This window comes from Choloepus didactylus, chromosome 20 (genome assembly GCF_015220235.1).
Source record: "Choloepus didactylus isolate mChoDid1 chromosome 20, mChoDid1.pri, whole genome shotgun sequence".
NCBI classification, from domain to species: Eukaryota; Metazoa; Chordata; class Mammalia; order Pilosa; family Megalonychidae; genus Choloepus; species Choloepus didactylus.
Window position 1 is genome coordinate 62,268,992 of NC_051326.1, and position 72,089 is coordinate 62,341,080.

Consider the following 72,089-nt stretch of genomic DNA (forward strand, 5'->3'; position numbering starts at 1 on the left):
CCCCATCACCTTGACTGAGTCTCAAGGAATTGAATGATCTGAACAAAATTTCAGTGATTAAGCTTTATGACCAGAAGGGGCACAGCCAAAGTGGGACCCTATAGACAAGATATTCTGGGGAGGAGAAATGGATAGAGAAAGGCAGATAAAGAACATAAACATGTTTAATTATGTAGTAGAGTCTGAATAGAAATGATACTGGGAACATAAGGAAAGACAAACCAATAACAAGGAATTTGGGGGCATATCAGTGTATTGGGATATGGAATGGAGGCTCCAAAATAAATATTCCATATCAGTTTCATTTTGTAAACAAACTTTTGTCAAATTAGAAGTCAGTTGTATGTATTATTCAGAGTTATTGGACAGTTTTTATTTTTTCTTTTTAACATTATCAGTGCTGTATTAATTCATGTAATTCCCCACTATAATGCCCCCAGGAATATACACATATTTTTGTGTTATGCAGCTGTAGTCAAAGAGGCACAAAGAGGTCAAGTAAATTGTAGAAGCTCTCACAGCTTGTAAGAGACCCCTTCAGGATTTGGAACTATGATTTAACGCCAGTGTCTGAACATTCAATGGATACTTGTGTAGTTCCTGACTCAGAGGATGTTGTCTGGAGAATAAACCAGTTAATCTAAAAGAGGCCCTACATGTCACCTGGCAAATAATCAGTGTGGGTAGATGTTCTCAATAACAACCATAACACTCTCCACTGTCATTATCATCATCATCACTGTTGAGTGCTAGTTTCCCAAGGCCAAAATAATATTGAACTGGTTCCTTCTGGAGCCCAGGGGCTCAGGCTATGGAATCAGCATACCTGTACCACCCCACATGTGGGTGATATGCAAATATAGATACATTCTTCCTTTTTCACAGGGTTGTTCAAAGTTAGACATTCATTAGTGAGTATAAAGTACTCACACATGGAAAACCGTGACCCATCACTGTTAATATTTACATCCAGGAAAATAAAGGCTGGTTTCAGCCAATACGTGTGTACAAGAGCAAGAATTCAGGGTGCGGTGAATGCATCAGTGATTCGCCCCGTTCATCTTTCTCAGCCTACGTCTTTATGACTGTCGTCTTCAGTGTGTGGCACTCCTTGTGAGTCTGCCATATTTAACAACAGGTTTTCTTTATACCATATACACTTGCCCAACTTGGTAAGCACATTCTTGCGGTTTAGTGGGCCAACAATCTCAGGTTACTGGGCTTAGAAAGTTGATTTCTTCCAGGTCATAAAACTGAATTACTGGCTTGGGACTGTGTCCAGCACCTGGCAATTGCCCACAGCAGCTCTTCCAATACCACGGATGGCCATGCTTAGCCTTCTAAAATTAGTTCAGGGACTAAGGGTACTCTACCTGCATGCCCTTCAAGAAGGATTGTTTTCATGCGCCCCATTCCTCGGGTTCAAGATCTACTTACTGTGTATCATCAAATGTATGACGCTATTAGTTTTAAGATGCACTATTGTTTCCTGAATCCCAAGGAAAGAGAAAATGTTGCCAATTTAACAAGAACACACCATTCATTATTACACACCTGACATTTTAAAGATGTTAAAATGCGACGAATATGCATCTTAAAATCGATGAAACATGGAGGTTCTCTCGTCACTGTTCTGCTGATAGCTTGGGGAGATGGACTTCCGCGGTGTCGGCCGCTCGCTCAGCCCAGGAGGAGGGCGGCACTCGTCCCCCACCCTCATTGGAGAGCGGGAGCCGACAACACCCGAAGCGCGTCGCTTCCGCCTTTCACCTCGCCTGAGGAAAGGCCGATTGTCGCGAGAGTTGGGTAATTCCCGGAGCTTCCGCCGTCGCCCAGATCGCGTGAGAAAGGAAGTGAGCAGGCGTGTGGGACTTCTGCGGCGGCCGCGGCTGGTGCAGGATGGCGGTGCTCACCGTACCTCTGGTAAATGAGTCCGTCTTGCCGGCACGCTGCCCCACAGCTGACGGGAGTCGTTCGCCGGCTTGGCCTGGGGGTCGCAGGGCCTCCCCAGGGGCGGAAGCCGCCACCCTTCCCGGTTGTGCCCGCGCGGCTCCCTCTCGGGGAGGGAGAGGGACGGGAGGGGTGCGGGGAGGGGCGGGAGCGTGCAGGCGGCAGCTCGTCCGCGGATACCAGGTAAAAGTTTTTAATTGAGTTATATTATTTCAGTCAGTGAAAATCGACTTACAGATATGTTGCTGTTGTAATAATAACTCCTTAAGATTTCGAAAAGTTTGTGTATATTAAAATTGTGAGCAGTCTCACGCATTCTGGCTGATTGAAGGTACTTGTATTGGGCTATGGCATGGCTAGTTCAATTCATCTGTGTGGTTCGTATCAACTGGCATACATTTTTCTAATTTGATAAAAAAATTTTAGAAAACATGGGACTTTTGATACCTTTGAAAGCATGGGAGGGTTATCAGGTCATAATAAATATTACTTGATACCTTAATGTACATCAGATAAAATTCTCTGTACTTTCTGTATAGTAACTCATTATTTCTTACAAAATGTTATATAAAAGGTAGTCATAATTGTTCACGCTGATAGATGGGAAATCTTTGGCAAAAAGAGGATAAGTAACATGACAAATTCTGACAAATGTCACTTATTAGTATCCTCATGGAGTCTCAGAGGATCAGTGGTTACGAGCTTAAGTAATAGGTAGGTCCTTTTATAATTCCCACTGCACAGAGTGGAAAATGAGAGCATAGAAAGGCCAAGTAAACTTTCCAGCAGATTATCCTGCTTCAACTTCTGCGATGACAGGTTTTTGAGAGAGTTAATACACACACACACTCTGTTCTCTTTTAACATTTGGGACTTAACATTTCATTTACCTCAGCCAATTCCTATTTTGAAAGATCCTGACATCCTGGTTCTATAATAATATCGTCCCGGTCCTTTCTTTGTTTGAGATCAGGTATGAGTAGCCTAGGATTTCCTTATTGATGACAAAAATAACTATGTAATTTAGGATAGAAATATCTGGATCAATTTTTCAGATACTGGTCATCTGGTAACCTTTTCTATTTTATATGGGCCATAGGCAAACTGTCTCCAAGTCCTGCTGTTTTGTGTTTTTTATGTTATCTTGTCTACATAGTGAACCTACCTTTCCACAGAGAAATCTGGGAGTCCAGAATGATCAGAACAAGTAATTAATTTGTGCTTTCTGTATCAACAGTTCCAGAAGACCCACAGGAAATTAGTTGATTGGATCCCAGAGCTTTATTAAGTGATTCATGAATTGGGTAGCATCAAGTCCATTATATGCAGGGGTGGTCTGAAGAGGAAGAGCAAGGCTTATACAGGCAGAATAAGGAAGTCGTAAAATAATATTTGTTTGGTACAGGAATGTTTTTCTTTGTTTAGCCTTGAGTTAGATGAACTAAGCTACAGCAGAAAAAGGGAAATGGCAATTATGATAGGTTTTTCTCAGATTTCAGGTTCTGGGAGAACAAGCAATTACAAGAGAAAGGAATTCAGTTAAGCTCCAGTTTGCTGACCTAGGGCTTAGCATGAGGGACTCCATCCTCATGCCTACTTAATGTATTTAACAGTTTACCCCCCTTTTGACCTGTCTCTCAGCCATTGAGACCTGTGATCAAATTTTGGGGGGTTGAGCACCACTCTTAGTTACTGCCTAAGATCTTAGAATAGTAATTGCAGGTTGTTTTGATGTTGGGCTCATAGGTGGTCATGATGTCAATTTTTGCTTATTCATCACTTTTTTTTGTCATTCCAGGCATAGAGAAACCATCTCCCAAGTAGCTGGGTACTCCCATTTAATACTCTTGAGAGAAAGAGTGTACCATGGAGACTATAATGAGTGCTGTGAGCAATAAAATGCCCAAATGCCCAACTCTTAATATGCTACTAAGCTTAGGCCCATGATTTAAACCAGCTGAAATCAAAGTGATTTAAAAATGGCTCTGAGGAAGACCTTACCTGTTTGAGCTGTTTGATATGTTCAATTATTTCATGCAATTGTGTCTGAACTTTCCCAGAGGTGTTGACTCAAGTTCAACAGGTGTTGTTGCCAATGACAAAAATTCCTCCTTGTTCATATAATAAGTAATCAAGGACAACAATGCTCTTGTCTAAAACAAGTGTAGCTCTAGCTCTAGCAGTAGATTCAGCAAGTTCTCCTATTGTGGTTGATAGATTTCTAGCATGTTTTCATGATTACCGAAGCCAGGGTAGCAACAGATTACCAAAAGAGGCAAACCCAGAATCCTGAACTCCCTGGGTAAATCCTCATTTGTCTAAGAATGTATATCGAGGCAAATAAAATGTAGACTGATTGTAAACTCCTAAGGGGCAGTGAGGAGACCAGGTGGACATTGCCCAGACATTTACCAGCTATAAAGACAATTTAGTGCCCAGGCTAATACCTTATCAAAGCCTCCTCAAATGAAAAAATAGCCTGGCATAACAATGTAATCCCAGTAAAAGTGATGTTTATAGACCCACTACTATGAATACTATCATTTTTCCTTAGTAACCAAGGGTCGGTCATACTGGCAATACAAATAAGGAGTTGTTGAAAAATTATTTTTGTTTTGAATCTTTACATAGCAAGGGTCTTAAAGCTGAAAGTGGACATGCATTTTTTTTAGATTCAGTTTTATTGAGCTATTTTCACATACCATACGGTCATCCATGGTGCACAAACAACTTTACGGTACCATCATATAGTTGTGAATTCATCACCACAATCAAGTTTTGAACATTTTCCTTACTGCAAAAGAATGAAAATAAGAATAAAAACAGAAGTAAAAAAAAAAACACCCAAAGCATTCCATTCTATCCCACCCCCATCACATTCCATTTTTCATTTAGTTTTTGTCCCCATTTTTGTACTCTTCTCTCCATACACTGGATAAAGGGATTGTGAGCCACAAGGTTTTCACAATTACACAGTCACACCACATAAGCTACATAGTTATGCAGTCGTCTTCAAGAATCAAAACTGCTGTTTTGCAGATGAACAGTTTCAGATATTTCCTTCTGGCTATTCCAGTACGTCAAAAAACAAAAAAGTGTATCTGTATAGTGCATAAGAATGCCCTCCAGAGTGACCTCTTGACTCCATTTGAAATCTCTCAGCCACTGAAACTTTATTCTGTTTCATTTCACCTCCCCCTCCTGGTCAAGAAGATTTTCTCAATTGCACAATGCTGGATCCAAGCCCATCCCCGGGAGCCATGCTCCATGTTGTCAGGAAGATCCACACCCCTGGGAGTCATGTCCCATTGCACGAGAGAGAGCAGCACGTTCATCCGCCGAGTGGACTTAGGCCACATCTGAGCAACAAAGAGGCTCTCCGGAGGAGACTCCCAGGCACAATCATATGTAGGCTCAGCCTTTGCAGTAACAAGCTTCATAAGGGCAAGCCTGCAGATCGAGGGCTCGGCCCACCAAACAGTCCTCAATGTCCATGAGAATAACCCAGGTGGAGAAGTCCAATGTTTCCGTATCTTTCCCCAGTTCCTCAGGGGACCCACAAATGTATTTTTATTCTCTACCCAAATCACTCTGGGATGTATTGGCATCTCACACCAATCTGTACAAACCTATCAGATCTCGCTTCCTAGTCAAAGTTCCATGTAATTATGGTGTTTGAATAAACTGACCGTACAAGTTAAATTATTTAGTGTGTTGCAGAAAGTATAGATCCTGCACTATATAAACATCTCTTCTCTTGGTCTTGAACAGAAGTTGAAATTTTAAAACAGAAGCTGAATTTTAAATTTTAGAATTTTAAGCTGAACTCTTTTTCAGCTTTTTGAACATTTGCTGTATGAGGTAATACTGATATTCATAGCTGCTGAGCTCTGGCTCTGAGTTTAATGTGTCACACAGATACCCAAAGTTCCAGAGACTGACCAGGTTATACACAAAAGTATTAGCATCTCAGAATTTGGAGATAACCTTTACAATTCAGGAATAGATGTGACTGCTTTAAGAGCTTGCAATCTAGGGACCATTACAATAAGCATTGCCCTGATAAGCTGTGCTCTAAGATTGCCTTCTCAGAGTTCACACATTATAGTTAGTCCATATTAGTGAGGCATTGTGATGTTTGTCTTTTCGTTTCTGGCATACTTGATACAGAATGCTGTCCTCAAGATCCATTCACCTAGTTGCCTGTCTCACAGCTCCATTCCTTCTTGCAGCTGCTCATTTACTCTATTGTATGCATCCACCACAGTTCCCCATTCTGATAATCATCAATGTACCCTTAAGCCACCTTCATCCATTGCAAATCACGAATACTGCTGCCATAAATACCATTGTGCAAATGTCCATTCTTGTCACTGCTCTCAGATCTTGCAAGTATATAGCCCATAATGAGGTTGCAGGACCTTACGGCACCCAGATACTTAGCTTCTTGTGGAAACACCATACTGTCCTCCAGATAGGCTATACCGTTCTACTTCCCCACCAACAGTAATAGGTAAATCCCTCTCTCCCTGTTTTCTTCAGCACTTGTATCCCTCTGTGTATATTTTTCCCAGCAATTTAATAGAGATACATTCACAAACCGTACAGTCATCCACAGTGTGCAATCAGGTCTTCACAGCATCATCATATAGTTGCACATTCATCACTGCAATCAGCACTTGAACATATTCAATATTCCAAAAAAAATTTTTTTAAGAATAATAAATAAGATTTAAAAACTTACAACAGAATACAGTACAATAAAACAATACAGTACAATAATAAAGTCAACCAAGAATCCCATACCCCTCCCATATATCCCCCTCTCATAGACATTTAGCTTTGGTATATTGCCTTTCTTACATTTAATGGAAGCATTTTACAGTGTTAATGCTAACCATAGAATCCAGTTTGCATTGATTGTATTTTTCCTCAATACCATCCCTTTTACAGCAACTTGCAGTGTTGACATTCATTTGTTCTCCCACATGTAAAAACATTTTTATACTTGTACATTTAGTTACCATCATTGACCACTCTAGCTTTCACTGATATACAGTCCCAGTCTTTATCATTTAACTTTCTATCTGGAGTCATACATGCTCCTAGCCATCCTCTTTCAGCTTCAGTCATAGACACATTTATTCAATGTACTTAAAATATTGTGTGACCATCATACATTATTATGCTATCTATTTGTGGGTGTATACAATCAATCCTGTTGAACATGCTATACTCCTTCAGCATCAAATGCCCTCTCTCTACCCTCTTTCCATCTGCTGATAACCTGTATTCTCAGCTTTAACTCTCAAAGTTTGCTCATTAATGTTAATTCATATTAGTGAGACCGTACACTAATGGTCTGGCTAAATTGTTTCTGGCTAAATTTGCTTAACATAATGTCCCAAAGGTCCATCCACATAATTATATGTTCCGTGACATTGTTTTGTCTTACATCCTACAGCTGCATAATATTCTATCATGTGTGTATACCACAGTTTGTTTATCCACTCGTCCGTTGATGGACATTTGGGCTGAGTCCATCTCTTAGCATTCGGGAATAATGCTGCTGTAGACATCAGTTTACAAATGTCCATTCATGTATTAGCTTTCGGTTCCTCTGAGTATCTATCTACCTAGTAATGGAATTGCTGGATCATGTAGCATTTCTATACTTAGCTTCCTGAGGAACTGCCACACTGCCTTCCAGGGTGGCTGCACTGTTCTACATCCCCACCAACAGTGAATAAGTGTGTCTTCATCTCCACATCCTCTCCAGCACTTGTAATTTCCTGTTTTTGTTTTTTGTTTTTTGTTTTTTTGATAATGGCCATTCTAGTAGGTGTGAGATGCTATCTCATTAAGATTTTGATTTGCATTTCCCTGATAGCCAGTGAAATTGAGTACCTTTTCATATGTTTTTGAGTCATTTGTATTTCTTCTTCAGGAAAGTGTCTATCCATGTCTTTTGCCCATTTTTAAATTAGGTTTTTCTTTCTGTTGAGTTGTAGAAGCTCTTTATATATTTGGGATATTAAACCTTTATCTGATATGTGGTTTCCAAAGAATTGTCTCCCATTGCATAGGCTGCCTTTTTACTTTTCTGAAAATGTTCTTTGATGTACAAAAGTGTTTAATTTTGAGGAGATCCCATTTATGTATTACTTCTTTCATTGCTTGTGCTTTGGGTGTAAGGTCTAGGAAATCCCTTCTTATCACTAGATCCTTGAAGATATTTCACTGTTTTTTCCTCGAAAAGTCTTATGATCTTAGCACTGCTGTTTAGGTTCTTGATGCATTTTGAGTTAATTTTTGTATAAGGTGTGGGATAGGAGTCCTCTTTCATTCTTTTGGATATGGATATCCAGTTCTCTAAACACCATTTATTGAAGAGACTGCTCTGTTCCAGTTGCTTTGGCTTGACTACCTTATCAAAGATCAGTTGTCCGTAGATGAGGTGTATTTCTGAACACTCATTTTGATTCCATTGGTCAGTATATCTATCTTTATGCCAGTACCATGATGTTTTGACCACTGTTGTTTTGTAGTATGCTTCAGAGTCAGATAGTGTGATACTTCTGGCTTCATTCCTCTTTCTCAAGGATATTTTTGGCTATTCAGGGCAGCCTGCCCTTAAAAATAAATTTGGTTATTGGTTTTTCTATTTCTGCAAAATAAGTTGTTTGCATTTTAATTGGTATTGCATTGAATCTATGAATCAGTTCAGGTAGAATTGACATCTTAACTATTTAGTTTTCCAATCCATGAACACAGTATGTTCTTCCATTTTTTAAGGTCCTGTTTGGTTTCTTTTCCAGTTTCTTGTAGTTTCCTGTGTATAGGTCTTTTGTGACCTTGGTTAAGTGTATTCCTAAATACTTGATACTTTTGGTTGCTATTGTAAATGGAATGTTTGCCTTGATTTCGTCTTGTTGCTCATTACTTGTTTATAGGAACACTGCTTATTTTTGCATGTTGATCTTGTAGCCTGCCACTTTGCTGTATTCATTGATTAGCTCTAGTAGCTAATCTGTAGGTTTTTCTGCATTTTCTACATATAGGATCATGTCATCTGGAATTAGTGAAGATTTTACTTCTTCCTCACCAAATTTGATGCCTTTTATTTCTTTTTCTTGCCTTTACACTTCAACTGAGATACAGGAATTTAAACAACTAATGGTAAACCAATTCAGAAAGTTTAGAGAAGGTATGGCAAAAGAGGTAAAGGCTATAAAGAAAACACTGGGCATACGTAAGGCAGAAATTGAAAGTTCTAAAAAACAACTGGCAGAATCTGGAAATGAAAGGCACAACAAAAGAGACGAAAGACACAATGGAAACATGCAACAGCAGATCTCAAGAGGCAGAAGAAAACACTCAGGAACTGGAGAACAAAACACCTGAAAGCCTGCATGCAAAGGAGCAGATGGAGAAAAGAATGGAAAAATATGAGCAACGTCTCTGGGAACTTAAGAACAAAACGAAATACAAGAATGTACGTATCATTGGTGTCCCAGAAGGAGTAGAGAAGGGAAAAGGGGGAGAAGCAATAATAGAGGAAATAATCAATGAAAACTCCCCATGTCTTATGAAAGACATAAAATTACAGATCCAAGAAGCACAGCATACTCCAAACAGAAGAGATCTGAATAGGCCTGCACCAAGACACTAAATAATCAGATTATCAAACATCAAAGACAAAGAGAGAATCCTGAAAGCAGCAAGAGAAAAGTGATCCATCGCATACAAAGGAAGCTTAATAAGACTGCAGATCTCTCAGCAGAAACCATGGAGGCAAGAAGGAAGTGGTGTGATATATTTAAGATACTGAAAGAGAAAAACTGCCAACCAAGAATCCTATATCCAGGAAAACTGTCCTACAAATATGAGGGAGAGCTCAAAATATTTTCCAACAGACAGACAATGAGAGACTTTTTGAACAAGACACCTGCCCTACAGGTAATATTAAAGGGAGCACTACAGAATGATACGAGAAGAAAAGAGTGAGAGGTTTGGAACACAATTTGAGGAGGTGGTAGCACAGTAATGGAAGTGCACTGAACAAAGATAACTATGAATATGGTTGAGAGAGGAGGGTTGGGAGCATGTGGGACACCAGAAGGAAGGAGGAAAGATAAAGACTGGGACTGTAACTTGGTGAAACCTCGAGTGTTCAACAATTGTGATAAAATGTACAAATACGTTTTTCATGAGGGAGAATAAGTGAATGTCAACCTTGCAAGGTGTTAAAAATGGGGAGGCATTGGGGGGGAGGGATGCAATCAGTATAAACTAGAGACTATAATTAACAGAATCATTGTATTATGCTCCTTTTAATGTAACAAAGGCAATACACCAATGTAAATGCAGATAATGGGGGGGATAGGGGAGGGATGTGAGACACTTGACATTGGTGGTGTTGTCTGACTCTTTATTCTACTTTGATTTAAGTTTATCTTTCCTTTTGCTGCTTCCTAGCTGTCATGTTTTATTTTGTTTTGTTTTTTCATCTTTTTTTCTTTTGCTTCTCTACCTTCTTTGACGCTTCTTCCTGTTTTGTGGAAGAAATGTAGATGCCCTTATATAGATAGTGGTGAGGGTGATGAACACATAAATATGTCATTTATTCACTTAGGGTGGAATGTATGGCATGTGAACAAAACCATCTTACAAAGCAAAATGGGTTGATGATGGAAACTTGAGGGCAATATACTGAGTATAATAAGCCAGACACATAAGACAAATATTGCAGGGTCTCACTGATAGGAACTAATTATAATATGTAAAACTCATAGACATGAAATGTAAGTTATGAAGATATACAACGAGGCTAAAGAATGGGGAGCGGTTGCTTAGTATGAGCAGAATGTTCAACTAGGATGAACCTAAATGTTTGGAAATGAACAGAGGTGACGGTAGCACATTGTGAGAATAACTAACAGTGCTGAATGGTGTGTGAATGAGGTGGAAAGGGGAAGCTCAGAGTCATATATGACACCAGAAGGAAAGTTGGAGGTCAAAAGATGGGAATGTATAAAACTGAATCCTGTGGTGGGCAATGTCTGTGGTTAACTATACAAATATTAGGAATCTCTTCCGTGAACCAGAACAAATGCATGACAGTACAACTAGAAGTTAATAATAGGGGGACATATAGGGAAAAAATATATACCTATTGCAAACTATATACTACAGTCAGTAGTATTTCAACATTTTTCCATAAACAATAACAAATGTACTGTACCAATGCTATGAGTCAACAATGGAGGGGGTTGGCCAGGGATATGGGAAGATTTGAGTTTCCTTTTCTTTTTTTTTTTTTTTTTTTTTTTTTTTGCTTCTTTGTCTTTGTTTCTTGTCTGGAGTAATGAAAAGTTTCTAAAAATTGAACAAAAATTAATTGTAGTGATGGATGCACAGCTGTATGAGGGTACCGAGGGCAATTGATTGTACACTTTGGATGTTTGGGTAATTATATGGTATGTGAACAATCTCAATAAAAATTTTAAAGAAAGACACAATAATTACTCTTTAAGTACAAATTTACATTTTTCATCATATTAGAGGTCTATTAGATATAATACTATTTTTTTTGATCAGTAATCCTGTATAAATTGAGGAAAAACACATCAAAATAGAATAAAATTATATGCTTATATTTTTCTTACATTGATTATCCCAAAGACATAGCTATTTTTATTTAACTAATAATATTAAATTAGCCCTTTTTGCCAAAGTTTTTCTGAATTATGGGAACTTTAATTTTCTTCAAAACAATTGGATTTTTTCTATGAATACTCATTTTGCATTAGAAATATTTTAAGTTTGTTTTATTATTTTTTATATAAATGCTTATTTATCTTTTAGTCAGTTTGAATAGAGCTCTTTTAAGGAGTTTTATAAGTTAATTTGGTAACACCATTCAGAGGTAGGAAGATTCATACAACAAGCCTATGGACAGACACAAAGAGACAGCTTATAGCTTCAATTAAAAATTTTTTGTTTAAAATTTTTTTCTGTTAGACATAAAACAAATCTCATGAACTTTTAATTTGTCATTTGCTTTTTGCAAAGAATCCTTTAATGAAACTGTTTTAGAATAATGGAATTTCTTAACATACTCTACCAATTAAAACCGACATTGCATTTGAGTGGTTTGAGAGCTCTTTTTCTGTAGTGCATTTCTGAGATGAGTAACTTTGTCTATTTGGAATGTTTCCCATAAAGAACATTGGAATTCTAGATTGTCCTTGGTGAGATGTTGCTGTTTTGTTAGATAGGCACAGACTCTAATTCTAACATTTTTGAACATGTCAGTGGCACAGTGCCAGAAGGTGGAGAATCAAAATTTTAAGAGTTTGAGGATTCCATCTTTGTCACCTCATCTCTTACCTCATGCACAGGCAAAGAAATCAGCATTAGAAAAAATGAAACTGAATTGCACCAAAAGGCTAGGGACTCAGGCTCAAAATTTGATCTTTCTTATCAATAAGATTCACTCACTAACTTTTGGACTGAGAGATAGTGAGATCAGAGAGCTCAGACAGAAAAAGAATGGAGCTCAGATCTAAGAATAATTCACCCATGAACCTTAGAGAGGGTGAGGAGAACAGAGAAAGCAAAGGGTTCAGTGTCACAGTTGCCTTCACATCTTGTCATCATCACCAAAACTGTCAAAGTAAAACAAATAAAATTCTATAGAAAATTAGGTTTTGGATCTCACACTTTTTAATTAATAAATTCATTAATTAGGCAATATCTAATCTGTAAAATGGAAGGAAACTCTGGAGTGACAGCAAGAGCAAGAATGTATGGCAGAACAACAAGGTTGTATTAAAGAAAATAACCTTATTAATTGGTACAGGATAGTTGTCCTTACTTGGTTTAGTCTTGACTTAGAGGAACTGAGGTAGAAGAAAAAGGGAGCTGGCAGGTTATGATTGGTGGTTCTCAGGTTTCAGGTTCTGGGAGAAGGAGCATTTACAAGAATTAGGAAGGGAGTTAAGCTTTGGTTTGTTCACATGGGCTTAGGAGGAGAGACTGCATCTCAGGCCAACTTATTTATCTTGTGTTATGCTTGGGTCTCTTAGGGTTTTTTTATTTTTTTATTTTTAAAAATGCAGTTTTGAGATATATTCACACATCATACAAACCATCTGAAATATAGAATCACTGGCTCACAGAATCATCACATAGTTGTGCATACAACCCCAGGGTCAACTTTAGGACATTTTTATTATTACAGAAAAGAAATAAAAAAAGTAAACCTCAATCCTCCCATACCCATCCCCCGCCTTTTATTGAACCATAATATTGGTGTGGTACATTTGTTACTGTCGATGAAAGAGTATTAAAATATTACTGTTAACTGTAGTTCATAGTTTGCAACAGGTACAGTTTTTCCCCATAAACTCCTCAACTCCTTATTGTAATAGTAATGTGTCATATATTCTAGTTTGTGAAAGAACTTTTTAATATTTGTACTTGGGCATTGTCCACCACAAGATTCACTGTGTTATATATTCCATGTTTTAACCTCCAACTTTCCTTCTGGTGACATACATGACTCCAAACTTCGATTTTCCACCACATTCATAGGCCGTTCAGCACTAGGTCTCTTACTTGCTTTGACAATGAAAATCCTTCCTACTTTTCTAAAAAAAAATTGTAGAATGAATTCCACAACTATTCAACAGATGTATATATGAAAGTACCATATCTGAAAAAAGATATGAGAATAAACAAACTTTATTTTGTAACAATATTACAGAAAGCAAAATACCATTTAATACAACTTGAAGCTGCCTTAAATCTAATCTGGCATTGTAACTAAACAAAGGGTCAAAAGCAAAGGAAAAAATGTTCAATACAGTTAATCCATCCCTATCAGGTCTCTGGTGTCAGCTATAAGTGGTGGTGCCTTATAACCATCTAAAGACCACCACAGCCCTCAAACCTGTCTGCAAATCATCAAACTATCTCAAAAAGATATGGCTGCTCAGTAACAAAAGGTCAGTTTTACATTGAGACAAGAAGGTTTAATACATTCGACATGAGTGTTCAAATAATGGAAAGTATTGAAATCTGGGCATTTTAAGAAAAAAAGAAAGCACCACTAGGGTTTTAAGCTTCTTGGATCATTTAATAGAAGGGAAGAAAGGTTTTCTCTTTTCCTCTCTCCTGTTTCTGGAATGTTGCAGAAGAGCATGTGCCTGAGAAGCCTGGCACTGTGGTGCAGGGGGCTTGGAACACAGGGCACGGTCAGTGAATGTCTTTTAATTCTCCAGCCCAAAGAGTCTCTGACTTTCCACTGAAAGTAAAAAGCCAAAGGGCTGGAAAGTCAAGAGGGTTCCCAGTAAAAAAATTTCCTCAAGGAAATTCTCAAACATCAGAAAATTTTCACAACGTAAGAAATGTTTTTAATCTGTATTAGTATTTTCTCATACAGTAAATTACTGTAATCAGAAAACTCTGTAAATATTTACTGTAAGACTTCAATGGAAAGGATCTGGAAAGAACACCACTTTTTTCATTTAGTCACAGGGTTTTCTTTCTGCACAACGGCAACTGTTCAAGTGAACAGGCACCTCACCAGCTTGGGCTGGCTTTGTTCACTGTCAGTTGATCAAAATGAGTCATACATAGAAGGTAGTTGTACACAGAGTGAACAGAAAACCAAAACAAAACTTCTAATTAGAAAAAAGAGAAGGGGGAGAGAAAGAAACAAGAATTTTAGAAGTGATAATAAAACAAAACAATATATTAAACTGCAAGGGAAAAGTGTCGACCAGCACTGTTGAGGTAAGGTTTGGTGTTGGCATTTTAATCTTCTGGCTTCTTTGTTGCCAGTCATAGTAAAATTTGTTACCAGTCGTAGTAACATTTGCTGAAGAAGTGGTGTAGCATTAAGACTTGGAATGGTCAGAATGCTTCATGTTCACAAACTTGAGTACTGCTTACTGTCCCCCTCATCTGCCAGTTCGGTTTCTTTGTGCACCACCCTGGTGACTGACATGTTGGGGTGCTGCTCCCGGGCTTCCCTGATCGCCTGGGCCAGCACCTGGTCATGATCAATATCTGCGTCTCCTGTGATCATGATGCATTTCACATCATGAAAATAAGATGGAGGAAAAACTCAAAAATTTGAAAGGGCTAATTAGTATTCCCTATTCAGATGGAAATAAAACCAAAACATATAATGTATGCACTGAAAATTAATGGGGAAAACTCTTCTAAATAAACTTGGCACAGATTTTTAAAATGTAATTATGAAAAAAAGTAGTTGAGTATATTACATAAAAGTGCTAAAGTCACAAAGCCAAACCAATATTCCCAGGAAAATTATTGGCCTTATATTGTGAAAAATACAATAATTAAAAATAAATAATTAAATGATAACCCTTACCTTCAGAAATACAATCAAGAATCATTTGAGGAAAGACAGAGGGGAACTAATAGAGCAAAGCAAAATATAAATCATTTATAAATAGAAAAATGGAAGAAATATCTAAGATCCTGATCAGTATGCCTGTAAGTACCTTCTGTGATGAAGATAATGTTCTATATCTGCATGGTCCATTATAGAAGCCACTAGCCACATGTGACTAGTGGGCATTTTAAATTTGGGCTAGTGCTACTGAAAACTGAATTTTTTTAGTTTTAATTAAATTTAAGTAATTTAAATTTAATAGCAACATGTGGCTTAGAAGTATTCAGTGTTCACAGTATTGAACAGCACTAACCTAGTATTTTGGAGGAGGCAATTAAAAGTAATGAAGTAGATTCAAGACAAAAATGGAAAATGGATGTAAATAATCAAAATAGGAAATAAATATGGAGGCCAAAGTTGGCACAATAAAATGTAAGATGTTGGTTAGATATAAAAAAGTGTGAATATAGTCAGGGCTTATAAAAGTGTAAGTAAATGACACTTGTTCACATCTATTGTTTGGAGAACTCATCAGAAGTCATAATTGGAAGACTCTGTGAAGTCAACTAGGTTCTGAGACTGGTTGCAAAGGAAAGCAGTGATTTGGTCTTCTCCCAAAATTCTGCCATGTCCAGCTTCTACTTCTGAAGGTGAATATAACCTCTGTTTGTGTATATTCCCTTTAAAACATTCAATAAACCTAATAAGGGCTATATTCTAGGGTTTGCACCCCGATTACACAGATAAATAAACACTCTGTGGGACACTCAGTTGTTCATCTTAATTGGAAATACTAGACAGTTACAAAATTAAAACCGTCTTATGATGCTGTACATGTTAGGCCATTGTGAAGGGCTGTTTTGAAAATAAATTCATTCATTTATTCATTCATAAATCCCTTTGTATTTATGTGTTCCAGGAAATATTCGAGGTCCTGAAGTTTCAGCAGGGAACCTAACACACCGAGTCTCTAACGGCTGGAATTCTCTGAAATAAATCTGGAAATAAAAATAAATGGAGGTTGTTACTAAGAAAAAGTTTCATACTTAGAGCCCAGTGCACTCCCTGGAGTTTTCAGGAGTACTGTTGGTTGGTGCTTGGCATAGTGTGGTAGTTTGCAATATCTGACTAAAGCTTACATAAGAGTAGCCACCAGAATGACTGCTTGACTATTTGAAATCTTTTAGCTACTGAAACCTGGTTTTGTCCCATCTCTTTTCCTCCTTTTGGTCCAGAAGGCATTTTCAATCTCATGAAGCCAGGGCCAGGCCCATCTTGAGAGTCATGTACCATGCTGCCAGGGAGACCCACCCTCCAGCAGTCATATCCCACACTGGGAGGAGTGTGGCAAGTCCACCTGCAGAATTGGCTTAAAGAGAGGCCACATCCAAGCAACAAAAGAGGCTCCCTGGGGTGACTCCTGGGCATAATTATAAGTAGACATAGCTTTCCCATTGCAGAAGTAAGATTCAGAAAGGCAGGCCTCAAGATCGAGGGCTTGGCTTAATTGTGAGTCCCAAGTGCCTGAGAGAACACCAGGAGTTCCCCAGGTGAAGAAGTTCAATTGTTCCACATTTCTTCCCAGTCCCCAAAAAAGACCCACAAATACTTTTCTATTTTCTGTCCAAAACACCTCAGGATGTATCTGGGTACTACATTAACTTATATAAAACAACAAGATCTCATTCCCTATTCTAGGCTTCATGTATTTGGGTTGTTTAAAGAACCTGATCAGACAGGTTAAATCAGACAGAGTGCTACAGAAAATTTAAACCTTGAACCAAATAAACATCTCTTCCTTTGGTCTCATACAGAAGCTGAAGTTTTAAAATACAGACATTATCATCCTTTACCCTATATTCTGATCTACCTCAGTCCCAACCAGGTCCATTTCATGGACATAGCATAGCATCTCAGAATTTATAAATAACAGTTGAAACTCAGGAACTTTTGTGACTACTGTAGAAGCCCACAATCCAGGAATCTCCACAATGAGTCTTATCTGAATGTTCAAAATATCCAATATGTCCATATCCTTCCTGAGAACCCAGTAAAAACAGACTGAAGCCAATGAAAGTGTATGTGTATGAGCAATGTATCTACATCTAAAAAGAACTGATGTTTTAGAGGAATAACTATATATCCAGTTGCCTAAAAATCTCATGCAACAGTCTAGAGATTTGGTCTGTATTTCTAGAAAAAAGAAAAAATTGCTCTTACAATTTTTTTTTATTGACCATGTTTAAAGTTTTCTTAACGTTAGACACTTTAATGTATGTAAAAACTTCATAAACAGCCATTTCATTTCTCCTAGTCACATTAGCCATTTCTAATAGATGATACAGATTTCAGCTGTAATTTATAAAATATTCAAGGGCTGCCACAGTCCCAAGAACAAGAGAAAACTTGCACCCACTAATAAACCATCAAGGTAAATGTAAATACAGTATGGTTCTAATTTTCATTCATACAATCTCAGGCAAGTCCAAATAACTTTATAAGTACCTTTTGCAAAAAAGCAATTTTTAAACCTATCAAAGCTATTTGAAATATTTAAATGCAGAGATCTCAAATGTCCTTCAGTCATACCAGAAATCATCCTAAGAATTATGATCAGTTACAAATAGAATGGTATGTTTACATTTAGGAAAACTAAAAAAAAGCCCTGTGTAACTTTTTACAATATCATTTTCTCAAATATACTGTAAATAGGAATGGTGATAACACGGGAAGCAAAAATAAGCTTGCAAGTGAAATTTCTAGAAGCTCATGAAAACAATACCATCCCATATTGCAGATGCAAAAGGAAAAACAGTTATAATGGGGTTAAGAGTACTCTTGGTCGTCTTCATTTAGTGCAAGGTGTTTAACTGTCTTCACTTCCCATATAATAAAGTTATTCCTCAGGAGGGGCTGGTGGCTCTTGTCCATTATGAGGACTTGGCTTTCCAGGTAGGTTGGATCCTCTTAGATTAGGAGGGCTCAGTCAAGACAAGATCACTGTAGTAAACATCCAGGCCATCAAGATCATATTAATATTGATGCCATTACCACCAGAACGTCCTGGTAATGAATGAAAAAGCAAAATGTTATATCCATACATTGGAATACTGTTCAGCCATAAAAAGGAGTGAAATAATGGTCCAAGATGTAACATGGTCAAATCTCAAAAACATAAGTGAAAGCGGCCAGATAAAAAAGGTCACGCCTAAGGTGATTCCATTTACATGCAAAATCCAGAACAGGTAAATCAGTACAGAAGGATTAATGGATGATAGGGGTTGAAGGGAGTTGGAGATAGGGAGGGGCTCTTTTTGTGGGTATGAGCTTTCCTTTCGAGTTGAAAATGCTGTGGAAGTAAAGCTGATGCACATTGTGTATGTACTAAACACCACTGATCATGATGTTTAAAATGGTTAAGTGTTGTGAGTTTCATCTCAATAAAAAGATGTGCAGATAAGCCTAAGCCCAAGCATGATATTTTATTTAAAGAAATCCAGTTTTCTCTGGAATATAAAATGTACACATTTTGACATTTATATATAAACATCAGTAGTTCTATTAATAAACATTTTCTCATTTCTTTTTTGGACAAAAATGACACCATATTCAGAGAAAAATGCAAAATAAAAAAAAACACCTGGATTTCAAGTGTTTCTTTTTATTCTGATGAATGGAGGGGCAAATCGTGTGCATGCAATGGAATGTTGAGCGGCGGTGGATAGGAGTGGGGTTGTATGGCATGTGGCTTTCTGGGTGAAACTTGAGGGCACTGTTCAGTGGAGTGAGCCAGAGATAAAAGGACAGATAGTACGTGGTCTTGCTGGTGTAGGCTAGCTGTGATGGGTGGGCTCTGGAGAGTTTAATTCAACTGCATGGGTTGTCTTGGGATGTGGAAGGTGGGCAGAGAGTTGGCGGTCATTGATTGAAGAATGCAGCTTCTTGGTCATGGATTGCCTGGTCTCTGCCCATGTTGTATCCACTAGTGGCCTGTATTCGGATTCAGTTCTCAGCATTTGCTCATTGTTGTTAGTTTGTATTAGTGAGGCCGTGCAATGTCTGTCCTTTCGTTTCTCGTTTTGTTCAGCGTGGTGTCCTCAGGGTTCATTCACCTGGTTGCATGTCTCACAACTTCATTCCTTCTTGTGGCCATTCAGTATTCTGTTGTATGTGTACGCTATGCCCTTCTGTTCTTCCGTTGATGAGCCTTTGGGCCATCTTCATCCATTGCCGGTCATGAATACTGCTGTATTTGACGCCAGTGTGCAAATGCCTGTCTGCTGGACAGCATATTGTTATATGCTGTCCTCAAGTTAAACTTCATTCTGCTTTTCAGATATATACATGTCATTGGATGATCTGTGGATTAACATGAACAAAGGTTTTAATTTTTACAAAGTTCAAGTTAACTATTTTTTATTCTATTGCTTTTTTCATTTTTTTATTGTGGAATATAACATGTAAATAAAAATAACTCTCAAAGTGTGATTTAACAAGTAGTTAGCAAATTTCAAAGAATGCTATGGGTTTCAGTCCCACCATATCGGTTCTTCCCTTCTAGCTAATCTAATATCATAGCAACCAAGAAAATTATAGAGACTTCGTAATCCTTTGTTAAATTCTATCTTATCTGTTGCTACCCCTTCCTTCAGTTTAACCACTTTCTCGAACTTCAGGGATGTCTAGGCAGTGAACACCCTAACATGATCATACCTAAAATGTGCAGATAGAGCAATGGCCAGATAATCAGCTTATCTAACTAGTCATGGCCAAAGAACCCTTCCCTACCCCCACACCCTCACTATACTGCTCCAAGACATCTAGTTTAGCAGTGCCATTGCCCAGATACATCCATTCCTCTGTATTAACAACAAAAAAAAAATTTAAAGTGCTATTTTTACACTCCCTACTTTTAACATATGTTGTATACTTCTAAGCATCTAGAATGACCAGATGTTTCAAATAAGGACTTAAATTTGTCCACGATACAGTAACATTGAATAAACCACACACATGTAACAAAGGATATAATCTGAAAGTGTCTTCTGAATAGGAACATTATAGCTTAGAACCCTTTCCCTTCTCAATTCTATCAAGCCAGTGGTTGTGTCTGCAATGTTTGGAGGGTATTTTAACAATTTTGTTTCCACAAGTAAAATTCCATCATTTTCAGAACAAAATCTATACATTTTGAACATTTTAACATGAAATGTACAAAATGTATTAATTTACTCACTGTACTTCTGTCATACTCTGGCAGCTTCTTTAACAGCTAAAAAAGACTAGATGATAAAAAGTAGGACTTGTCCATTATATACAAAAACAAAATGCACAGAACATATAAGATGATGGTTTATTTTCCCCAAATAATAGACTTGGCATAGAGCCCTTGGCACTTCCTTCTCCCTCCTCCCTGAAACAGTATAAACAGAATGTATACTGCTCTGCAGGTGGTTTGACCATTCCATTTCCAAAAGATATTTCATGTGAATTTTAACAAATCTATCTACAAAGTGTATTTTACTTCCTCTACTTTTAACATACTTTGTGCACTTCTAAACATCTAGAAAGACTACACACATGTAACAATGGTTATATCTGATAGTGTCTTCTAAATGGAAGTATTTTGGTCTATAGCCCTTCATTTCTCCTAATCCTATATCTCCACAAGCCCAGTTGAGTTACAGGCACATGTGTCACTTAGATGTGGTTTTACAATTTCATTTCCAAAAGTTACTTACAAAAGCCATCCTTCTATGAATTTTAACACAAAAATATACAAAATATGTTAGTTTACTAACTCTACTTTTGTCATACATTGGCAACCTCTTTATTACCTGGAGACTAGATTTTATAAAGTTAGGACTCAATTTTCCAGTATATACCTACTATATATAGTAGAGAAAGTTAAATGCATGCACATACAAGGCAGTTGATGATCAGAAATTTTCTAGTACACACCAGCAAAACAATTTCTTTTGCAATTTCTTATTTCCCACCTCTCTGAAACCATTGAACAAGTACAAGAGTACAATGTTCAGAAGTGGTTTAACAATTCCGTTCCCAATGATGGTATTTCCCATCAATTTAAAAAAGCTACTTACAATGTCATCCTATTACCTCTATTTTTAAACACATCAAGCACTTCTAAACATTTAGAAAGACTAGATGTTTCAGATAAGAACTTGTCCAGTGCACATATAGCATTGTTAAAACTGTATATGCATATCAGTGGTTATAATCTCCTAAACATGACCATCTTGGCCTCAAATAATTCCCTCCTCACTTTCTTTTCTTCACCAGCAGTTCAGTGGACAAGTACATGCAAGTGTAATGCTTAGAGGTGGTTGAGAAAATTCATAGCCAAACATTATTTTCAGAAGACAAGCTTTCCAATGCTAATTGTACTAACTCTACTTTGGTGTACCCTGACGACCTGTTTTAACATCTACAGACTAGATATTGCAAAATTAAAACTCATTTGTCCACTATATATACTGCCAAACAAGATGCACAGTGCCAAAAAAGTTTTGTCTCAACACACAGGCATATTACCTTTTGCAATTGCTTCTTTCTCACCTCTGCCAAACCACAGTAGTATGCTGCTCACAGAGATGGTTTAACAATTCCATATCCGAAAGACACTATTTCTTATGAATTTGAGTAAAACCATATTTACAAAGTAATATTTTAATACTTTCAGCATACATCAGGCACTTTTAAACATATAGACAGACCAGATATTTCAAATAAGGACTTAGTTTGTCCACTATATACAGAGCAGTCTTGAATGAACTGCATACATGTAACAACAGTTAATCTGAAAGTGTCTTTGAAATATGAACATTCTGGTCTAGAACCTTTCCCTTTTATCCCTCCTCCAACCCTTCGGGCTATAATGCTCAAAATTTCAGAAAACAATCTTTCCTAGCAATTTTAATACAAAATATATTAGTTTACTATTTTTGTCATATACACTGGCAGCCTCTTTAATATGTAGAAGACGATGTAAATTTGTGTATTTTCATCCATTATATACACTATATACACAGAAAATCAAAGCCAACTGTGCACACACACAGGGATTGTGGTTAATCTTGCCTTATTATAAACATTGGTATAGAGCCTTTGCACTTCATTTTCACTCCTCCCCCAAACCATGCACAAAATGTATACTACTCAAACAGGTGGTTTGGCCATTCTAAAAAATAACCCAGAATATTTCATATGAATTTTAATAAAATGATAACTACAAAAAATTGTACTAGCTCCACTTTTAACATTATTAGGACCTTAAGAACATCTAGGAAGAGGAAGTATTTCAAAATGTACTTAGCATTGTCAACTATACGTACAGTAGCAAGGATTAAAATGTCCACACAGTAGAATGGTTATAATATAAAAATATCTTCTAAATATGACCAGTCTGTCATAGAACCTTCTCTTCCTCTTAGCCTTCTGCTCCATGTCCTCTAACCCACAGAACAAGCATGGATGTGTGTGTCGCTCCCAGTGTCACCTCCAGAGGCAATCTAAATTCCATTTCAATGTCATTTCCAGAAGACATTTCTGTGATTTTTTTTTCTGCAACAAATGGGCATTACAAGATGTGTGATTTTCTAACTCAATTATACGTTGACAGCCTCTTTACATTGAGAAAGCCTAGATGTAGCAAAAGTTTTCTTTTAAAGGTTGGGGAGGCGAGTTGAGAGCAGCTTTTTCATATTATATACACAGGGCTTCTATAAATGGCCAGTAAATTTGAGATGTGTGATAAGGTCACATCCCCCTCCCCTCCAGAGTTTGGAGGACTGTCTTTACGTCCACCAGCAGGTTTAATCAGGGATCCTAGCCCCATTCCCCACTGCTGCCTGCCATGAGGCTGGGGTAAGGGGGATGGTACCTTCTGGAGGAAGGGGGAAACTCATTGGTATTTATCACAGTTTTCAACTTCTACCTCCTGCTTTTTGTTGGATTCTGCAGTGTTCCACTAGACTCCAGCATTTCTCAGTAGTTGATTCAAATAGTTCTATCAGTTTGATAGTTTCTTTGGTGGAGGGACTGATTCCTGGAGCTTCTTACTGCACCATCTTCCCACAATTACTCCACCCCAGTCTAGTTTTGAAACTCTGGAATAATGTCTGTTTGGTTCTTTTTTCATAATTTCTGTCTCTTCATAGGTACTCTTTGTGTTCATCTATGATTTTCCTGATTTCATTGTGCATATTTTCTTTTTAGCCATTTGAGCAATTTTTTTCTTTACTGCAGCCTTATTGAGATATATTTATAGTACACCACACAATCCATTGAAAGTATGCAATCAGTGGCTTACAGGGCTCACAGTATTATCACATAGTCCTGCATTCACCACCACAATTTTAGAACATTTTCATTACTCCACAAAAAAAATTAAAAAGAAAAAGAAAACCCAAAAGTTGTCTTGAGGGTTTGGTGTTTACCTTAGTGAAACAATTTTTACTTCTGCTTTTCTGAAATCTGGGGACATTTTTCTTCTCCAGGAGACCACAGCTTTCTATTTCCCATCCTTTCTTTTCTGGCTCTTTTGGTTGACTAAAGAGAACAAGGGAAGTTATTAGTAATACTAAATACTAGTGGACCATCCTTGTGACATTTTGTGTTCACTACTAAATCTGAATTATTATATTTGAAAAATACTATATCAAAAGTTAGTTTTATAAAGGTATTATAGCTTATTTGAGGAGAACTAGGGAAGTGGAAAAAGGCATATTTCTGGAATTCTGTTTCATATGCATCATTGATTTAACTGATAATGTGTGGGTTCTTATATTCCAAGAATTATAAATAATAGAATCATATACATTTCAAACCCTGTCTTAAGGGCTGTCATCCAGCAATTTTCATGTTGTGTTCAGTCACACGTAACAAAATGATTAACGATCACTGGAAACTTCTGAAACAGTTAAAATTGCACAATTATGTAAAATGTAATGTGTACATTGAAATGCAACCTATTAAATTTATAATCAATGTAACACTTGAAAATATTTTTATGACAGTCAGCAAGTTTTAGATTGAAACAGTTGAGTTGACAATAACTTAAATATTCAAATAGCATACTCTTCTACCAGCAAATATTATAATTGTCGTAAGCCTTTCTGTGACTTACTTTACATTTCAAAGTAGGATATTAGCCAACATGGGGAATTTCATAAATATGGAGCATACAATAGTGACTTTATTATGTGAAATGTAAAAGACTATTAAAATACAATTTTATGTAATCTGTTCTTCTGTAAATGTTCCCATTTTTCAGTTAATCAAAAATTGCTAACACTTTATTTGTTGGCCAAAGGATGCTTCACATAACCTGTGTATAAAATTACTGAGAGATTTAGAAATCATTCCTTTGTAAAATTATTTGAATTTAATATATTATCAACTCTAACATAATATTAATATAATCTGTTTATTCAAACTTAAAGTTCTATTTATTAATATGTTAACACCTTATAATTAATACTAATAATAGCTATTATATTTTGTTAATAGTATTCAGGATATAAACATAGATGATATAAAATAATATAAATGGAAATTTATATGATTATCATTAAAATATCACAGTATAATTCAAAATTGATGCTGTCTTTAATATTGCAATTATTATATTATCAATTCAAGTTGTGTCTATTTTAATATTAGGTTCTTTAGTTTTGTTTGGTTCTAACAGGATCTTCTAACTGGTTTTTCTTTCAAATTCCAGACATAATCACAATCTCTTTCTTCATCTACCCTAAGACAGCAGACAAGTAGATGAGCACAAGGAGTGGTATATTTATTTTACCAATAATAACATAAAAAAAATTTAGTGATAGGTATGGAAAATTAGTTACATGAAATTATGACAGTATACTAAAGCTTCATGAGCAAAAACTGATAAAGGATTGATATTTAACGCTATTTTGAATTCTTCCAAACAAAGGTTTTTGAGGGGAACAGATCCTGCCAGAAGGTGGCAAGATGTACAGAATAGTGTCTTCAGTTTAATGAGGCCATGATTTAGGATAGTCTGATTTCCATTTTAAATGTAAAAGTAAATATTTAAAATGAATATTCAAACTACGATATAGTTTTTATGAACACTAAAATTGTGATTTTGAGCTGTATGTACTCAAGAGAAAACATGTTATTAAAGTTAATCCATTCCCATGGTAAGTCGGACATTTCGATGAGGCCACTTCAATTCAAGTGTGACCCACCTCATTTGGGATGGGTCTTCATCCTATTACTGGAGGTCTTTATAAGTGGAGACAAGACAGAGAGAGAAAACATGGAAGCAAAAAGCTGAAAGCAGTGAAAACTGAAAGAGAAAAGAGACCAGCAGAAATGCTGCCAGGTGGAAGATGAGTCAAGGATCACCAGCAGTCTTTGGGAAGAAAACATTGCCTTTGATTCCTTGATTTGGATATTTTCCCAGACTCTAACTCAATATGTTAATAAAACCTTATAATAAGATGAATGAATAAATTCCCATTGTTCAAGCCAACCCATTTCCTGGTATTTGCTGTAGCAGCATAGTATACTAAAACAGATTTTGGTACAAAGAGACTGGCATGCTGCTATTGCAAATACCAAAAATGAGGAAATAGCTTTGGAATTGTGTAATGGATAGAGGCTGGAAGAATTGTGAGGTGCTTGATAGAAAAAGTCTAGATTGATTTGAAGAGACTGGAAATATGGATGTAAAGGTACTTCTGATGATGCCTTAGAAGAAAATGAAGGACATGTTATTGGAAGCTGAAGGAAAGGAGTTCTTTGTTTTAAAGTGGCAATATACTTGACAAAATTGAGTTCTTATTATCAGGTGGAAGGCAGAACTTAAAGGTGATGAACTTGGATATTTAGCTGAGATTTCTAAGCTAAATGTGGAAAGTGTAGCATGTTTTCTACTTGCAGCTTATACTAAAATGCAAGAGGAAAGGGATAAGCTGAGAACTGAACTCCTGCACACAAATAAACCAGAAATAGATGGTTTGGAAAATTCCAAGTTTCTGGAAAGTGAGTTCCCAGAGACTAGTGCTCCATGTGGGGGTTAACTGAAGATGGATCCAGTTAGCAATTTCAGTGCACATCAGGATTGGAAGTGCTGTTACCCAGGAAGGATCTATGGAAAGTCCTTCTGTCTGATAATTGGACCCCAGTGTACTACATGCAAAACTGTCAAGTTTTTGTTGGGATCTGTATGAATGGAACCATTGCCAGCCTGGACTGAAAGGGACAGAAAAGGGACAGACTGAATGAAAAATGTTCAACATCATTAGCCATTAGTTAAATGCAAATCAAAGCCACAATTATATACTATTTCACATCCACTAGAAAGATGGAAATTACAGTTGTTTGGATGTGGGGAAACAGGAATGCTCATTCATTGCTTTTGGGAATGTAAAATGGTGCAAAGACTGTGGAAGACAGTTTGGCAGTTCCATAGTAAGTTAAATACAGGACTACCACCAGAGCTGGCAATCCAACTTCTACATATATACCTAAAAAATACGAAAGCAGGAACTAGAACAGATATTTGAACATTGATGTTCATAGTGCCTTTATTCACAATTGCCAAAAGATTGGTGCATCCCAATGGCCTATCAACCAATGAATGGATAAAATGTGGTGTATATACACAATGGAATATTTTTTTTAACCTATGAAAAAAATGCAATTTTATGTTTCAACTTAATACATTTTTCCTTCTACACAGTTTGTCTGCATCCCTTGTCCAACACTCCACAGGGAGGAGAGGAGGTCTTGCATCTTTCTCCTTGACTTGAACCAGCTCTGTGGTCCATATTTGGTAACAATACCTTTTTAAATTTGTTTTTAAATTCTGGTCCTATTTTATCTGGTTATACCAAAAGATTAAAGCTTTTATTAATCAAATCTTCATTTTGTCCTTGGTATTTGTTGCATTACAGCTTTTAAGATCACAGAATCTCTCCATCCAGATAACTGATGTTAAATTATATTTTCTTCAGCACATTTCCCCTTCAGTGACTCACAAAAAGGGATTCTTCCCATTTTTGTTACTGAAACGGAATCTGTTGAACTCCATAAGCTGCGGCTCACATGACACATCTGCACTTTTGTCCACTCAGAGCACTCTCCCCACACTGCCTCATTCGTGCTTCATACTTTCTCCAGCGTTTGCTGTGGGTTTTCTGACAGTTTTTGCTGACAAAGCAATGCATTTTAGTTTGTCATTATAATGTTTTCAGCCATTTTTACCAGTGTAGGAAGGAAATGTTTCCCCAATGGCATGTGTTTTTTGTTTTTCACAGTCAAGAAAGAATCCTCAGAAGAGATTCGTAAATATCACAACACTGGTGACATTGATGACAATGACTCGGGCTGGACTGAGCACTGAAGGGTGGTCCTGGAGAGTCCATCTCAGTGGCTGGTGTGCAATGCAGTTTAGGCTTGTGAATCCTAGTGGCTTCGCACCATCATGAGCTGACCTCTGCAGGCACAGCACACGCCCCAAGTGAGGCACCCTGCCACGGCCAGCAGTGGTTCACACCCCTTATTTTAAATGGGCCTCTTGAAACTGACATGTTTCTGGTCAACTTCCAGGGGGATCTGATGAGCTCAGTTTCTTGTTTCCCCTCACGAAGCGGCTTACGAGAGCAGGCCAGGGGAAAAGGGGAAGGGAGCTTTTGGTGCCTCCATGCTCTCCTCTGCCTCCTCCTCAGCCTGCTGGTCCTGGTAGAAATCTTCCTACAGCACCGGCCATCTTCAAAAGGGTAGTATGAGAAAACTAAGAATGTGAGCTGTGCACACTGCAGCGTGGCACCAACCACTGCACGCCCTTGGTAGGGGCTCTGGGGCTGCAACTCATCACAGTGGGGTATCTTCTCATCCCTTTGGACAGTGCCCGCACCAAGGGCAACACACAAGCCACACACGGCCCAGCGTCAGGCCCTCAGCCCCCAGCATGTTGAAAATACCGGCAGAGCTCACTTTCTCTTTTTCTAGATGAAATACACAACTCAGCAAGGTTCTTACTTGGGCAGTACCACACTTGGCACTGGTGGCTGACAGGGTGTCTTCTCCTTCCTAACAGTTATACTTGTGTTTCACGTCTTACTGCTTTGGACAGAATTGTTGAAATAACATTTATGCATTCATCCATTAATTTAAGAGCTACTTATTCCCTGTCCTGGATGGAGCTTCTCACCCATGGTCAGGAAAAGACAAAGCAAACTCAGATGTCAGTGACAGCTTGAGGGTCAGGTACTCCTGCACCTTGAGGGTCATGGCGAACTGAGCAGCTGACTCCTGTACCGCCATCTTGAATCCTGGAATATTGTTTAGTCTTAAAAAGGAATGAACTTACACATGTGAAAATGTGGATGAACCTTGAAGACATCATGTTGCCTGAAATAAACCAGACACAAAAGGACATATATTGTATGATCTCACTGATATATTAGGCAATGGTTGAAATAAATACAGTAACAAACTCATAGAGTCTGAATCAAGAATAAATGTTACAAAGGGATAGAGTGAGTGTAGGGAATAAGGAGTTAATGCTTAAAATTTAGTTTCTATTTCAGATGATGGAAATTATTTGGTAAACGATGGTGTTGATGGTAGCACATCACTGAGAATGTAATTAACAGGACTTGGTTGTATATTTGAATGTGGTTTAAAAGGTGACTTGTGGGTTATATATATGGTACAAGAATAAAAAGAAATTCATGGAACTACACAACACAGTGAACCCTAAGTTAAATCTTGGGCTATAGTTAGTACAATTATAAAAATGTGCTTTTATCAATTGTAGCAAATATACCACACCAAGGGATGAATTTGATAACTGCATTTAAGGAGGTTGCATAATTGACTATTCTTGTTAATAAATATATAAATAAATAATAAGCTTTCAGGGAGCATGAGGTATACATCCTTAAATGTTGAGATAGATAGATAGAAGATAGAATGATACACAAAATGAGAAAACTTAGTGGGTCTGGTTATCTGGGTGAATAGTAGGTTCAGATGATTTGTTCATATGTCCCATAATGTGTTTTTGGGCATTTTTTCCAGCATCATTAAATCCAGTCTGGGATTATGTAGTGCTTTTGTTATTGTCTATAATCTCTGTCTCAGTCTTGTTAATTGAGTAATGTATATGCAAGATGAACTTTCATATCTCAAACTCCACATTAGTGGGATTTTAATCACACTCACAATCCTGTGCTTCTGTCACCACCATCTATTAACCAAAAATTGCCATCACCTTAAAAAAAAAAACCTGCACCTGTCATGCATGAATTCCTAATTCTCCCTTCTCTACCCCTGCAATGTGTATTCTACTTGGTCTCTATGAATTTACACACTCTGTTTCATACTAGTGGAATCATACAATATCTGTCCCTCTGTGTTCTCAATGTTCATCCATGTAGCACTATTCATCATAACCTTCCTCCTCTCCAGGCTGACCAATATTCTAGTGAATGTATATAACACATTCTGTGTATGCATTCATACGCTGTGGACCTTTGGGTTGTCTCCACTCCTGGCTTCCTTAAACAATGCTGCTATTAATTTTGAAGTTCAAATGTCTCCCTGGATCCTTGCTTTCAATTGTTTTTGTAGCTACCTAGTGCTGGGAATGCTGGATTAATTACTGTTTCCATACCCAATTTCCTTACGAACTGCCGAAGTTTTCTTACACACTGCTGCGTCATCTCATATTCCCACCAGCAATGTATTAAGATCTCCCTTGTCTTTATCCTCACCAGCACTTGTTACTTTCCATTTTTTTATAGTTTTTCTAATGGGTGTGAGTTGGTATCTCTGGCTTTGATTTGCATCTCCCCATTGGCCAATGAATGATATTGAATATGTGCTTATTGACATCTATACATCCTTGGATAAATATTCAAACCCTTTGCCTATTTATATACTGAATACTTAGAAATCCTTCTCATTTCTTTCTGTGCATATTTTTCCATTATTTTCTCTCTGGTTACAATGGGACTTAAATTTAACATCCTATATCTATAACAATCTCATTTGTTTTTATATCAACTTAAATTCAATATCATACACATACTACAGTCCTATACTCCTCCATCTACTCAGCGTTATGAAGTTATTGTCATGAATTACCTACTGCTGTGCATTTATATTATAGATCCTCTGGTATGTAAAAAGTGGAAATACAACCTCCCAAAACTATAGTAATGGCATTATATTTTCCATGAGGTTTTTTTTTACTGGAGATCACTATTTATTCATAAAAGTTCAATCTGTTGTCTACTGTACCTTCTTTGCAACCAGAACTTCCCTTACCATTTCTTTTAGGGTGGCATAGTGGTGACAAACTCCCTTAACTTTTATTTGTATGGGAATGTCTTAATTCCTCTTGAGTTTTTGCCCATGTTAAATTTTGAAAATATATTCTTATTAGACAAGTTGTGGGTTTAGGGACCAGTCATGCATAAAGTATAGGATTCCCATAGACCTCTAGGACAGAAATGAGTTGTGGACCATTGCTAACCATTCTTCAGCAAACATGAGACTTTCCTGGAATGTTGTAAAAATGCAGATCCTGATTCCATAAGTCTGGGATAGGGCCTTTGATTCTGCTTTTCTATGAAGCTTACAGACATGGTAATGCTGCAGATCCTTATCACACGCTATGAGTACCAAGGCCCTGTTTGAGATCTTAGCTTCCTTAGAGAAGTTGTTCTCAAACTTTGATGCCTGTTGGAATCACAGCTGGGTTTTTCAAACTGTGAACAACTGAGCCACACTCAGGAGTTGTTAAATCAGAATCTCTGACCAGACCCAGATATTAGAATTTGTTGAAGCTCCCAGGAGATTTCAGTGTGCAGGTGGCTTTTGATGTCCATTCTCAGAGTATGTGTTGTAATACGGGACACTTCTACATTAAATATGCAAGTAGTCATAAGAACAATGACCTGTTCTTTTATAAAAGGAATATTATTTTCATATATACATCAGCATATACTATATATCTTACAGTGTTTTTCTAGTAATAGTTGTAACCATAATCAGATTTAAAAATCTAAAATTAGGGAATTAATAAAAGTGAAACACTTGGAATCTACTCAAATATAAATTCAAATTCTCAGTAAGAAAATAATAAGGATGTATAATACATTGTGGTAGATATTTAAATTTTAACAGTATTATTCCCACACCATAAAATCCATCCCAAGTATGCAATCAATAGTATAATCACATAGTTATGAATTCACCACCACAATCCATATGAGAATATTCCTGTTTCTTCCAAAAAGAAAAAAATCACATCCCTCCCTTTTTTACCCCTATTATTGATATTAAGCCTTGGTATAATGCCTTTGCTACTATTATTGAAAGAACATTACAATGTTACTGCTAACTATAGACCTTAGTTTGCATTTATTGTATTTTCTCCATATACCACCCACCATTAACACTTTGTATTAGTGACATGGATTTGTTCTAGTTCATGCAAAATCTTTCTTATATTTGTACAATTAACCACTGTCATTGTCCACTATAGGTTTTGCTAAATTATACACTACTAGTTTTTATCCTCTAGATTTTCTTATGTGATCATACAACCCCATCTTTTTCAGTCATGCTCACTGGGTATGTATACCTTTGTGAACATACCTTAATGTATATATTGGAACTGTGTACCTTAGTGAAGCCTAGGGTGGATGATGACAGTGGCTAATTGTACAAATATAAGAAAGTTTTTACATGAACTAGAACAAATGTATGTCACTATTACAAGGTGTTAAAAATGGGGTGGTGTATGGGAAAAATACAATTAATGCAAACTAGTGTCTATGTTAACAGTAACATTATAGTAGTCTTTCATTAATTATAACAAAGACATTATGCCAAAACTAAATGTTAATTAAATAGGGGGATACTAAGGAGGTGTATGGGACACTTTTCTTTCTTTTTCAAAGAAGTGAAAATGTTCTTTGATAGATTCTGGTGGTGAATGCATATGTGATTATACCAGGATTCATTGATTGTACACTTAGGTTGTATTGTATGGTGTGTGAATAAAACTTTAAAAGGGTATTCCTGTTCACTGTTGATGGGGAAGTGCAATTGTGCTGCTGCTCTAAGGGCAATGTTTGGGTTCATCTGGAAGCTAAGTATAGAACTGCCTTGTGATCTAGCAATCCCATTCCTAGGTACATACTCAGAAGAACTTAAGGCAGGGTCATGAATCGACATTTGCACAGCAACATTTATGGCAGCATTGTTCAGGATTGCCAGTCGATGGAGGTGGCCCAGGGGTCCATTGACTGATGAGTGGAGGGGCGAACTGTAGTGTATACGTGTGATGGAATATTGTGCAGCTGCTGAAAGGAATGAAGTCATGATGTATGCAATGATGTGGATGAACCTTGACAATGTTGTGTTGAGCAAAGTGGGCCAGAGATAAAGGGGACAGATATTGTGTGGTCTCCCTAATATGAACTAACTGTAAAGAGCAAACTCAGAGTTAAATTTGAGACAATTGGTTATCAGGAGATGGAAGGAGGGCAGAGATTGGGCAATTGATGCTTAAGGAGTACAGAATGTTTAATAAGGTTTTTTGTATGGGTTTGGAAGTGTATAGCACAATATTGTGTGATGATAACACAATATTTTAAGTATAGTTAACAAAGCTGAGTGTGAGTATGTACCTAAATTTTAATTTTACCCCTGGAAAAAGAACAGACTTATGAAATCAACTTACCACTTTATATCAGAGTTAGTAAACACATTTAGTATGTTCTAGTAAGTGCTGTATGTCCTCTCCCCCACCAGTTCCCTCCAGCATCTTCCATCTCGGTAAGCTATTTCATTTTTGTCACATTTATGTCCATAACAAATTTTCACAATCCTCCATCTTCCCTTTATTATTTTTAAACTGCAGTTTCTATTTTTATTCACACCGTATAATCCATCTCACAGTATCATCACCTAGTTGTGTAGTCATCACAAATGATTATAGAACGTTTCCATTGCTTCAAATGCAGAAATAATAAATAGGCCTATAAAGGAAAACACAAAGCACACCACACCCCTTGTCTCCCCCTATTATTGACCCCTAGTGTTGTAGTGCATTTGTTAGTTGACCAAAAGCATAAGATATTACTATTAACTATTGTCTGCATTTTACAATATGCACATTTTCCGTCATATACCACTCTATTATAAACTCTGTACAAGTGTCATACATTTGTAGTCATTCATGAGAGCATTTATTTATATTTCTAGTGTTAATCATAAATATCATCTACTACAGTGCTGACTGTGTTACACAATCCCATATTTTAGCCTCTGGCTTTCCTTCTGGTGATGTACATGGCTCTAAACAATCCCTTTCAACCATATTCCCCTACGATTCAGGACTATTATATTCCCAAAAATTAGCTGCCATCTTCTCTAGCCATTTCCAAACATTTATGTTGAAGCTTGTTAAAATTTCTGTAGATACTAGGCAACCCATCCCCATTGTCTAGCCTTATTCTATCTCCTGGTACCTATATTTTATGTTTTATGACTATGAGTTTAAATATTCTAATTAGTTCATATCAGTGGAATCATAGGCATTTGTCCCTTTGTGACTGACTGATTTCACTTAAGTATTATGTCCTTAAGGTTCATCCATGTTGTCACCTGCTTCAGGACTTCATTCCATCTTATTGCTGAATAATATTCCATCATATGTGTATACGACACTTTGTTTATCCATTCATTGGTTGAAGGGCACTTGGATTGCTTCTGTCTTCTGGCAGTTGTGAACAGTGCTGCTATGTTCATTGGTGTAGAAATGTCTATATCCCTTCTTCATATCTTCTGAATATATACTGCATAGCGGAACTGCTGGGTCATAGGGCAAGTCGATATTTAGGTTTCTGAGGAAACACCAAACCATTTTCCACAGCGACTCTACCATTTTATATTTCCACCAGCAGTGAATAAGTGTTCCTATTTCTCCATATTCTCTCGAACTCTTGTAGTTTCCTGTTTGTTTAATAGTGGCCATTCTAAAAATGGGTGTGAGATGATAATCTTGTGATTTGGTTTTTATTTCCATAATAGCTAGTAAAGATGAGCATTTTTTTCCTGTGCATTTTATCTATTTTTATTTCCTCTTTGGAGAAATGGCTGTTGAAGTCTTTTGCCCATTAATTCTTTTTTTCTTTTTATTATTGAGTTGTAGGATTTCTTTATATATTCTGGATTCCAAAACCTTATAAGATATTTGGTCACCAAATATTTTTCCCATTGAATTAGCTGCCTTTTCACCCTTCTGAGAAAGACCTTTGAAGTACAGAAGTATCCAGTCTTGACAAGATCCCATTTATTTGTTTTTTCTTTCATTGCTGGTGCTTGGGTTATAAGTTCTAAGAAGCTACCTCCTATTACTTGGTCTTAAAGATGTTTCCTAATATTTTCTTCTAGGAGTTTTATGGTACTGGCTCTTAAAGTTAGGTGTTTGATCCACTTTGAGTTAAATTTTGTATGCGTGAGATACAGTGCTCTTTCATTCCTTTGGATATGGATATCCAGTTATCTCAACACCATTTATCGAAGAGACTGTTCTGTCCCAGTTTAGTGATTTAAGGGCCTTGTCTAAAATCAGTTGACCATAGATCTGAGGGTCTACTTCTGAACTCTCAATTCAATTTCATTTATCAATAGGCCTCTTTAATATAGTACCAAGCTGTTTTTACCACTGTGGTCTGTGTATTAAGAATGTCATTTGTGAGTGTATCTGAAATGCAGATGCCAGTTGACATTGAGAGTGATCTTACTTATACATTTATATCTTTATTTACATAGTCTCTGCTTCCTCAGTGTTGTCATTTTGAGCATCACACTCAGGACATTGGTAAGAAATTCCCTATGTGAACCCAAAGTTCTGTGATATTTTGGGAGTTATTGACCTTCAGTGTTGTCATTTTGAGCATCACACTCAGGACATTGGTAAGAAATTCCCTATGTGAACCCAAAGTTCTGTGATATTTTAGGAGTTATTGACCTTCAAAGATGTAGCTGTAGACTTCACCCAGGAAGAGTGGGCCCTGCTAGACCTAGCCCAGAGAAATCTGTTCAGAGAAGTGATGCTGGAGAATATCAATCATCTGGTCTCAGTGGGTGAGTCTCTCAGAATTTATCCATCATTGGTATCTATCAACTATCTGCCTATGTATCTATCATATATCATCTATTTATTCAAGTGTCTAGGTCAGCTTCTCCATATTGTTGTATAACCTTTTATGTTCTTTATGTTTTTTACCACAAAAACATTTAAATTATTTTAAAACACAACTGCCCAAATGAAATGTGTTTCCATACTTTTTACTTACATCTACTTCATCCCCCAAGAATTTAATCTTCCTGTCCGTAAGTTAATGTATTTCTTGAATCCCAATCGCCAACACTTAGAGCTGTGGTGGGAAGTCAATGAATAACTTTTGAATGGGTTAAGTTACTAAATATTTTGAAATGATTATACTGCTTTGAGGGTATTCTGAGACTTCAGGACACAATAGTAAAAATACCATGTATATCCTTTTCCATATAGAATTTAGATTGTTTGGGTGGAATTTATGTTTATTGTATTATTGTTGAAAATAACCACTGTTGAAACAGAATATCTCCCCGTTTATAATATGGAGGATTCTGCCATATCTCTTTGAAATTGTCCGTGGGCAGCAACAGTTTGTGGTCCTGGGTATAATGGACACAAGGTCAAACATTACCCATCTGCTGGTGAAATACTGTCGGTGTTCTGTGTTCAAGTGCCTTAGAACTTGTGCATGGTCAACAACAACCATAGGTCCCAACTGTAACAGGAACAAGGCAAAGAAGTTACCCCATTGCTGATGAAATATTGTCAATGTTCTGTGTTCAAAGGATTTTTGCCTTTCTGACTTTCAGTTCTTTTTCTTTGGTAGCATGCCATGGGCTTTATAATGAATAGTTATTTGCACTTAACTCAAAGTCTTTTTTCCTACAAACAGGATGTCAGGTCTTCAAATCAGATGTGATTTTCCACTTGGTGCATGGAGAGGAAGTGTGGAGAGAAGCAATAAGATTTCTTCAAAATCAGAGTCAAGGTGAGCTCTATGAACCTGTGCATCACCAGTACAGGAGGGCCTCATCACTTAGTGAGTAGGTCCTTTGGAATATTAACTTCAGGTCTCCTTAAGGGTATTAGGATTTCTGAAATGTAGGCAAGGATATAAGGGGATTTTTCTTATGTGGTCATTATTCCATATATTTATCAAGCTCTATTCATATGTCTTTGACTTTAGGGAAGAGATATTCATGTACTATTGGAGTTCAGCCTTTACATAATAAGCCTTGTCCTTGTCATACTCTTGGAAGAATTTCCCTCTTTTTACCTCACTGACATCCCAACTTTTTATTTTTCTCATATTTCCATACTGAAAATATGTTCTGATTTTTAATGTCCTGTGATGTTTTTTTCTGTCTAAAGTATTCCTTAATTTGATATTCTTTCTCAGTCAAGTGTCAATGTTTGAAACATACTGACAAGGTATTTGGGACTTTTTAACATTTTTATTCCCTGATCGTTCTCTAACATTCTGTTGTGTTTTTTTTCTATTAATTACAGTCAGGAAAAGCATCTTTAAAAAAGAAGAAATTCTATTTACACAATCTACCTGCAGGAAAAACACTTCTAACATCATGTCATTGGTAAGCTTCTTTAGTGTGAATCTTAGTTTTCCAAGTAGACACCTGTGGATGAAATAGATCAGGAATTAAGGTACAGTCATCTAGCTGTAATTAATGTTGAGATTAAATGCTAATCCAGCAAAAATCTGTGACAGTTTAGATTTAAGGAAAAATAAATTGACCACAAAACTATAAATTGAGTTCTTGTAAAAAAAACACACAGTTGTGTAGACATGGCTCACATACATAAACTTTGCTATATCATGAAGTTCCAAATTGATTGGATAGCTTTGCAAGTGGGATGCTATAATAGAGAAAATCTTGCATGAAGGAGAATAATGTGTATATGAAACTAACATGTGGGAAATTTTTACTGGAGACTATTACCGAAGAATTATTCTAGAATTAATATGTATGGTAATGAAGAAATTAATGCACAGTGACAAATGTTTTACCATTTCTCATCTAACTCCCCACAGCAGATATCTCACACTGAGAAGAATTCTATGAAATGTAATTATTTGCAAGAAGATACCACTCACACATCCACAGTTAGTCAACAATCATTAATTCAAATGAAAAGGAAACCATATTTTCCCAAACCACTTGAGAAAGTCTTCAGTGAGCAGTCATCTTTTAATCACATTAGAAGTAAATCACATGAATGTCATCTATGTGGGAAAGCCTTCAGTCAATCTGCTCAGCTTCACGAACATGAGAGAAGTCACAAAGGAGAGAAACCTCATGAATGTCACCTATGTGGGAAAGCCTTCAGTCGCTCCTATTCTCTTAAAATACATGAGAAATCTCACACTGGAGAGAAACCCCATGAATGTCATGTATGTGGGAAAGTCTTCAGTCTTTCCTCTTCCCTTAAAAGACATGAGATGTCACACACTGGTGAGAAACCCCATGAATGTAATGTATGTGGGAAAGCTTTCAGTGTTTTCTCTTACCTTAAAATACATCAGGTATCACACACTGGAGAGAAACCTCATGCATGTCACCTATGTGGGAAAGCCTTCAGTCATTACTCTTCCCTTAAAAAACATGAGAGCTCTCACACAGGAGAGAAACCCCATAAATGCCATCTATGTGGTAAAGCCTTCAGTCAATCTGCTAGTCTTCGCCAACATGTGAGAACTCACACAGAGAAACAGCATAAATGCCATCTATGTGGGAAAGCCTTCAGTCAATCTGCTCTTCTTTGTGAACATGAGAGATACCACACAGGAGAGAAACCTCATGAATGTCATATATGTGGGAAAGCCTTCAGCTGTTCTGATTACCTTAAACAACACCAGAAAAGGCACACTGGAGAGAAACCCCATAAATGTCACCTGTGTGGGAAAGCCTTCAGTCAATCTGCTCATCTTCACCAACATGAGAGGACTCACACAGGAGAGAAACCACATCAGTGTCATCTATGTGGGAAAGTCTTTGGTCGGTTTGCTCACCTTCACAAACATGAGAGAACTCACAGGAGAGAAACCCCATAAATGTCTTCTCTATGGAAAAATTTCATTCACTGCTCTGCCCTTAAACATAAGAGAACTCACACTGGATAGAAACTCTGAGTGCCATCCATGTGGCCAAGCCTTCAGTCATTGCTCTTCCCTTAAATGACATGAGAGAACTCACACATGCAGAGAAAACCTATATATGTCATCTATGTGGAAAGCATTCACTCATAGTTATGCCCTCAGTAATGTGAAAGAATGTGCAGTGGACAGAAGCCATAAGTAAACCATCTATATTGGAAAACTTAATGTTTCTAACTTTAGACAACATGAAATTGTTCACACTTTAGAAAAACCCAATGAATGTCATCATTGTAGTAAGCCTTAAGTCAGTATTCTGACTTTAAATGGAATGAAAGTACTTATTGTATGAGTATTTTTTAATATAGAAGAGACTTTAGCCATAAATTTAACTTTTAAACACACCAGAGAACTCACATACTGAAGAAATGGTTTGTAATCAACGTGGTATTGCTTTTAGTCATCTTTATTGTTTCATTTAGTCTAAGAAAATTCATATAGAAGAGAACTGATATGAATGTCACCTGTGTATCAAAGCTCTTAGTAGATGGTCTGATCATGTGTCATGAGAGAACTCATAATATAAATCCAGTGGAAGTAGAGAGTGTTCATGTGCCACTCTGATAAGCAAACTAGAGAAATCACATGATAAATTCTGTCTGTACTAATATAAACTTTTAAATAATACGTCAAGTCCATGAAACACTAGGTTGGTAATCAGCATGCACTGTCATTCAGTGACACAAGCATTGGTGTGCTAAATGAAACTCAGTTTAGGAATAACTATGAAAACATGAATAAGAGGGAAAAGTGTTTACTAGGAGGATGAATTCTTTTGGGGGAGATCAAGACATTTTTTGATGGAAAATGTATTCGATGTAAAATAATAGGAAATAATTTATTCAGTAATTCGGAACTTGTGGGCATCAGTTATTGTCTCTGAGTGATGGTGTTTTGATGGTATTGGGCATATATTGATGTACTGGTTTGATACTGTTATGTACCCCAGAAAAGATCATGTCCTATTAATCCCTATTGGGGCAACTCTGTTGTGTGTGGGACCTTTTGGTTACTCTATTTCAATTGACATGTGACAATGCCCAGTCTTTCACTGGAGTCCTTTGTGAGAGGATAAAAGACAGAAACATTGAGAGAAAGCTTAAAGAATAATGCCCACAGAAGCTCAGACATGTTGGAGAGAGCCATTGAAAGCAGAATCCAGGAGAGAAGGACTAGCAGACATTGCCATGTGCCTTCCCATGTGACAGGGGGGAACCCTGGATGTCAGCAGCTTTTCCTCAGAGAAGGTATCTTCCTCTTGATGCCTTAATATGGACATTTTCATGGCCTTAGAACTGTAAATTTATCACCTAGTAAATTCCCATTGAAAAAGCCAACCCATTTCTGGAATATTACATTCTGGCACCTTTAGCAAACTGAAAAAAAAAATGGGTATTTCAGGGTGGAGTTGTCATTAGTGGTAAGAGTGTGATGTGTGTGAACTGGGAATCTTCAAGGGTAAATGAGTATGGTGCTGTCATTGCCTCTAATGGATCAGTGATGGACTTTTTGTGTGTGTCAGTGATTAATTATATGAAGGTTAGAAACTAAGATATGTTTCCTTTGTTTCAGATTTTAGAGAAAACAATACTTCATCTCAATGAGTTGAATATCAGTGGGTGAGAGGATCATGCACACAGTAGCTCACAGACTCAAGTGGAGGTCCAGATAGTTCCCATTTCCCCTCGCTAATGGCTGATTAGAGAGTCAGTCAGAACCCACTGAAAGAATTGTCTTAATACTCAAAGAGGTAATAGGTTCCAAAATGTACAGGGCCCATAGGCAATGCCACTATGACAGCCCAGATGTGACCATCCAGCCTTTGACATTAATTTTGGGAAAAATTTATGATCTAGAGCATACATATATGAAAACTTTTCATCTAATTTTGTAATTGTAAAAGGGTGCTGAAAGCATTCCTAGAATTGGTGCCACTAGAATTATTTCTGTTCTCACTACTACACCTCAAATTTTATGAAACATTGAAAGACTGATTGCTTTATCCTGAATATAAACCAATAAAGAGTTGTCTTCTCTCATCACTACTACTATAGAGATATAATTGTGGATTTAGTTAGTGTAATAAGTCAAAAAGTGGAAAGGAAAAGCAGAAAGCCTTGAAAAGTAAAAGAGAACTACATTTTTCTGCAGATGACATAATTAAGTATATATAAACCACTATTAAGCTTACAAAAATGTTAGAGGCCATTAGTAAATTTAGTAAGGTCTCTGGGTCCAAATAAAAAAATTCAATTTCTATGTACTGGAAATTTAATGAGAGATATTCTGTGTTCCTTGGCCCATAATTTCCTGTGTCAGAATTTCTATGTCCAGTTGGTGGTGGATCCATCCAGCAGTGGAAGCTGTCATGGGAAATTCAGCTATTTTTAGAAGTCAGTGAGGTTAAGTCCATTTTTCTCATCTTCCAGCAAGGGATCATTCTTAGCCTCCCTCTTACCAGGATCTCAAGCCTCACTGGATGTGAAAAGCAGGTTTTGTATCCTTCCTTGTCTATGTTATTCTAAAAATATTCATTGTAATAGGACCCTTGCCTTGTGCATGATGAATGATATAAATATTGCCTTTCCACACCACCAGTTGTTTCCAAAGATCCCTTTGCCACATGTTTGATTATCCTGCCACATTCTGTCCATGTACCTGACCAGACTGCTAAGCTGTTATGGCCTCCCCCATGAGGAAATAAACATGTACATGGGGGGGTGGTGCTTATGTCCAAGTATCCCAGTATACTTAGGTTTACTCACAATTCAGCCCATCGGGCACATCCATGAAACTGGCTCCTCAGGATTTCAATGCACAGAGGCAAGGACATTCTGGCATTGCAACAGGATCATTGTCTTGGGGTATGTGCCAATTTGAATGTATTATGTTCCCCAAAACACCATTATGTTTGATGTAATCTTGTGTGGGCAAATGTATTAGTATTGATTAGATTATAATTCTTTCAGTGTTTCCATGGAGGTGCAACCCACCCAACTGTAGGTGATAACTCTGATTAGATAATTTCCATGGAGTTGTGGCCCCATCCATTCAGAGTGGGCCTTGATTGGTTTGCTGGAGCACTACATAAGCTCAGACAGAAGGAGCGAGCTTGCTACAGACAAGAGGGACACTTTGAAGAATGCACAGGAGCTGAGAGAGTAGCTGCAGCTTACAGAGATGTTTTGGAGATGGCCTTTGAAAGAAGACTTTTACTCCAGAGAAACTAAGAGAGGACAAATGCCCCAAGAGCATATGAGTGACTTTTTTGAGGAGCTGCAGCTTAGAGAGGAGTGTCTTGGGAGAAAGCCATTTAGAAGCCAGAACTCTGGAGCAGACACCAGCCATGTGCCTTCACAGCTAACAGAGATTTTCTGGAAGCCATTGGCCATACTTCAGTGAAGGTACCCCTTACCTTGGACACTTTATGGCCTTAAGACTGTAACTTTGTAACCAAATAAACCCCATTTATAAAAGCCAGTCATTTCTGGTATTTTGCTTAATGGCTGCATTAGCAAACTGGAACAGGGTACTTCTGCCAACCTCTCATGCAAGCATGTCACTTCTTGGGAACCTGAGCAAGCATTTACCACTTTTAATTGATTATAGTCTGTTATTGGGCACTGCTTGTGTAAGTGTTCTGATTACCCATGATCCAGGATATCATTGGGATTTCTAGCCTCAGGAAGACCTCAGAGCTCTTGGTAATCCTTTCCATTTCCACCAAAACCTAATACCATAGCAGAAGTTGCCTTTCCTAGGAGTAGTGCTGGTCCATATCTGGGAACTTTGTGACCTAGAAACCTATGGCTCTTCTTTCTGTGTGAACCATTGTCATTTTTTCCTTCCACTGGAATGCAGTGTTCAATATCCAAATAGCTTTAATTACACAGTGGTACCACCCAATAAGTTCTTTCTGATGGTCTTTGTGTAGGTGTTACCTGGATCATCTATTCCAATGTACTATTGCCTCATTTGCTTGGAGGCCATAGGGTACATGAAAGGCCAATATCTTGCAAGGGGAACACACACATTGCTGGGCCACATGAGCTGTATCTTAGATACCTTGATCTGATTGGCGTCTTGTATATTATTACATAGCCTGTGTGTTTCTCCAAGGCTGCAACAGTGCTCCCAGCATCCACATGATACATGTGAATTGCTATCTAATATCAAAACATGTATTTAAACTGGTGAGCTGCCATTGGAACTTATGACTAGGGATAAGCAGTGTAATGTGGTTGACTTTCCTCTCTCATGCAGGGCCTAATCCCCAGCTGATAAGGCCAAGCTCACCATGCTGTGCATCCTGAGTTGATTGTCAGGAGTCTCATGACTGTGCTGTACCTTTGACCTCTGCCTCTTCTAATGTGCATCCTCATGATTTGGCCCATTCTTGCATCTGAGTTGGGCTTCTGTGTCCTGTGGTGCATCCAACAAGTAATCATGGCAACTTGTTGGATGCATGGTTGGTCAACAAGGAATTTCCATTTCTGTTCTGCTTCACTGGCCTTTTGCAATGGATGTTAATGATGGTGAGAAATTGACCTACTAAATACCTCACAAGCTGTTGCTATAGCCCCTGTACTCACATGGAGGAGCTTCTTAATCTCTAATCATTGATATGCCAGTCAGTAGACAATATGGATAGATTGAAAGAACCCATTAATCTATAAATATGGAACAGAAATTTCTTGGAGTAGCTTGCATAGCCATCACTGTCACGTGGAGTTCAATTGGACAGAACACTCATCCAGTCTTTGTCAAAAAGTGGTCATTCTAAGAACAGATGGCCACAGTGAACAAATGGGCTACATCAGCTATGAGTTTTGCAGTTTGACCTATGAATGAAGCCAAGTCATCATTTAGACCATCCCACTTAGCCAAGGGAGGGGCAGGACCATCCCCTGTGGGCTGTTCAGCCCCATACAGCAAAGAAGAACTTTGTTTATAGAGTTGACTAACTCCCTTAGGTCCTGCTGAGGCTTATTCTTGGATATGCCATTCCTGGAGCTTTGTTGAACCTGTCCTCCTTTATTAATAGAATTAGTGAGTACTCATGTGACAGTGAGCAGTTTAGACCTTAGAGTCAGAGAGGGCACGTCAGTTGTTAAGTGCTCAGCTCAACTAAGTCCCATTAACAGAATAAAAGCCGCCATTCAAAGGAAGGGGTTGGTGTTTAGTGGCCACTTTGATAAGATTTCAATCCTAAAAACCAAGGGCCAGTACACCACAATAGTACTTTCTTCTTGCCACAGAATCTCATATGCATAGGTAGGAGTCATTGAGAACTGTAGTTTCATATGAATGACAAGCTCCATTGACTCTAGTGGCAGAGTGTGACACTGCCTCTAGAGCCAGGAGTTGTGCACTTTCAAAGGTGGGTGATCTTAACTAGATGGTCCAAAAAATGCCCATATATGGCACATGTTTTCTCTAGTAGCCAAACTGTCTCTTGGTAGTGGGAGCTGCCACTGAGAAATGTTTCTGTTTAATTTTGTCTGGTATAAGCTCCTCTGGTTACTAGCTCTGGTGGTTTGAAAGTGTTTGTACTCCAGAAAGTCATATTCTTTAATCCATTCCTGTGGGTGTAAACCCATTTTAAGTAGCATCTTTTGATGAGGCTACTTCACTTGAAGTATGACCCACCTCAGTCTGTATGGTTTTTAATGCTCCTGGAGCCCTTTATAAGACAATGAAATTCAGACAATGATAGTAAGCCACAGAGGCAAGAAGTTGAAATTGAGAAAACCTGGAAGAGGAGGGAGAGAACAGCAAATGATGCCGTCTGACTTGCCATGAAGCAGAGGAGCCAAGGAACCCCAGCAACTGTCTTCAGGAAGAAAGCATCTCCTTGATGATGCCTTGATTTGGACCTTTCCCTGGATTCTATCCATAGGCAAATAAATTTCATTTATACAAGCCTAAACATTTCATTTTACTTGCTTTAAGCAGCCTTGAGAACTCAAACCTCAGCACAAGTGGCCCCTAAAACTTGCTCCTGTTGGGCAGGCAACTGGACTATGTTAGGGATTATTGTCAAACCTGTACATTTTATAGTATTTAAGACCATATGTAGGGCATGTTCAACCAGTTCCTTAGTGGAGCCTGCAGTGAGGGTGCCATCAACATATTGGATTATAAGTACTTCTTGGGGTAATTATGCTTGTTGCAAGTCTGCCCTACCCACTAGAGATATATTGAAAAGTAATTGAAATATCCCTGAGGAAGCAGATCAGGTGGATACTATAGGCAATTCCACATGAAGGCAAATCTATCTTGATCTTCATCCCAGGAAGGAATTGAGAAAAAGGTATTAATTAGCCAGGTGGAAAACAGCATACCAGTCCTCTGAGTGGGCTGCCACCACTTCAGTAACAGCAATAATGTCAAGTAAAGTAGAGGCCCGGGGCAGCATGCAACATTTTATTTTTCTTGATCTGTTAACGTCTAGGCTTCTGATGTCTTTTTAAAGGGCCAGACTAGGCTATTAAGTGATGATAAGATGGTTCTTAATACACTTGTGTGTAGTACATTCTGAAACACTAGAGTAATTTCATTTTTTTTTCACTTGTGCAGCAATACTGATTTTGTTGAATAACCCAGCAAGGCTTGGGTAATTCAGGTGGCAAAAGGGAGAGGACTCTGAGACCATGGCTGCATCCCTAATTTTTCTTTTTATAGGGAGTAATATTGGGATACAGGCAAGGAGAAGCATACTTCCCATGTGGCTCATTATGCTCGCAGTTGGAATTGTCTTTCTCACTGTCCTGGTTGGGGCACAGGGAAGACTTAGCGACCCATGCATCCTGCTCAGTACACAATCCAGGAACTCAAAGGGAAGCTGTGCAGTATTCTAAATCTTTAAAGTCCTGCCAGCCATCTTCTCTTTATGACTCCTATGAGAGCCTTAAACCTGTAACTCAGGGACTCCCTCTGGATACCATTGGGCTTAGCAGTGTTCTACTGGAGGGATATCCATTTCTTTGTTGTCTATCCTGTCTTACTAACTGTTCTGGTTTTCTAAAGATGCTAGAATGCAAAATACCAGAAATGTATTGGCTTTACAATGGGGGTTTATTCACAAATTTAGAGTTCTAAGTTCAGGAAAATATCCAAATTAAGGCATCAAGAGTTAGATACCTTCTCTGAGGAAGATGCTGTTAATGTCTAGAACACCTCTGTAAGCTGGGAAGGCACTTTGCTAGTATCTGCTTGTCCTTTGCTCCTGGTTTGCATTGCTTTCAGCTCCTAATTCCCATGGCTTTCTCTTTAAGCATGTGTGGGTTCTCATCTTCTCCAGGGCAAACTCTTGGCTTCATCTCTTAGTTTAGCATCTCCAAATGTTTGGTTTCAATGGCTGTCTCCAAAATGTCTCTGGGCATTTTCTAAGTGTCTCTTTGTTCTCTTTCAATATGTCTCTGTCTTTTATCCTCTCATAGAGGACTCCAGTAAACACAATTAAGACCCACCTTGAATGGCTGGGGTCACATCTCCATAGAAATAATCTAATCAAAATTTCCCACCCATAATAAGTCTATACCCACAAGATTGGATTTAAAGAACATGACTTTTCATGCAATACATAGCAGTTTAAAATTGGCACAGTAACCAAAGCCACAGTGCCCTGAAGGTGGGCCCCACCCCTTCCTTTGTCTTTTCCTGGCCTTTCTTTGAAATTCATCTTCCTTTTGCCTGGCTTCTATCCATCTAGGTTTGCCTCCATGCTCCTGCTTCAACCCCAAGATAGGATATGGGTTTGGATTATTTTCCACCATTTTGGCCACCATCATCTCCAGGAACAACAAATGGGGCAGGAGTGTCTCACTTGAAAGGCCCATGTCTCATGAATGCCTCAGTGCTGTTTGAGCCTAGAATCTCATCCACATCCTGACCAGAGGTGGAATTATTTAGCTATGACTATCACCTTAACCTGACTGGCAGTTGTGGTCTCAGTTTTTCATAGGGATTTTACTTACTGAGAAGTTCCTCCAAGTTTGGAACACTATCATAACCCAAGCAACCCAGGCAAAAAGTGGCATGAATTTGTCTCTGTAGCTATCCTGTTGTTTGTGCTGTTTGGTATGGGCAAAAAATGTGTTTTATCAAGGGATCCATAGTTAGTTTCTTCAGAATATTACATTTAGCCCAAGACCTCTAACATTGCAATGGTCCCTTATTCAACAGATGCACTAAGGCACATGATACTTTCCTGGGTTTTGTCTATTTTATTATCTGAAAATCTGAAGTTTTAATTTCTGTATTTCACTTATAGAAAAATACCTCATTTTAATAGTTTTGCTTTCAGCAACACCATCAGTGGTTTTGGATTGAGTGAAATCTGGTGTAATCTGGGGCCCATAAACAAACTGGACTGGATGGAGCTCCCTGCATGAGAGCCTCAGATTCCCCTTTGGAGACATTTGAAACTTGAGAAACCATGGTGGCTGGTGAGCAGTGTGGGAGTGTGCAACCAGAGCCAGGGTAAAGTTTCTCTACTCTTCTTAGGACCCACTTCCCACATCTCCATCCTCAACCATCACACCAGTTCATCCTTGTTAATAGGAAGGTATCTTATATCCTGCTTGTCCCCGTGCAGCTAGAGAGAAGCAAGTACCTCAGCCTGTAATCCCCCAGGATGCCAAAGCCACTCTAGGATTACAAACTGAAGAACCCTTATACTTCCACAATGCCATGGGGTACTTATTTGGTGTTCAGGCTTAATACAGCAAACTTTTTGGGAAAGAGGCAACTGTTGACACCTCCAGGTTAGGAGTCCTAAGAATTGTCAACCAATTTGTGTTTGCTAAAAAATGACCCAACTTAAAGAGGCAGTGGATGGAACATCTCTTGATCACATACAGAAGAGACAAAGCAAGATCTGCTCCACTAGTGGACATCAGTCTCCCATGGCCAGCAGGTCCCCTCTGAGATATAGTCTACATGCATACCTCTTTCCTATGTGCTGTAGGTAAGGGATCTTACCCCCTCCCTGTGGGGACATATATAGCAATGGGGATGGGGCAGGTGATGTAAATGCATATACATAACCAAGGAGTCTCCAATGAAGACTGAATAAAAAGGGGGAGAAATGAGCCACTATACGCAAGTGGATGTGTTTTATCTCCAGACACCCCCAAGAAGAGAACTGGCCCACATTTATCCTCCCATCCTAGTGGTCAGGTTAACATATCTTATACCAAGCCCAGTGTTGGTACCAAGAGCATGACAAGAAGAATAAGTCAACTAGCTTCTGGTGACAATTTTTGCAAAAAACTCAAATTGTGAGGCTCTTAAGCTTCCTGAGGATTACAATTCTCTTGTTGCAGATTTCTAACCTCCTGAGTTGCTGGAAGAATGGTCACTATATGTCTCAATTTAATATATTTATAATCCTTCAGGAAATGGATAATCCATATATGTATTGTTTTACAACATTCTCATAAATCAAAAATTCTAAGCATCTCTGGAAATCCATTGGAGGAACACAAACTTAGTATTGAGTGGATTTCTGTCTTAAATCTCTTGAGATGGCAAACAATGGGGTGAGTGCGCCAACATATCCCCACATTGGGGAGACCACCTTTTCAGCCCTACCTTCCTCAAACATCAGAAGCTATGCTAGAGGACTCAAATAAGGTGAACTGAATGTCAAAGAACAGAGAACAAAGCCAGCCAACAAGAAAAACCTGGGTAAAAGAGAGAAAATGACTTCAGTCATCAAAAAACTCCCGAAAAAGAAAGGTCCAGAACCAGATAGCTTCATATGTATATCCTACCAAGCATTCAAGAAAGAATTTGTACCAAATCTTGCTCAATCTCTTTCAGAAAATTGAAGAGGATGGAAAGCTATGTAACTTATTACACAAAGGCAACATCACCCTAGTACTAAAGCCAGACAATGATGTCACAAGAAAAGAACATTACAGACCAATCTCTTTAATGAATATAGAAGCAAAATTCCTCAACAAAGTACTTGCAAATTGAATCCAGAAGCACATTAAAAGAATTATATACCAGGACCAATTGTGTTTTATTCCAGGTATTCAAGGGTGGTTCAACACAAGAAAATCGATTTACATAATACACCACATCAATAAATAACAAGGGAAAAAACCACATGATCATTTTGATTGATGCAGAAAAGGCATTTGACAAAATTCTACACCCTTCCTTGATTAAATCATTTCAAAACATAGGAATAGAAGGAAACTTCCTCAATATGATAAAGGGAATATATGAATATCACATATCTAGCATCATAGTGAAGAAATACCACAATCTGTCCCTCTACGATTAGGAACAAGACAAGAATGCCACTGTCACCATTGTCATTCAAGATTGTGCTGCTTTGGATATATTATGTCCCCCCAAAACCATGTTCTTTAATGCAATCTTGTGAGGGCAGACATTAATCTTTTGATTAGGTTGGAATCTTTTGAGTGTTTCCATGGAGATGTGACAATTGTGGGTGATGTCTTTGATTAAATTTGTTTTGATTAAATTTGATTAAATTTGTTTTGATTAAATTATTTTCAGGGAAGTGTGGCCCCATCCATTCAGTGTGGGTCTTAATCAAATCAATAGGGTCCTGTAAGAGAACAGCTGAGAGGGGCACTTTGAGAAAGAAGCTAAGAGCTGACACTGACACTGGCACTTGGAGATCTTGGAGACGTTTCATGATGCTAGCCCAGAGTTTGCTCCAGAGAAGCTAAGAGACAATCCCCAGAGACATTTTGGAGAAAGCCATTTTGAAACAAGAACCCTGGAGCAAAGTATCATTAGGCACCAATGACATGTATTTCCTGCTAACAGGTTTTTCAGATGCTGCCTGCTGTTCATCAGTGAAGGTATCCTCTTGTTGATTTCTTAGTTTGGACACTTTTATGGCCTTAGAACTGTAAATTTGTAACTTAGTAAATACCCTTTATAAATCCAATCCATTTTTTGAATTTTGCATAACAGAAGCATTAGCAAACTGGAACAAAGATTTTGCTGGAAATTCTAGCTAGAGCTATTCAGTGAGGAAAAGAAATAAAAGGCATTCGAATTGGAAACAACTAAAACATTCACTGTTTGCCAATGACATGATCCTATATGTAGAGAACACAGAAAAATCAACAGTAAAGTTACTACAGCTAATAAATGAGTACAGCAAAGTGGCAGAATACAATTTCAACATGAAGAAACCAGTAGTGTTTCTATACACTAGAAAGGAGCAATCTGAGGAGGAAATCAAGAAAAAAAAATCTGTTTGCCATAGTTACCAACAGAATCAAATATTTGGGAATAAATTTTAACAAGGTCATAAAAGATCTATACACAAAATACTACAAAACTTCCTAAAAGAAATCAAAGAAGCCCTAAATAAATGCAAGGATATACTGTGTTCATGGAAAAGAAAAATGAAGTGGGATGTATCACACTACCTGACTTTAAAGCATATTATAAAACTACATTGGTCAAAACAGCTTGGTACTGGCATAAAAATAGTTATACTGACCAATGGAATAGAATTGAGTGTTCATAAATAGCTCCTGTCATCTATAAACAATTGATCTTTGATAAGTCAGTTGAGCCAACTTAACCGGGACAGAGCAGCCTCTTCAACCAGTGGTGCTTGGTGAAATGGATTTCCATATCCAACAGTATGAAAGAAGACACCTATCTCACACCTTATACAAAATTAACCTAAAATGATCAAAGACCTTGACATTAAAGTTAAGATGATAAAATGTTTAGAAGAAAATGTAGGGAAATTGATGGTTAGGTTCATGTGTCAACTTGGCCAGGTGATGGTACCCAGCTGTCTGGTCAAGGAAGCACTGGCCTAACCATTGCTGCAAGGACATTTGTGGCTGGTTTATTAAATCATCAGTGAATTGGCTGCAGCTGTGACTGATGACTCAATGAAGGGCGTGTCTTCCACAATGAGAGAATGCAGTTGGCTGGATTAAATTCAATCAGTCAGGCGAAGACTTTTAAGGAGACAGATAGAGGACCTTCACTTCTTCTTTGGCTGACCAGTGAAGCATTTCCTGAGGAGTTAGTCAAAGCTGCCAGTTCATTTCCTGAGGAGTTCATTGAACATCTTCATTGGAGTTGCCAGTTTACTGCCAGCCCTATGGAATTTGGACTCATGCATACCCACAGGTGCATGAGTCACTTTTATAAATCTTATATTCATAGATATCTCTCATTGATTCTGTTTCCCTAGAGAACCCTAACTGATACAGAAATATCTTCATGATCTTGTGATAGGCAGTGGTCTCCTAGACCTTACACCCAAAGCACAAGCAATGAAAGAAGAAAAAGATTAATGGGATATCCTCAAAACTGGGTACTTTTGTGCATCAAAGGACTTTGTCATGAAAGTAAAAAGAGCCTATGTAATGGAGACAATATTTTGAAGTGACATATCATATAAGGGTTTAATATCCAGAATATATAAAGAGATCCTACAACTCAAGAACAAAAAGACAAACAACACAATTTAAAAATAGGCAAAAGAAATGAACAGGCACTTTTCCAAAGAGGAAATACAAATAACTCAAAAATAAATGAAAAGATGCTCAACATCACTAGCTATTAGGGAAATGCAAATCAGAACCACAAGAAGATATCTCACACCTACTAGATTCGCCATTGTCAAACAAAACAGAAAGCTACAAGTGCTGGGGATGATGCAGTGGAAGAGGTACAGTTATTCATTATTGGTGGGAATGTAGAATGGTGCAACCACTCTGGAAAGCAGTTTTGTTGTTTCTCAAGAAGCTAAGTAGAGAATTGGAGTATGATCCAGCAATACCATTACTTGATATATACTTGGAGGCACTCAAGGCAGGAATGCAAATGGACGTTTGTACACCAGTGTTTGTAGTGGCATTATTTACGATTGCCAAGAGATGGAAAGAGCCCAAATGTCCATCAAAGATGAGTGGATAAACAAAGTGTATTATGGATGGAATATTATGCAGCTGTAAGACAGAATAAAGTCATGTATGCAACAACTTTAATGCACCCTGATATTATGGTTAGCAAAATTATTCAGACACAAAAGGACAAATACTGTATGATCTCACTAATATGAACTAACTGTAGTGAGCAAACTCTGAGAGTTACAGTTAAGAAAACAGGTTATTAGGAGGTAAAAAGAAGGTAGAGATTGAACATTTGATGCTGAAGGAGTGCAGAGTGATCAACAGGATTGACTGCAAATATCCATAAATGGAGAGCATAATTCTGTCTGATGGTACCACAATATTGTAAGTATAATTGTATTAGTTAGGGTTCTCTAGGGAAACAGAACCAACAAGAGATATCTGTAAATATAAGATGTTATAAAAGTGTCTCACACCACTGTGGGGATGTTTGAATACAAATTCCATATGGCAGGATGCATGAGTCCAAATTCTGTAGGGTGGGCAGCAAACTGGCAACTCAGATGAAAGTGCTTGATGATCTTCTCAGAAGATGCTGGGTACCCAAAGAAGAAAAGATTCTCTCTCTTCTCCCTTAAAGGGTCTTCAACTGATTGGATTAAATCCAGATGATTGAATTCTGTCATTGCAGGAGACATGCCTTTGATTGATATAATCAGCCACAGATGCATTCAATTGCCTGATGATTTAATAACCAGATTTCTGGTTTATTAACCAGCCACAAGTGTCCTTGCAGTAATGGTTAGGCCAGTGCTCATTTGACCAGACACATGGGCACCATCACCTGTCCAAGTTGACACATAAACCTAACCATCACAGTCCACCCCTTGTCAGCTTGGCAGCTATACATGTCACCTTAAACCATACTTAATCTCTAAATAGAACACAATAACAGACATGTATTGCCTAAAAATACTCAGCTGTCCTGCATACAACCAGAAACACAGTAAATCTCCAGAATAGGATACAAGACCTTGTGTAACATTGACTCTTTTTTTTTATCTACATTTTATTGAGATATATTCACATACCATGCAGTCATACAAAACAAATCGTACTTTCGATTGTTTACAGTACCATTACATAGTTGTACATTCATCACCTAAATCAATTCCTGACACCTTCATTAGCACACACACAAAAATAACAAGAATAATAATTAGACCTAAAAAGAGCAATTGAAGTAAAAAAGAACACTGGGTACCTTTGTCTGTTTGTTTCCTTCCCCTATTTTTCTCCTCATCCATCCATAAACTAGACAAGGGGAAGTGTGGTCCTTATGGCTTTCCCAATCCCATTGTCACCCCTCATAAGCTACATTTTTTATACAACTGTCTTCGAGATTCATGGGTTCTGGGTTGTAGTTTGATAGTTTCAGGTATCCACCACCAGCTACCCCAATTCTTTGGAACCTAAAAAGGGTTGTCTAAAGTGTGCGTAAGAGTGCCCACCAGAGTGACCTCTCGGCTCCTTTTGGAATCTCTCTGCCACTGAAGCTTATTTGATTTCCTTTCACATCCCCCTTTTGGTCAAGAAGATGTTCTCCGTCCCACGATGCCGGGTTTACATTCCTCCCCGGGAGTCATATTCCACGTTGTCAGGGAGATTCACTCCCCTGGGTGTCTGATCCCACGTAGGGGGGAGGGCAGTGATTTCACCTTTCAAGTTGGCTTAGCCAGAGAGAGAGGGCCACATCTGAGCAACAAAGAGGCATTCGGGAGGAGGCTCTTAGGCACAACCATAGGGAGGCCTAGCCTCTCCTTTGCAGCAACCGTCTTCCCAAGGGTAAAACCTATGGTAGAGGGCTCAACCCATCAAACCACCAGTCCCCTATGTCTGTGGTCATGTTAGCAACCATGGAGGTGGGGTAGGCCAATTCCCCTGCATTCTCCACAGGCTCCTCAAGGGGGCACTACATCTTTTATTTTTTTTCCTTGTTTTTCTTTTTTTTTTTTTTTAAATTTCCCTTCTTTTTTAAATCAACTGTATGAAAAAAAAGGTAAAAAGAAAACAAACATACAATAAAAGAACATTTCAAAGAGACCATAACAAGGGAGTAAGAAAAAGACAACTAACCTAAGATAACTGCTTAACTTCCAACATGTTCCTAGTTTACCCCAAGAAAGTTACCTAATATAGCAACATTTCTGTGAACTTGCTCCTACTATATCCATCAGAAATTAACAGACCATAGTCATTCCTGGACATCCCCAGAACGTTAAACAGCTTATCTGTTATTCTTGGATTATTGTTCCCCCTTCCTTAATTGCTCTCTATTGCTAGTTCCCCTACATTCTACATTATAAACCATTTGTTTTACATTTTTCAAAGTTCACATTAGTGGTAGCATATAATATTTCTCTTTTTGTGCCTGGCTTATTTCGCTCAGCATTATGTCTTCAGGGTTCATCCATGTTGTCATATGTTTCACGAGATCGTTCCTTCTTACTGCCGCGTAGTATTCCATAGTGTGTATATACCACATTTTATTTATCCACTCATCTGTTGAAGGACATTTGGGTTGTTTCCATCTCTTGGCAATTGTGAATAATGCTGCTATGAACATTGGCGTGCAGATATCTGTTCGTGTCACTGCTTTCCGATCTTCCGGGTATATACCGAGAAGTGCAATCGCTGGATCGAATGGTATCTCTATATCTACTTTTCTAAGGAACTGCCAGACTGACTTCCAGAGTGGCTGAACCATTATACAGTCCCACCAACAATGAATAAGAGTTCCAATTTCTCCACATCCCCTCCAGCATTTGTAGTTTCCTGTTTGTTTAATGGCAGCCATTCTAACCGGTGTTAGATGGTATCTCATTGTGGTCTTAATTTGCATCTCTCTAATAGCTAGTGAAGCTGAACATTTTTTCATGTGTTTCTTGGCCATTTGTATTTCCTCTTCAGAGAACTGTCTTTTCATATCTTTTGCCCATTTTATAATTGGGCTGTCTGTACTATTGTCATTGAGTTGTAGGATTTCTTTATATATGCACGATATCAGTCTTTTGTCAGATACATGGTTTCCAAAAATTTTTTCCCATTAAGTTGGCTGCCTCTTTACCTTTTTGAGAAATTCCTTTGAGGTGCAGAAACTTCTAAGCTTGAGGAGTTCCCATTTATCTATTTTCTCTTTTGTTGCTTGTGCTTTTGGTGTAAAGTCTAGGAAGTGTCCGCCTAATACAAGGTCTTGAAGATGTTTTCCTACATTATCTTCTAGGAGTTTTATGGTACTTTCTTTTATATTGAGATCTTTGGTCCATTTTGAGTTAATTTTTGGGTAGGGTGTGAGGTAGGGGTCCTCTTTCATTCTTTTGGATATGGATATCCAACTCTCCCAGCCCCATTTGTTGAAAAGAACATTATGACTCAGTTCAGTGACTTTGGGGGCCTTATCAAAGATCAGTCAGCCATAGATCTGAGGGTCTATCTCTGAATTCTCAATTCGATTCCATTGATCTATATGTCTATCTTTGTGCCAGTACCATGCTGTTTTGGCAACTGTGGCTTTATAATAAGCCTCAAAGTCAGGGAGTGTAAGTCCTCCCACTTCGTTTTTCTTTTTTAGAGTGTCTTTAGCAATTCGAGGCATCTTCCCTTTCCAAATAAATTTGATAACTAGCTTTTCCAAGTCTGCAAAGTAGGTTGTTGGAATTGGGATTGCATTGAATCTGTAGATAAGTTTGGGTAGAATTGACATCTTAATGACATTTAGCCTTCCTATCCATGAACATGGAATATTTTTCCATCTTTTAAGGTCCCCTTCTATTTCGTTTAGTAGAGTTACGTAGTTTTCTTTGTATAGGTCTTTTACATCTTTGGTTAAGTTTATTCCTAGGTACTTGATTTTTTAGTTGCTATTGAAAATGGTATCTTTTTCTTGAGTGTCTCTTCAGTTTGTTCATTTCTAGCATATAGAAACATTACTGACTTATGTGCATTAATCTTGTATCCCGCTACTTTGCTAAATTTGTTTATCAGCTCTAGTAGCTGTATCGTCGATTTCTCAGGGTTTTCTAGATATAAGATCATATCATCTGCAAACAATGACAGTTTTACTTCTTCTTTTCCAATTTGGATGCCTTTTATTTCTTTGTCTTGCCGGATTGCCCTGGCTAGCACTTCCAGCACAATGTTGAATAACAGTGGTGACAGCGGGCATCCTTGTCTTGTTCCTGATCTTAGAGGGAAGGCTTTCAGTCTCTCACCATTGAGTACTATGCTGGCTGTGGGTTTTTCATATATGCTCTTTATCATGTTGAGGAAGTTTCCTTCAATTCCTACCTTTTGAAGTGTTTTTATCAAAAAGGGATGTTGGATTTTGTCAGATGCTTTTTCAGCATCTATTGAGATGATCAATTGATTTTTCCCTTTTGACTTGTTAATGTGTTGTAATACATTGATTGATTTTCTTATGTTGAACCATCCTTGCATGCCTGGAATGAACCCCACTTGGTCATGGTGTATGATTTTTTTAATGTGTCTTTGGATTCGATTTGCAAGTATTTTGTTGAGGATTTTTGCATCTGTATTCATTAGGGAGATTGGCCGGTAGTTTTCCTTTTTTGTAGCATCTTTGCCTGGTTTTGGTATTAGATTGATGTTAGCTTCATAAAATGAGTTAGGTAGTGTTCCATTTTCTTCAATGTTTTGAAAGAGTTTGAGTAAGATTGGTGTCAGTTCTTTCTGGAAAGTTTGGTAGAATTCCCCTGTGAAGCCATCTGGCCCTGGGCATTTATTTATGGGAAGATTTTTGATGACTGATTGGATCTCTTTGCTTGTGATGGGTTGATTGAGGTCTTCTATTTCTTCTCTGGTCAGTCTAGGTTGTTCATATGTTTCCAGGAAATTGTCCATTTCCTCTACATTATCCAGTTTGTTGCCATACAGTTGTTCATAGTATCGTCTTATAATTTTTTTAATTTCTTCAGGATCTGCAGGTATGTCACCTTTTTCATTCATTATTTTTTTTATATGGGTCTTCTCTCTTTTTGATTTTGTCAGTCTAGCTAGGGGCTTGTCAATCTTGTTGATCTTCTCAAAGAACCAACTTTTGGTGATAGTTATCGTCTCTATTGTTTTTTTGTTCTCTACGTCATTTATTTCTGCTTTAATCCTTGTTATTTCTTTTCTTGTTCTTGGTTTAGGATTGGTTTGCTGTTCATTTTCTAGCTTCTTCAGTTGATCCATTAGTTCTTTGATTTTGGCTCTTTCTTCCCTCTTGCTATTTCTTCTTTAACCCACTGATTGTTTAGGAGTGTGTTGTTTAACCTCCAGGTATTTGTGAATTTTCTAAGTCTCTGATGGTTATTGACTTCTAATTGTATTCCATTGTGGTCAGAGAATGTGCTTTGAATAATTTCAATCTTTTTAAATTTATTGAGGCTTGTTTTATGTCCCAGCATATGATCTATTCTGGAGAAAGTTCCGTGAGCACTAGAAAAGTATGTGCATCGTGGTGATTTGGGATGTAATGTCCTGTATATGTCTGTTAAATCTAATTCATTTATCAGATTGTTTAGGTTTTCAATTTCCTTATTGGTCTTCTGTCTGGTTGATCTATCTATAGGAGAGAGTGATGTGTTGAAGTCTCCCACAATTATTGTGGAAACATCAATTGTTTCCTTTAGTTTTGCCAGTGTTTCTCTCATGTATTTTGTGGCACCTTGATTGGGTGCATAGACATTTACGATTGTTATTTCTTCTTGATGAATTGCCCCTTTTATTCATATATAGTGGCCTTCTTTGTCTCTCAAAACATCCCTGTATTTGAAGTCTATTTTATCGGAGATTAATATTGCTACACCTGCTTTCTTTTGGCTGTAGCTTGCATGAAATATTTTTTTCCATCCTTTCACTTTCAGTTTCTTTGTGTCCCTGTGTCTAAGATGAGTCTCTTGTATGCAACATATTGATGGTTCATTTTTTTTGATCCATTCTGCCAATCTATATCTTTTAATTGGGGAGTTTAATCCATTTACATTCAATGTTATAACCGTGAAGGCATTTCTTGAATCAGCCATCTTATCCTTTGGTTTATATTTGTCATATTTTCCCCCTGTCTATTAATATCCTTTATTGTACCCATACCGAATCTCTTTAGTACTGAACCTTTCTCCAAGTCTCTCTGTCCTTTCTTTGTTTCTCTGTCTGTAGAGCTCCCTTTAGTATCTCCAGTAGGGCAGGTCTCTTGTTAGCAAATTCTCTCAACATTTGTTTGTCTGTGAAAAATTTATGCTCTCCCTCAAATTTGAAGGAGAGCTTTGCTGGATAAAGTATTCTTGGCTGGAAATTTTTCTCACTCAGAATTTTAAATATATCGTGCCACTGCCTTCTTGCCTCCATGGTGGCTGCTGAGTAGTCACTACTTAGTCTTATGCTGTTTCCTTTGTATGTGGTAAATTGCTTTTCTCTTGCTGCTTTCAGAACTTGCTCCTTCTCTTCTGTGTTTGACAGTGTGATCAGTATATGTCTCGGAGTGGGTTTATTTGGATTTATTCTATTTGGAGTTTGCTGAGCATTTATGATTTGTGTATTTATGTTGTTTAGAAGATTTGGGAAGTTTTCCCCAACAATTTCTTTGAATACTCTTCCTAGACCTTTACCCTTTTCTTCCCCTTCTGGGACACCAATGAGTCTTATATTCGGACGTTTCATATTATCTATCATAACCCTGAAGTCCATTTTGATTTTTTCAATTTTTTTCCCCATTCTTTCTTTTATGCTTTCATTTTCCATTCTGTCATCTTCCAGGTCACTGATTCGTTGTTCAACTTCCTCTAGTCTTGTACTATGAGTGTCCAGAATCTTTTTAATTTGGTCAACAGTTTCTTTAATTTCCATAAGATCATCCATTTTTTTATTTAGTCTTGCAATGTCTTCTTTATGCTCTTCTAGGGTCTTCTTGATTTCCTTTGTATCCTGTACTATGGTCTCATTGTTCATCTTTAGTTCTTTGAGTAGCTGCTCTAGGTGCTGTGTCTCTTCTGGTCTTTTGATTTGGGTGCTTGGGCTTGGGTTATCCATATCATCTGGTTTTTTCATATGCTTTATAATTTTCTGTTGTTTTTGGCCTCTTGGCATTTGCTGAACTTGATAGGGTTCTTTTAGGATTTGTAGACCAATTGAAGTCCTTATCTCTAATTTATCAGATCTACAGCTTCATGAAGTACACTTTCTCTAACTAACCAGCAGGTGGCGTCCACGAGCCACCTGTTCTCCACAAGCCAGTTCTCCCCTGCTTAGCCTTTTTGGTGAGTGGGGGAGTGAGTCTTGTGGGGTCCAATTGGTGTACCAAGCTTGCGTGTGTAGTTGGTGTTGCCTGCCCTGTATATGGGGCATGTTTCTGGGCAGTCAGGGAGGGGGGGTGGCCCTAACAATCAAATCTCCCTGGTGATCCTAGAGTTTTAAAGCTGCTGCAGTAGTCTAATCCTTCAGTTCAGTCCTGCCACAGTTTGTCTGTGCCACTGACCCACAAGTCCTTGGTATTGGTGTATGGCTCCTGAGACTTGCAAGTGGGCCCCTCTTCCAGGCTGTGCACCCTGGGTCCTCTGTTGAGGGATGACTGTGCTATGTCACAGGTGAGTGCCATCCCCCCAGGGCAGTTCTGGGCTGCTGGGCTGGGTAGGGAGTCTCCCAGTCTGCTGAAATGATGGCTGAATGGGGCTTTGTTAATTCACACTGCTCCACCTTCCCAACTCTGGGACAATCAGCTGAGTTTCAGGGAAGGCTAATGTCCATGCCCAGTTTTGTGGTGTGTGCCTGTTATTTGAAGCACTTCCATCCCACTGGGTTGTCTGGGGCAGCTCTGGGCTATGGGGCTGGCGATGGGCGGGAGTGTTTCCTGTCCACCAGGATGATGGCTGTGAGCGGACACCCCCCTTTTCTTGGGAAGTTGTGGTGTTTAGTGAATTTTCTCAGCCACTGGATTATTGCCTTTTGTCTCAGAGCTCTCTTAGTTCTGCTCTTGACTTGACCTGCCCAAATTGCAAGTCTTTGAAGCTTTCTGTATTGGGCTTCTTAGGGTAATTGTTTTAGAAAAAGAAAAAAGGATTTAAAAAAAGGGCCCTCCTCAGAGATCTAATGGGTTATTGAAATGCTAAGAGAGAAAGCAACCAGGGCCATTAAGGAAAGGTCCACAGGGCAGAGAGATCAGCTTTTCTTCGGGATTTGTATATGCGCCTCAGGGCCTGAGCTCTGCCCTTCCCCTTTCTATGTTCACCAGAACTCCAAAAATCCTCCGCTTTTATTTTGGAGTTTTTCGTGTTGTGTTCTTTCTATGCCTGTCTCCTCTCTGCTGGGCTGGCTGCTCTCAGATTCTCTGGTGTCTGGTCTCAGTCTATCTATGGTTGGAGTTTGGATCAGTAGAATGAGTTTCCGATAAGGGCTGCCACTGCAGTTCTCCCTTCTCCTTCCCAGAGCTGACAGCCCCTCCTCCCACGGGTCTGAGCCTGGCAGGGAGGGGCGCGGGTCCCCTGGCTGCAAAAACTTACAGATTTCGCTGATCTCAGCAGTTCCACATTTTCATGAGTGTTGTATGAAGTATGCCCAAAGTCAGATTGCTTTGTGGTGTCCTGTCCACGCAGTTCCTGGCTTTCTACCTACTTTCCTGGAGGAGTAACTAAAACATACAGCTCACCAGTCCGCCATCTTGCCCCGCCTCTGCAGAAATGTTCTCCGTTTACTTTCAATGTTATTACTGTGAAGGCATTTCTTGAATCAGCCATCTTATCCTTGGTTTATGTTTGTCAGATATATTTTTTCCCTCCCTTTCTTCATGTCCTTTAATGTATCCACACTACATCTCTTTATTATTAAACTTTTCTCCATCTCTCTCTCTCCTTTGTTTCTCTATCGATAGGGCTCCATTTAGTATTTCAAGTAGAGGAGGTCTCTTTTTAGCAAATTTTCTCAGCATTTGTTTGTGTGTGAAAACTTTAAGCTTTCCCTCAAATTTGAAGGTGAGCTTTGCTGGATAAAGAATTCTTGTTTGGCAATTTTTCTCTCTCAGAATTTTAATATGTCATGCCACTGCCTTCTTGCTTTCATGGTGGCTGCTGAGTAGTCACTGCTTAGTTCTTATGCTGTTTCCTTTGTAAGTGGTGAATTGCTTTTCTGCTGCTGCTTTCAGAACTTGCTCCTTCTCTACAGCATTTTACAGTGTGATCAGAATATGTCTCAAAGTGGGTTCATTTGGATTTATTCTATTTGGAGTTTGCTGGGCATTTATGATTTGTGTCTTTATGGTGTTTAGAAGATTTGGAAGTTTTCCCCAACAATTTCTTTGAATACTCTTCCTAGACCTTTACCCTTTTCTTCCCCTTCTGTAACACCAATGAGTCTTATGTTTGGATGTTTTATATTATCTATTGTATCCCTGAGGTCCATTTCAATTTTTTAATTTTTTCCCCCATTGTTTCTTTTGTTCTTTCATCTTTCCATTCTGTTATCCTCTAGGTCACTGATTCACTTTTGAGCTGCCTCTAGTCTTGTACTGAGTATCCAGAATCATTTTAATTTGGTCAACAGTTTCTTTTATTTCCATAAGATCATCTTTTTTTATTTAATCTTGCAATTTCTTCTTTATGCTCCTCCTGGTTCTTCTTCATGTCCTTTATATCCTGTGTCATGCTCTCATTGTCTGCCTTATTTCTTTGATTAATTGCTCCAAGTGCTGTGTCTCCTGTGATGTTTTGATTTGAGTGTTTGGGTTTGGGTTATCCATATTGTGTGGTTTTTTCATATGCTTTAAAATTTTCTGTTGTTTTTGGCCTCGGCATTTGTTTAACTTGATAGGTTCTTATTGGATATGTAGGCTGATTCAAACACTATTCTCTACTTTGTCAGACCTACAGCTTCATAAGTAGACTTTTACTAACCACCAGGTGGCATCCACAAGCTACCTAATCCCTTTAAGCAAGTTCTCCCCAACTTTGTCTTTGTGATGAGTGGGGGTGTGAGTCCTGTGGGGCCCAATTGGTGCGCCAAGTTTGTGGGTGTAGTTGGTGCTGCCCGCCCTGAATGTGGGTTGTCTGAGTAGTTAGGGAGGGGGGCAGCTTTAATAATCAGATCTCCCAGGTGTTCCCTGAGTTTTAAAGCTGTTGCTATAGTCTAATCCTTTATTTCAGTCTTGCCACAGTTTGTCTCTGCTGCCGACCCACACATCCTTGGTATTGGCCTATGGTCCATGGGACTTGTGATTGGGTCCCTCTTCCAAGCCGTGCCCTCCTTGGCCCTCTGCTGAGGGAAGACTGTGCTACCTCACAGGTGAGCACAGTTCCCAAAGGGAAGTTCTTGGCAGCAGGGCTTTGTAGGGGCATTCCCAATCTGCTGAAAGGATGGCTGGATGGGATGTGTTAATTTCCCCCTGTTCACACAGGACAGTTAGCTGTCAGTGGGTGAAAGGCTATTGTCCTTGCCCAATATTGTAGTGTGTGTTGAAAACCCTTCCCATCACACTGGGTTGTTTGGGGCAGCTCTGGGCTGTGGTGCTGGCACAGGGCAGGAGTGTTCCCAGCCTGCTGGGAAGATGGCTGTAAGGGGTCACCCCCCGTTTCCTTGGGAAGTTGTGGTGTTTAGCAAATTTTCTCAGCCACTGGACATATTGCTTTGTCTCTCAGCGCTATCCCAGCTATGCTCTTGCTTGGGCCCAAATTGTAAGTCTTTGAGGCTTTCTGTAATGTGCTTTTCTTAGAATAGTTGTTTTAGGAAAAGAGAAAAAGATTAAAAAAAGGAAAGGCCCACCTTGCAGATCTAATGGGCTATTGAAATGCTAAGAGACAAGGAGATTAGAGCCATTAAGGAACAATCAAGAAAGCAGAGAAACCAGCTCTTCAGAGAAGGAACCTCCCCCTCTGGATTTGCATATGAGCCTGATTCTGTTTGAGCGCTGCCCTTCTCCTTTTTACGTTCACCAGAACTCCAAAAAGTCTCTGTTTTTACTCTTGGGTTTGTTTTTTGTTTGTTTGTTTGTTTTTGCTGTTATTGCTAGCCCTATCTCCTCTCTGCCAGGCTGACTGCTCCCAGATTCTCTGGTGTCTTGTCTCAGTCTGTCTATGTTTGCAGTTTCAATCAGCAGTCTGAGCTTTCAATCAAAGTGGCAACTGCAGTTCTCCCTCCTGGTTCCCAGCACCAATGGCCCCTCCTCCCACAGGACTGAGCCTAGCAGGGAGGGTCACGGGTCCCCCTGCCATGAGAACTTACAAATTTCGCTGATCTCAGGTGTTCCACATGTTTGTGAGTGTTGTATGAAGTATGCTCAAAGTCAAATTACTCTGCGGTGTCTGGTCCATGCAGTTCCTGGCTTTCTACCTACTGCTGAGGAGGAGTAATTAAAACCTACACCTCACTTCTCTGCCATCTTGCCCTGCCTCTCATCCAGATTAGTTTTTATAAAGGAAGTTTTTTAGGTCATAAATTTATGTCCAAATTAAGGGATCAACAAGATTGTACCTTCACTGAAGGAAGGCTGATGACATTTGGAACACCTCTGTCAGCTGGGAAGGCACATGGCTCATGTCTGCTTGTCCTTGGTTGTTTCAGCTCCTCTCTCTCAGCTCCTTCACATCCTTACTTCTTTCTCCCAGGGCATTGCTAAGCATCTGGGTCTCCTCTCTTAGCTTCTCTGGGGTAGACTCTGGGCCTCATCTCTTAGTTTAGCTTCTCCAAATGTGTTTCTGTCTGCTTTGCCAAGCATCTGTAGACATCAAGCATCAGCATCTAAGTCAGCTGTGGAGCTCTCTTAAATACTCCAGTGAGCTAATCAAGACACCCTGAATGGGCGGGGTCAATACCTCCATGGAGACATTCAATCAGAGGTTCTACCCTAATCCACAAGACTATTGGATCTGGCCCCACAAGATTGCATTAAAGAATATGGCTTTTCTGAAGGACTAATATATCCAAACCAGCACATTCCACCCACTGTACATCAAAATGACACATTCTTTCCAAATATAAAAACACATTCATTCCATCACCATATAGATAGGTACAAAGTCCTAACATTATCCTCCAGCTTTGGACCTGTGAAACTTAGAACAGTTATCTGTTGCCAATATACAAAAGAGGGGCAGTAATAGGATAAACATTCACCTTGACATAGGAAGAATTTGAAAGGAAAATAGGAGTCACAGGGCCAAAACAATTCCTTAAACCCACAGGGCAATTTCCATTAGATTTCAAAGTCTGAGAGTCTTTTGTTGAATGATATTTAATCCTCAGGACTTGAGAGAGCAGGAATCCAACACTTTCCAGGGGACTTCATGGCAGCCCTTTCCTCTCCATACACTGGAGTATGTGTTCTAACATACTCATACATTGGTGTACTGATCTGGATGTATTATGTCCCCCCAAATTCCATGTTCTTTAATACAATCTTTTGGGTACAGGCATATTAATGTTGATTATGTTAGATTCCTTTGAGTGTTTCCATGGAGATGTGACTGAATCAACTGTGGGTTAGACTTTGATTGGATAATTCCCTTGGAGTTGTTACCCCACCCACACAGTCTGGGCCTTAATTAAATCACTGGAGTCCTATGAAAGTGTTCACAGACAGAAGGAGGTATTGCAGCCAAGAGAGACACTTTAAAGAAGACACAGGAGGTGAGATTGGAGCTGAAACACAATCTGGGATCAGCAGATGCCAGCCATATGCCTTCCCAGCAAATGGAGGTTTCATGAATGCCATTGGCCTTCCTTCAGAGAAGGTATACTCATGTTGATGCCTGCACTTGGACATTTTTGTGGCCTTCAGACTGTAACTTTGTAAACAAACCCCCTATATAAATGCCAGTCCATTTCTGATGTTTTGCATAGCTGCAGCATTAGCAAACTGGAATAATTGGAGAAACCACCTTCTTCTCTGCCCCAGCCTCATCAAACATCGGGGTTGCCAACTGGGACTCTGCCTCTCTGTGACAAAGGCTCTCCTTTTTCTGAACAGTGTGGTGGTGGCCAGGCTCTCCCCAATCCCAGGGGAATATGCTCCACCCTCTCTGGGGCCTGGGGTGGCAGCACTCTTCCTGAGCATTGAGGCAGAAGGCCTGCCCTTGACCTCCAGAGCAAATTCACCCTTTCTATGTGTTTGAGCCCTCTGCTCCCCTTGCCCAAGATTTCTTGGCTTCAGACCTTGGCTTCCATGGCTTTGCCATCTCTGAAGAAATTTTTCCTTCAATTTCTCCCTTTTGTGACCATTTTAGTGCAGACTGGCAGTGGTTCTGTTTATGCAGATCTCACAAAAAATCTGTTGGCTTAGCATGCAGCATACAGGGGTCAAAACCTTCAGAAAGTAGCAGTATCCACAAATCTTTTCTGGAGAACTCCATCTCCTGGCTTGTACAGAAATGGCTGGCTGTTTCTAGGTTTCATTAAATCCTCACATGGGGCACTATTCTCTGGGGTTTCACTTTCTGGAAGCCCATAATTTCTGGATTCTTTGAACCCAAGAGTTCAGTTCTCAGTTTAACTCTTTCCTCTCTCATTTTATTATAAGCTACAAGGAGATACCAGGCTACATTTTCAGCATTTAATTTGGAGATCCCATCTAACTATCCCAGCTTGTTGCTTTCAAATTCTGCCTTCCGTTTGACACCATACTCAATTTTTCCAAATCTCTGCCAGTTTATAACAAGGATAGCCTTTCTTGTACTTGACAATAACACATTTAACATTTCTGTATAAGGCGTCATCAGAAGTATCTTTCAAATCCATATTTCTACCAACTGTGTCTTCAAAGCAGTCTAGACCTTTTCTACCAAGCTCCTCACAATTCACCTAGAATCTTCCCCTTTTCCATTTAAAAATTCGCTTTTCCAACATGTTTGGCATTTTCAAACTCAGCAGCACCCCACTCTTCTGGTACCAAAATCTGCTCTGGTTTATTAGAGCTGTCGTTATGCAAGATACCAGAAATGGATTGGCTTTTATAAAGGGGGTTTATTAGGTTTCAAATGTACAGGTCTAAGGCCATAACAGTGTCCAAATGAAGGCAGCAACAAGTGGATACCTTCACTGGAGAAAGGCCTTTGGCATCCAGAGCATCTCTGTCAGCTGGGAAGGCACGTTGGTAGCGTCTGCTGGTCCTGGGTTGTGTTTCAGCACCTCTCTCTCAGCTCCTGTGCATCCTTGCCTCTTTCTCCTGGGGTGTTTCTCTGTAACCGTCTGGTCCTCTCTTAGCTTCTCTGGGACAAACTTGGCTTATTATCTCGAAACCTCCTTCTGTTTGCATCTCCAAGCATCTCTAATTGTCAACATCAACATTTATGTCAGCTCTGGAACTCCCTTAAGTAGACCAGTGAACTAATCAAGACCCATCTTGAGTGGGCAGACTCCACAACCTCACTGAAAGCATTCAATCACAGGTTCCACGCTAATCAACAGACTACTGGGTATGCCCCACAAGATAGCATGAAAGAGTATGGCTTTTCTGGGGGTCATAATATATCCAGACAGGAACATATTGTTTAAAAATATTGTTTTCCTATTCAGTTGGCTGGCTCTTCACCTTTTTGACAAGGTTCTTTGAGGTACAGAGGCTTTTGATTTTGAGGAGCTCCCATTCATCTATTTTTTCTTTGCTTGTGCTTTGGGTGTAAGGAGTAAGAAGCTATGCCCTATTACTAGGTCTTGAAGTTGTTTCCCTACATTATCTTCTAGGAGTTTTATGATCCTGGCTCTTATATTGAGGTCTTTCATCTACTTTGGTTAATTTTGTATAGGGTCTGAAGTAGAGGTCCTCTTTCATTCTTTTTTTTTAAAGCTTTAATCATATTTTTTATTGTGGAATATAACTTATATACATAGAAGTGATAACTTCCAAGTGCAATTTAACAAGTAGTTAGCAAATTTCAAAGAATGTTATGGTTACACTTCCACAGTTTCAGTTATTTCCTTCTTCTGAAATATAACATATATGCAAAGAGGTCATAACTTTCAAAGTATGATTTAACATGTAGTTATATAGGAAATTTCCAAAAATATTGTGTCACAGCACCATAGTTTCAGTTATTTTCTGATTGTGAAACATAACATATATACAAAAGGTGATAACTTTCAAAGTCCTTCTAAGGCATGACATTGGAACAAAGAGTTAACAGAATGGTATATGAGAAAAACTACCCATTGCAAATTATAGACTATATTTAATAGGAATACCTTACCAGTACTACACTAATACTAGGAATGAAAAAATTAGAGGCTGATAAGAGGTTGGGGATTATTTTTCATCAAAAGTGTTTAAAATTGAGAGTAATGATTATTGTACAACTAAGTGAAATTAATGAGACATTGATTGTTTATGTTGTATAGAAATATATGCAGTGTTAATTTAGGAACCGTCTACTTAGTAAATCAAGACATCAATCTTGAGGCTTGCTCTTGTGAAATTTATGGTTGTAAAAGGAAGGCTAAGCCCACCTATAATTATGCCTAAGAGGCACCTCCAGAGAAGCTCTTTTGTTGCTAAGATGTGGCCTCTCTCTCTCTAAGCCCAACTCTGCAGATAAATTCATTAATCCCCTTCCCCTGCCTTCATGGGATGTGCCAGTTTGTATATATCATGTCTCCTAGAAAAAGCCATATTCTTTGATGTAATCTTGTGGGGGCAGATGTATTAGTGTTGATTATGTTGGGCTCCTTTGAGATGTGACTCAGTCAACTGGGCAAGACCTTTGGATAATTTCCATGGAGATGTTGCCCCACCCATTCAGGGTGGGTCTTAATTGAATCACTGGAGTCCTATAAAAGTGTTCACAGACAGAAGGAGGTGCTATAGCCAAGAGGGACACTTTGAAGAATGCACAGAAGCTGAGTGTGGAGCTAGAACACAACTACGCCAGCCACGTGCCTTCAAGCTGACAGAGGATTTCTGGATGTTATTGGCCTTCCTTCGATGAAGGTATACTCGTGTTGATGCCTTCATTTTGACATTTTCATGACCTTCAGATGTAACCCTGTAACCAAATAAACCCCCTTTATAAAAGCCAGTCCATTTCTCATATTTTGTATAATGGTAGCATTAGCAAACCAGAACAGATTTTGGTACCGGAGAAGTAGAGTGATGTTGGACTTGCAAATACCAAACATGTTGGAATAGCTTTTTAAATGGCAAAGGGAAAGATTCTGGAAGAATTGTGAGGAGCTTGATGGAAAAGGCCTCAACTGCTTTGAATAGACTGTTGGTAGAAATATGGGCTCTAAAGATACTTCTGATGAGGCTTTAAACAGAAATGATGAATGTGTCATTGCCATCTGGAAGAAAGACAATCCTTGTTTTAAAGTGGCAGAGAATTTGGAAAAATTGTTTCCTAGTGTTGTATGGAAGGCAGAATTTGAAAATGAGCTGGAATATTTGGTTGAAGAGATTTTGACCCTAAATATTGAAAGTGTGGCCTGGCGTCTCCTTGCAACTTATAGTGGGCTTCTCCTTGCAACTTGTAGTGAAATGTGACAGGACAGAGATAAGCTGAGAAATGAGCTCTTGGGTTCAAAGAAGCCAGAAATTGATGGTTTGGAATATTCTGGGCTTCTAGAAAGTGAAACTGCAGTGGCTACAGCCACATGTGAGGATTTAACCAAACATGGAACCCGACTGCCATTTCAATATAAGCCAAGATTTGAGATGGAGTTATCCAGAAAGGATTTGTGGACAGTCCTATTGTCTGATGGTTTTGACCCCTGTAAACTGCATGCCAAGCCTAGAGAATTTTGGTGAAATCTGTATAAACAGAACCACTGCTGGTCTGGACTGGAGGAGATGAAGAAGGAGCAAATTGAAGGAAATATTTCTTCAAAGGCAGAGCAATGGAAATTGAGTCTGGAGTCAAGAGGCCTTGGGCTGGGAAAGGGGAGCAGCCCACTCATGTGGAAAGGGTGAGTTTGCCCTGGAGGCAGAGTGTGGGCCTTCCATCTGGATGCTCAGGAAGACTGCTACCACCCCAGGCCCCATAGAAGGTGGAGCACATTCCCCGGGGATTGGGGAGAGCCTGGCCACCCCACTGTTCAGAGAGAGGAGAGACTTTGCCCTGGAGAGGGAGAGCCTGGGTGGCACCCTGTTGCTTGAGGAGGGTGGGCCAAGAAGGTGGTGTCTCCAATGCCTGGATTTGTTGGAGCACTCACCCCAGTGTTTGGAGAGAAAAGGGCTGCTGTGTAAGCCTTTGGAAAGAGTTGGACTCCAGCTGTCTCATGCCCCAAGGATAAAATGTCATTCTATTAATGACTCTTAGACTTTGAAATTTAATGATGTTTGCCCTATGGATTTTAGGAACTGTTTTGTCCCTTAAACCCTGTTTTCCTTTCAGTTTCTCCCTATGGCAATGGGAATGTTTATCCTATGAATATCCCTCCTTTGTATATTGGAAGCAGATAACTTGTTCTAAGTTTCACAGGTTCGCAGCTAGAGGGGGATTTTGCTTTAGGATAGGACCATGCTTGTAAGTGATTTTAATGTGATCTTATACTTACCTATTGTTGCTGAAAATGATTTAAGTTTCTGTGATATTGTGATGGGATGAATGTATTTTGTATTTGGAAACAATATGTCCTTTTTGGAGTTCAGGGGATGGAATGTGCCAGTTGGTATATATTTTGTTCCCCAGGAAAGCCATATTTTTTTTATGCAATCTTGTGGGTGCAGATGTATCAGTGTTGAATAAGTTGTAATCCATTGATTGTTGTGTTTCCATGGAGATGTGACTCAGTCAACTTGAGACCTTTGATTGGATAATTTCCATGGAGGTGTTACCCCACCCATTCAGGGTGGTTGTTAATTGAATCACTGGAGTCCTATAAAAGTGTTCACAGACAGAAGGAGGTGTGGTAGCTGAGAGAGACACTTTGAAGAATGCACAGGAGCTAACAGTGGAGCTAGAACACAACCTGGGATCAGCATACACCAGCCATATGACTTCTCAGCCAGCAGAGCTTTTCCAGATGCCATTGGCCTTCTTTTGGTGAAGGTATACTTGTGTTGATGCCTCCATTTGGACATTTTTATGGCCTTCATTGTAGCCAAATAAACCATCTTTATAAAAGCCAATCCATTTCTGGTATTTTGCATAACAGCAGCATTAGCAAACTGGAACATGGGACATGACTCCCAGCTGATTGAATCTCCCTGGTGAGGTGGGACACAACTTCCGGGAATGAGCCAGGCCTTGGCATTGAGGGATTGCAAATGCCTTCTTGGCCAAAAGATGGAAAAGAAAGTTAACAAAATAAGGTTTTGCAGTTAAGAGATTTCAAATAGAATTGGGAGGTGATACTGGATGTTTCTGTTATGCAAGCTCCAGCCAGATATCCCAAATAGCCACCACAGCATGCCAAACCCTAACCAGCAGTAGTCCCCAAATACCCAGGTCCTTATCTGAAACTCTATAAAAGTTTCACTAAGTTTATTTTTTCAGAAACTTAACTCCTCCAGATTTTTCCTATGCCAGATAAGTCCTCAAACTGAAAGACAACAGCCTCTTCAAGAACATCAACCAGATGCAGCCCCCTTCCCCACAATGTTGACACCCCTTTTCAATATGAACAAGTTAGGGCAGTCCCTGTCTACACATCCAAGAAGACTGAAAATGTGATTAAATGAGAGAAAGGTGTAGTAACAGACAATATAGGATTTAACAAAGGATTATGAATACTGAATATATAATATTTTTTAGATGGTAGGGTATCAGAATACCTAGAAGGAAATAATTGAAGTGGTGGAACTGTAAGCCATAACATTCTTTGGAATCTGCTCTATACTAGATTTAATATAACATAAATTAATATAATTAATGTAATATATTTATATTAATGTAATATAAATTAATTTACTATACATTAAATTGTGCTATGAAGGTTATCACCATCCTGTGTGTGTGTGTGTATGTTATATTTTACAGTAAGGAAATAACTGAGACTGTGGGATCATAACCTATAACATTCTTTGAAATTTGCTAACTACTTGTTAAATCATACTTTGAAAGTTATTAATGTTCTGTATATATATTTCACAATAAAAAAATGTAAAAGGTTCCACCCATAGTTGGTTGGGGTCACATCTCCATGGAAACAATCTGATCCCAATCACAAAAGATCTAGCCCTGCAAGAGTAGATTAAAAGAACAAAGCCTCTTATGGGGTACCTAGCAGATTCAAACCAACACAACCTCCAAAGGAGGAAAAATAAAAAAAACAGCTCTCATGTTATGAAATTGCTAGATGCTATACTGTTGCCAGAGGCTTTGGCTATAGTTAAAATTCCTGGTCATTCTTGGTAACATATGGAGGAAAGCTCTGGTAGTCACATGGCAGATACAACTGCAAAAAGTGCAGGAATAAAATTGAATTCTATTTCTGATTCTAAAATTACTTTTGAACCAAATAACTCTACTGGAAACATAAAAAATGAAAAACAAAATTACTCCTTGATGCTCAAGAATTTCTCCTCCTCAAGAGGTAGAAAAATGGAAAAATGCCAGCTGCTTTTACAAGCCTGCAATTAAATCATGGTTTGTCCCCAATGGTAAACTAATCCTCCACTTTGCAAATTACCACCAGGAAGCAGTTTGGAAATTATTTATAATATGTCTCTCCAGAATACTGATAAAACGGTAAGCTGAGAAAAGCTATATTTTGGGAAACCATCCCTTAAAATAGCTATGAAAATGTTCTACAATAGTTTAATTTCTTCCAAGCATAATCCAGAAAAACTTTTCCAGAGTTCTTAAGGACATTTTCCCTCACCAACTGGACATTTTGAAATTTGGCAATGGTACTTTACTTTTTCCCATCCAAAGACTGTGTTTTCATAATGATATACATGTACTTCCATTGCACTGAAACCTTTCCCTGAAGACAAGATACTGCTGTTTCTATTGCAAAGGTGTTATTAGGAAAAATATCCAAATTGGGGAGTTCCTTTAGAAAGTAAAGAGGAATCCACTTTACAGGACAAATTATGAAAACAATATTCAATATATGGCCTGTCTGCAACATTTTCATTGTGCCTATCACCCCCAGTGACAAGAACAAATGGTGTAATTAAAACTCAATTACCTAAATTCATGGATATCTACCATGGCCAGAAGACTTACCTATGGACTTACTACTTTTTGTGGAAAATGTAAGTTACCCAATTTGAAGTTACAACAGAGAGGCCTATGAACATAAACTCTGGAATATATCATTCCTGCCTCATAAATGGAAATATGCTAATCTAAGTCAGGAACTAGTCAAAACCTTTAAAAAAATGAAAACTTGGTAGACCAGTCCATTTACAGTGTGCTCCCAGGAGTCAAAATTTTCTAAAACTGCAATCTTCACCCTGGTGACTTTGCATATTAGAAAAGACATCTCCATACAGATGCACTCCAAGCTCACTATAAAAGACCCTATCAAGCAGTTTTACCTAATGCATGTGCAGCTAAACATTACGAGGTATTGATGTATTCACATTTC

At 38.5% G+C, this 72,089-nt stretch overlaps 1 protein-coding gene across 1 annotated transcript; it reads left to right on the forward strand.

The window, feature by feature from the left end:
- The first annotated feature begins 1,855 nt into the window (after positions 1-1,855).
- On the forward strand, positions 1,856-38,980 carry LOC119516515 (zinc finger protein 596-like). The gene is made up of 6 exons (XM_037812810.1): positions 1,856-1,923; positions 35,237-35,285; positions 35,425-35,551; positions 36,421-36,516; positions 37,038-37,120; positions 37,579-38,980. The coding sequence occupies exons 3-6, from the start codon at positions 35,518-35,520 to the stop codon at positions 38,596-38,598; spliced, it is 1,233 nt and encodes a 410-aa protein (XP_037668738.1). The 5' UTR covers positions 1,856-1,923; positions 35,237-35,285; positions 35,425-35,517; the 3' UTR covers positions 38,599-38,980.
- The last annotated feature ends 33,109 nt before the right edge of the window (positions 38,981-72,089 follow it).

What these genes read in the sequence shown, in the direction of transcription:
- LOC119516515 (XM_037812810.1), top strand. Translation starts at nt 35,518, where the DNA reads ATGCTGGAGAATATCAATCATCTGGTCTCAGTGG. An exon ending in TCTTCAAAATCAGAGTCAAG is followed by an intron (nt 36,517 to 37,037) that starts GTGAGCTCTATG and finishes TATTAATTACAG; the next exon opens with TCAGGAAAAGCATCTTTAAA. An exon ending in CTTCTAACATCATGTCATTG is followed by an intron (nt 37,121 to 37,578) that starts GTAAGCTTCTTT and finishes AACTCCCCACAG; the next exon opens with CAGATATCTCACACTGAGAA.